This window comes from Erithacus rubecula (assembly GCF_903797595.1).
Source record: "Erithacus rubecula genome assembly, chromosome: 17".
NCBI classification, from domain to species: domain Eukaryota; kingdom Metazoa; phylum Chordata; class Aves; order Passeriformes; family Muscicapidae; genus Erithacus; species Erithacus rubecula.
The window spans coordinates 3015505-3087238 of NC_136669.1; the positions used below are offsets into that span (position 1 = coordinate 3015505).

General features: G+C 43.1%; 1 protein-coding gene across 1 annotated transcript; it reads left to right on the plus strand.

Moving 5' to 3' along the window:
• The first annotated feature begins 3623 nt into the window (after positions 1-3623).
• FAM20C (FAM20C golgi associated secretory pathway kinase) lies at positions 3624-55750 on the plus strand. Its single transcript, XM_079320684.1, has 11 exons — positions 3624-4299; positions 4598-5237; positions 7491-7666; positions 15256-15334; positions 43105-43197; positions 44858-44973; positions 51585-51765; positions 52238-52347; positions 53156-53237; positions 53330-53389; positions 54576-55750. Exons 2-11 carry the CDS (start codon positions 4732-4734, stop codon positions 54826-54828), a joined length of 1656 nt encoding a protein of 551 aa, XP_079176810.1. The 5' UTR covers positions 3624-4299; positions 4598-4731; the 3' UTR covers positions 54829-55750.
• The last annotated feature ends 15984 nt before the right edge of the window (positions 55751-71734 follow it).

Here is a 71734-nt window from a genome sequence, read left to right on the forward strand (position 1 = left end):
CAGGGACTCACCCCAATTCCCAATGTTTCACACCTTCCTATAAAGAATATTTCTAGGATTTCGAATTTCTGGTGAGGTTAAAGTCAGGACTATGAATTATTCTCCAAAGAAGCAAGACCTAAAATGCCACCATTTCCCTCCTGTAGTGGCTTTTATTAATAGATCTCAAAATGCTCCAGGGTATCCCTCCCATCAGACAAGGAGACAGAACTGAAGCAACTTCTCAAAAATCACATTGGCAAGGAGCATCCAAATTGGGGAGAATCCTGGTGTCTCCCAGGGGCTGAGTAATTCACAGCCTATTAGGACACACTGCCTAGTCATAAGACTCTCCCATGAGGGTTTCTATTAGTATTTTAATTTCTATTTCAGGCTGTCACATGCTTAAAATGTCTTGTGGTTTGCTCTCAGTTTCTCAGGTGGGGTTTTTTTTTTAATGATCTGATTGAAAAATTAACCGTTCAAGAGGAAAGAAGCTCAGGTTGAGATGTCAAAACATTCATACAAATCAAAATTAGACTAAAAAAAAACAATTCCCAGAAGACACTCTTCCATGTACAATTAAACTGTTCATAGTTTTGCATCAGGTGGGTCTGTGTGTTACTGCACACTGCAGTAGGCAGAAAGTTTCTGTGTGCATGTGTAGCTACACCTTGTTTCAGCATCAGGATGCATTTTTTCCTGGCATAAATCAGGTAGCTTCCTCAATTTCACTGAAACTGAAAAGTTATTTTATGTGTAATTTAGCAAGCCATATTTTCTATGCTTTACAAACATTCCTGCACTAACTCAGAAAGTCCACAAGGAGCACAGGCTATTTGATCATAATTATTTTTAGAGGAATTAGCTGCTATAAGAAAATGAAATTATGATAACTCAAGCAGTTCATGCTCCTATGTCACGAACATCAAGATAATTTGTTTTGACTTGGTCCCAGGGATAATTTTTGGATAAGAACACAACCTCCTAACAACTAATTTTCTTTACAACATCCTACCACTTAGGAAGGTGACTTCTCAGCCCCTCTGTAATGTAGCAATATGCAAGATCACTACTCACATGAATGCCTCCAGCAAATGTGATCCCTCCACAGGCCCAACCCCATGACTCCAGCAACAACAAGAATTCTGTTCTTGCATGGCCAGGCAGCTCTTTGTTCCAAACAGTGGAAGAATTCAGCATTGTGGCCCAGATCCTCAGCTGATATAGTGAGATGGCATTTCACTGAAACCAGGGCCAGCTGATACCAGCTGAGGAGCCAGCCCTTGATCTGCAGCAGCAACAGCTGAGGAGTAGCAAAAAGGCAGGAAAAAAACCTCCCGTTCCACTGCCTTAATAGAATAACCAGCTCAGCTTTCAACAGGTTGATCAAGAAATCCCTGGGGGTTTAAATCATCCAGAATATTGTATCCCAAATTAAATAATGGGACCACTCAAAAGCAAAAGGCTGGAGCTGGAAGCTTTGGCTTTCTGAAAGCATTTGAGGCTGGTGATGTGTTTCCTTTGCCCAGCCCTGATGGTCTGACAGGACCAGTCCCTCCTTTCAGCACTGCTCATCTCCAGCTTGCAGCTCAGTGCCCCTTAGCAAAGCCACCATGGGAAGGAGTGGGTGACAACTCCTCTGTGATTTGGGAGTGGAGATTTGGTCAAGATTCATTCAAAAATCACCAAATACTTAACAAAACCCAAAAGGCAGCCAAAAGAACATTAGGATGTTCATCAGCACACCACTTGAAACGTGTGCTGCTGATGCCTCATGCACAGAAAAAGCTGACAGTGGAATCAAGCTTATGGAATCACCTCCTGCTCAGCACCAAGTGTATTCCTCAACAATAAATGTGATTTGGGCAGTGTGGGAGGTTAACATGCAGTGCCCACCAGAGTGCCAGTGTCATCTGTGTTTATAAGGCAAAGCACCAATAAATTAGGTCAGCACATGAATGTTCAGAGGGAGGAAGGAGAGGGAGAGCAGGGAGAGGACCCAGGGCAGCACGGCCACAGGGGCCAGGCAAGGCATGTGATGCCCTCAGCACTTCCAGCATCACACACAGAGGCTCTCAGAAAGGAAAATCCATTTTTTCCATTAGAAGTAACAATAAAAATATTACACTGATTCAAAACGTGCAATCAGGCCTGACTTACAGCTTGCCCTGCTGCATTCAGGCTTTACATCAGAAGGCTGTAAACCGTTATAAGGGAAAATAATAGCTGGGTGTGTTTACTCACCCAAAACCATGCTTCATTTATTTACCTGAATACACTATCACGTACACTGACCATTGTTGCTGCTCACTGAGGCAGGCAGACAGAAATGGGGAAAATAAACATCTACACAGATTTCAGCAGCAGATAAGGTATTAATTCATGCACAAAACAATGAAGAAATGCCAGGACGTACGACAGTAACCCCTCCTGAATTCTTGATGGTATTGTTAAATAAAAGCAAAGGTAGAACATGCAGAGAAGTGCTGAGTGCCAATCTGTAATACCAAATTAAAAAGCCTGTTAGATCCAAAGCAATCCTGGCTTGTGATTGTAGCAATTCAATGTGAAATTCACAATAACATTCAAGTACTTCAATGAAAGAGAGAAAATATTTTAATTCAATGACCAAAAATAAAACAGAATTGATGTAAGGGACTTGATTTCATTTATATTATTGAAAAGAGATGTATGCAATGACTTATTGATGTCATAATATTCCATTAAGAACTTATTATTTTCTTGTTTACATAATTCCAGCAATTGCAGGGATAATGCTGGTCCAACACACAGCACAGCAGAAATTAAAGGCTCTTTGCCACTGGATTCCATATGAAGGTGTAGAGTTTAGTAAAGGTGAAAAATTTAAATATTTCTTACTAAGTGCCAGAGAGGGAACAGTGCTGGGCGCAGCCTGGTGGATGGGGGAAGACTTTTTGAGGAAAATAATTACTTTAATGTGGTTTAATGCAGGAAAAAAAGGACATTCATCATTGAGATGATTCTGTGCAAAGGAGGTGGCGGGTCAGAGTAAGCACTTTATCCTCCTCAGTTCTCCCAGCCCAACTCAACATCTGTTAGAACGCAGGGAAACCCTGGCCAAAGACACAAACCCGAGTCTGATTCTGCCAGTTCTGAGCATCGCTGCCCGGCCAGGAGCAGCAGCTCCCCCGGAATGCCCTGGCTGACCCTCAGCTGCACAGCAGAGGGGGCAGAGCAGGCAGGGCAGCTGGATCCCGCTGAGGGATCCCGGATTACACCCAAAGGCGATCCCCGGCCAGCAGAGCCCGGGCTGACCTTGCGGGGCGGGGGCGAGGGCGATGAGCCCCTCGCCAGCCCGGCAGGGACGGGGCAGAGCCGCCCATGCCAGCCCGGCGCACAGCGCTGCTGCCTCGCACTGCTGCTAGCGCACAATCCTCTCTCCTCTACCGCTCCTTATTTCATTTTTTTTTTTTTTCCCAAACCTTTGTGGAACAGACGCCCTCTCCTTGCCCCAGTTGGAGCTGCAGTAGAATGAAAAGGGGGGGTGGGAAGGAGGGAGGAGAGGAGGGGAAAAAAAAACCCTCTTTTGGTTGAGGTTTTCCTGTTACTATCACTGTAGCGTTTATTTAGCCAATCTCCTAACTATGACGTGAGGAAGGCAGGAATCATGGCTCGCTCATAATATTTAACACACCCACTGAAAGCTGGAGCTGCAGAGCTACTAGTCCAACCAGTCTCCAGAATTCAGTGTAGCTGAAAGGGGTTTTCACTCTGCACCTGCCAAAGATCTCTCCCCGCTTTTCCCTTCTCTCCCCCTCCTCTCTTCTTTTCTCCCTCTCTTTAAAAGAAAGATCTGTAAGACCCAGCAGAGATCAAAGACCTCTTCACTAAAAAGAACCTCAACTGATTTATATTAGTTTCTTTTCTCTAATCCTTCCTTCTCCCCGCTCTGTTTCTTTTTTTTTTTTTTTTTTCTGTGCCATATTTAACCTTTATGTTGCAGTTGTGCCATCAGACAGTTTTGCAGCCAAAAAAAACCAACCCAAGCCAAAGCACAAGCCCAGCTCGGATACAGCAGCCACCCAGGCTCGATCTCAGCTGAACATACTAATCTCTCCCAAGCACTGGACGCAATGGATGAAGAAACTGGAGCCGCTCTAAGAAAATGATTTTCCAGCCAATGTTCTTAAAGAGTCTGAGAGAAGAGAAGGAACAAGAACGAGCGGGGAGCGCTTCTGCTGCATCACTGCTCAAATCCAAAGGAAAGGAGTCAGCGTTTCCAGCACGGCCAAATATTATGGATGATTTTTTTTCTTCTGTCGCCTTTCCGCACAGGTTTTCTTAATATTTTTCTTTCCCCCTTCCTCCTCCCCACATTATTTTTTTTATTATATTTAATCAGCGCCTGTGTCTGATGCCGGTTTCTCTCCAAGAGCCAGTTTTCCGTGTTTGCTGTGATCCCTGTAATAAAAAGAGGGAGAAATCGTGAACAGATGGCTTTCTATATTACCATGCCGCTGGCATTGTTTTCCTGTTGATTTTAAAGGCTCGGTCCGGAGCTCTTTTTTTTTTTTTTTTTTTTTCCTTTTAATTTTTTTTTTCCTTTTATTTTTTTTTCCCTCCCCCTCCCAAGTTCTTGATGATACTGAGACATGAGGACCTATCGCGTTTAGCCTATGGAGGTAACTTTATTGACTTGATCGCTCGCTTCCCGACCCGAGAGGAGCACGCCGGAGCTTTGGGGGGGCTCTGCCCGCCGCCCCGGCCATGAAAATGCTCCTGGTGCGCAAGTTCCGCGTGCTGATCCTGATGGTGTTCCTCGTCGCCTGCACCATGCACATCATGATCGACCTGCTGCCGCGCCTGGAGCGCCGCGGCCCCGAGAGCCGCCCGGGCTGCTCCTGCCCGCCGCCCGCCGCCGCCGCCGCGCCGCGCTGGCCCGGCAAGCACACGCTGCGGATCCTGCAGGACTTCAGCGCCGAGCCGGCCTCCAACCTCTCGTCGCAGTCGCGGGAGGCGGCGGAGCGGGCGGCGGAGCGGGCGGCGGGCGGCGGGGCGGCGGCGGCGGCGGCGGCGGCGGGGCGGGCGCGGCGCTTGATCGGCCCCGGGGCGCCGCGGCCGCCGCCGCCCGCCCGCAGCGCCGCGCCGCTGGCCGCGCTCTTCCAGCACCCGCTGTACCGCGCCGCCCTGCCCCCGCTGGCCGACGGCGACCTGCTCTTCAATGTCAACAGCGACATCAGGTTCAACCCGCGCGCGGCCGAGCAGACCGAGTGGTGAGTGCTCCCCGTGGAGTGTCCCTGTCCCTGTCAGTGTCCCTGTCACTGTCCGTGTCCCTGTCTGTGTCCCTGTCCATATCCGTGTCCGTGTCCATGTCCCTGTGTGTGTCCCTGTCCGTGTCTGTGTCCCTGTCCCTGTCTGTGTCCCTGTCCGTGTCCCTGTCCGTGTCTGTGTCCCTGTCACTGTCCCTGTCCGTGTCCATGTCCCTGTCTGTGTCCCTTTCCCTGTCTGTGTCCGTGTCTGTGTCCCTGTCCCTGTCCCTGCCCCTGTCCCTGCCCCTGTCCCTGTCCCTGTCCCTGTCCCTCTCCATGTCCCTGTCCCTGTCCCTGTCCGTGTCCATGTCCCTGTCCCTGTCCCTCTCCATGTCCCTGTCCCTGTCCCTGTCCCTCTCCATGTCCCTGTCTCTGTCCATGTCCCTGTCCATGTCCCTGTCCCTGCCCATGTCCCTGTTCCTGTCCCTGTCCCTGTCCATGTCCCTGTCCCTGTCCCTGCCCCTGTCCCTGTCCCTGTCCCTGTCCCTCTTCATGTCCCTGTCCCTGCCCCTGTCCCTGCCCCTGTCCCTGTCCCTGTCCCTCTCCATGTCCCTGTCCCTGTCTCTGTCCATGTCCCTGTCCATGTCCCTGTCCCTGTCCCTCTCCGTGTCCCCCTGGTCGCTGCCCCTGGGTGTGGAAGTGGGCAGAGGGTTGAGTGCAGCGTTTCGGGGTCACTGGGAAAAAGAGAAACAGTTCACAGGCTCACCCAGTCATGTTCCTTGGGGAAATAAATGCCCTGAAATACAGAATAAACACAGGAGCACGGCAGCACTGAGGCCAAGAGGTCGGTCTGCCCCATCTCCAGCTGTAGAAGATGCTGCCAGAAGAACAGAGGGTGAGCTCACAGCGAGCCTTCCTCTCCAGCACCTTCCCAGTCTCCCACCCAGAGGTGAAGGGGCTGAGCAGTGAGGCCAGGCAGTAATACATTAACTTTTCTCAAAAGCAAGGTCTGGTACCACAAAGGCATTCATCCTGGCAGGTATTTCCGCTTTCAGGATCTGATCTGGGCTACATTTTTCATCCTCAATTAATTCCCAGTGCCCTGCACCTCCAGCCTTCAAAGCAGTCAGTTGCTCTGTGAATCGTATGCCCTGTTGGCTCCTAAGAAATGCTGAGAAATTCAATGACTGAAAAATCAAAAGGGTTGTCTAATACAACAGCACCCTCTTCCAAACACACTGACATTGTAATGTTTAAACAGCTGCATTGTACCGTGCAAAGCTCTGTCAAGCTGCAAAGCAGCCAGCATGATCTAAACCTTTAGAAAGAGAGGATAAATAATTCTGATTTCCGGCCCATGAGCATGTGAATTGTCCAGGCTCCTTCCATCTAATAATCCTAACTGACTGTGAAGGGAAATAACCTGGAAAGTTTTGGGTTCTCTGAAAGAAAAAGAAAAGGAGTCACAAATGCATGAACATCTGGAGATGACTGTAAACACAGAGAACTCTGGATCAAAAATATGGGTTAGGCTGTTCAGTAGGTGAAGAGTGAAATCAACACTGATATCCACAATGCAGCTGCCTGTTGTACATATTTTTCTTAGTGGCTGCAGCCAATGTTTCCAGAACTAAAATGAAATTAAGCAAGTAGAGATGATTTTAATTAATTCTTTGCTGTAGTAGGTTGCTACTGCTCAGGAAGAGGCATGACCAGCCAGTTCTTCTTTAGCAACCAGTTCAGAGTGAGGCAGTTTCTCAATCTCCCTCGTTAGGAGGAGGGGGAATGGGAGAATTGGGCACCACAGGCCAGGCTCTGCTGCACTCCTGGTTTCCTGCCCCATGTTCCTGTTAAAGAAAGGCTCAGGATGAAGCTGTTGTTTAAGTCAGACCTGTAAAAGCTGTGTGGAGCATAATGCAACCTAAAGACAAGGTAAAACTTGAGCTCTGTGTTTCTGCTATAGAAGGGCCTCTGCCAGTGCTCAGTGATGCCACTCTGAGTTTTGCTCCTGACTTTCATGGGTGTTAGATCAGGCAGGATGAGGGGAAGTGAGAATCCATCTCCCCATTAGCTGCAGGTGGGAAGAGGCTCCTGGTGCAGGGAGGAGCCCTGGACCTCTCTCCCTCCTGTAGCACTTGGCCTTTCCAAGTTGTCACATTTTGGAACGCTGATGCCTGTTACAAACTGTAACATAATTTCTTTCTCCTCAATTTTGAGTTTTTGTTGTATTCTTTTTTTTTTTTTTTTTTTTTTTTTTTTTTTTTTTTTTGGTGGTAGGCAAAATGAAGATCATCATGAAGAATTTTTGCCAACTGGAGAAACCTCCATAGACTCCTACCCAAACTGGTTAAAATTCCACATTGGCATTAATCGGTACGAGTTGTATTCCAGAGATAATCCTGCAATTGAGGCTTTACTACAAGACCTTGTCTCCCAAAAGATAACCAGTGTTGGTATGTTTAGATATATGTTATTTTTTTATCATTATTTGCTCTTTGTTCAGAATCTCACTGCTGTTTGAGTATTAACATTTTGCATGGCTTCTCTCCAGCATCCCTACAACTTTGCCTTCTGATTTCCCTGCTCATTTTCTCTGCTAAACATGAAGAGATATTGCCAGCTCTGTATTACCTGAATAATTGCCAAGTCTGCCAGCAAGGCAAACCTCATTCATGTCAGAGATCCTTTAGCCACAACCAGGCCGAAAGAGCGCTACTTGTTTATTTAAAATAAATACACTGACAGAAAAAAAAAAAAAAAAAAGGGGGATGGCAGAAAGCAGACAGCATCCTGCACGAGCTAGATTTGTATTAGTGGCTGATTATTATTTAGCAGGCTGTGCCTGGCAGCCCTGCCTTGCCAGGGAAGCAGAGGCTGCCCTGCAGGAGCTGCAGCTTCCCCAGGCAGGGCAGAAGCTCCAGGCTCCTGCTCATCCTCCTGCTGAGCAGAGCTCAGTCTGCCTGCTCTGCCTGCAAATCCACCACGGGGATGTGCCCACATCAGCCTCTGGCTCTGCTTAAACAAGGTGACACCGTGTGGGGCTTTTCTCCAGGGCTGGTTAATGGCAACGTGTGTCTTCTTGAATTTGGCTGTGTAGCTGCACAGGGAAAGAAATGTCACAACCTTAGATGAAAGCCCTGGGATGCTAAACAAGTGCACGCCCCGTGGTTTGCAGAGGTGGGGAGCTGCAGCACAGCAGTGCTTTCCATCCAGCAGGCAGAAAATGGAGTTGCTTGTGCTGACCACAAAGTTGCAAAGTCCCTTTTCAGAGGGATGAAATAGCAGGAGCTCTGTGAAAGTGCTGATGGTGTGCTGGCACTGTGGGATGAGGTCAGCAGGTCTTTAACCCTGCGAGGCAAAAATTCCCCTGGCTTCAGCAGGAAATGGCCTGGGCAAGAATAGCTCAAGCAGCCCCAGGGTTTACATTTTCCATTGTGTGAATCACAGCTGCTGCTGAGCAGGAATAAAGGAGGTCCTTGGTCATCAGGAGTGGGCTGATTTGGCTGGTTGGGATGGAGTAGGTGTAAAATGCAGGATGCCACAGGAGACTTTCATCTCAGTGAGTTTGCTGTGTGTTGGCTGTGCTCTGTGCAAAGCAGGTTGTGGTACCCAGGTGCCATCCCACGTGTTGGATTCAGGAAACATGACAAACCTGGGCTTGTTTATTAACCTGTGATGGGTTTTCTGTTCCCAAAATCTGGATCAGGGTGATTCATTAAGAGAATCATATTTGTTAAGTCTGTCCCTTCTGCAGAGCAGGGGGATGGCTGAGGTGGATTAGGGACACAGAAGCTGGTGGGGGAAAAAGGGAAGTACAAGCAAGAAATAGTAGTTTAGTGCTCACTCTTTCTTCACTTGATCTTCTGGGCTTGGTGTTCACTTGTGCTTCTGGGCATGTGGCTTCACCTCTGTCTGCTTCAGTTGGCCTAGCAGCAAAAAATTATTATCATAAAAAATGGAGTGAAATCCTGACCCTGGTGACATCAGTGGAAGTTTTTGCCACTTGCTTCCCTGGGAAAATGATTTCACCTAATGTGTCATAGAGATCTATCATGGGGTTTCCATTAATTCTGATTTTGATGGAGCTTTCAGATCAATGGGGGTAAAGGGCCCTGGGAGCACAGAGGAAGATTTATGGTTGCTATTAGCTATTCCCTTTGGGATTGTCTCTGTTAATGTTTGGGCAAGGCTCTTAAGAGCATGGTAGGGCCTCTTATGCCTCAAACTAAAACACAGAGCCATGGTTTCTAGCAATGAATCAGGATAATTTCCATAAATTAAAGCATGAGGTGTATTTGGGAACTGACAGGGAATGATTCCTACTCATAAACCCCATAAAATCAAGTATATGGAAATGGAAGGGGACTTCTGCCCATATAGAGATGCCAGAATCTGAATTTTGGTGTTAGCATTCACTACCTGACCTTGTGGGGATTCAGGAGCTTTGTCAGCTTGCAAAGACAAAAGAGCATATTGCTAATACACTTTTTTAAATTATTTTTTTCACAATGCAACTTCTCTTATTTTATGTTGCAAATTCTTTGGATGTTTAAAAATACATGTTTTAAAGTAATTCCTGCCAGTTTTCAGCTTTACTGCAGAGCAGCAGAGGGATTCAAAAGCATGTAAGCTGATTAACAAAGAGTAAAATTTGACCAAAGGACATTTATAGGGCTGTTACATTCTTTGGATATTCCTGCTTATCTTCTAATTAGCCGTGTTGGTTTTTTTTTTCCTTATGGTCAATTTTTGCTGGGTTGTTGTTTGGGTTTTTTTTTTTTTTTTTTAATACAGCTGGAAATCTGTCAGGTTAGGAGCATAAAATAAATTGAAACCTTGATAATGCCTGGTCTTCAGGCTTCTTTTTGCAAGCAGGACAATTAAATATACAGAGTTACATGCATTAGATGAAATGGGATATGGCTTTATCCAGTTCCTTCCTAGTGTTCAGATTTACTTTGGCTCTAATAGAAGTAGATGATTTGTCTGATACCTGCAGTAATTAGATCCAAACTGCAGCAAAGCAGCTTCCTTGGCCACACTGTGATTTCTCTGCTCACCCTGCATTATTTGTGGGCCAGGGTGGGGAGCAGACTGACTCCCAAAATCTGCTAGAACCCCTCTCAGCACTCTGTAATGTGCAGTGGTATTTTAAAATGAGAACAGTGCAATTCCCAAGAGCAGGGAGCACCAAGGTGACATTTTCTTGATGTTAAAGTTTAAATGGAACAAATCCATGGATGGGAAGGAGAATCCCATCCAGCTCCCACAGTGACACCTAGAGCTGGCCTGGAAAAGAACAGGGTTACCCAGGCTGGGGCTGAGCATGGTTCTGTGCCCTGCATCTACATATATACATATTTCCTATTCATTTTCTTCAGCAGAAAGGGATAGCTCTTAATTTGATTTAATTCACTGAAAATTTCCTCTTGCTGTAAATAGGAGCCTGGAGAGAATTGTTTTTCCACTGAGTTTCCAGAAGCACATGCACAGGCAATTGCACATTTCCTTTGCCTTTCACAGCTGCTTATTGCATACATAAATAACCACAGTTATCTATTTTCTTGCATATTTACAAGATGTCTGTGCATAATTGTGGCAGCACTCTCAGCAGTTTGACACCAGCTCTGGCATGGTGCATTGGAGGGACACTCTTCAGAGCAGAGAATAGATTTTATGATTTCTCTGAGCAGCTGGGACTTATATTTTTATTTTTATTCTTTAAGTTCTCTGGTTGTAAAGGTTTGGAAACATTACCTGACTGAGGTAATTTGTGAATCTGTGATGCCTTCAGTTTGTACAGGCAGTAATTAGAAAGCAAGTGTGTGAGATTACTCACACTGAGAATAAAAGCTGCAATTACCTGAGGTGGACTGTGCTTCAAGGCAGGGAAAGAAAAGAGAAAAGGGAAAGACAAAATGCTAAATATTGAACATAAATTCTGGCTCTCAAGAAAATCATGAAAATTTCATCCAAACGAAAGAAGTGCTTTTGAGAACTTGTGAGAAACAATGAAATGTAGCATCTTTGATTTACTGCACAAAGAAACAATGAATCTGCCAAGAGTCAACAGATTGATTTAATATACAATTCCAGATGAAAGGAGGGGACTTAAGATGTACAGCAAAGCCTTAGAATAATTTTGCAGATCTCTTCCCCTGCAGAAATCTTTTACTTATTTGACTAAACCAAAAAGTCCTTTAAAAGCAAGTGAGCAGAATTGGCTGAACAAGGACAGGCTAAGAGATGATGAGGGTGTGAATTTATTTTTAAATATGTTCTTTACAGCTTGTACAGGGCCATATCTCCAGCCTGGGGCAGAGCATTACTTGTTAAAGCCAATCAACATGTTTATGTTAGATTTTAGCTTGATCTATAAATAGGAATCCAAAATGTATCTGAGCATCCTCAGTTTCAGATGTTAACTGCATCCCAAGCTGTGACTGTATCCTACTTCTCAGGCATTAGCGCTGCATAATTAAATACATTTTAAAATCTTTGTTGGATGCTGACCAAAAGAATCAGGAGAAGTTCAGAGATCCTGTTGGGTCTTTCTCCATCAGAAACCATATGGATTAGACAGGCTGGTAGGATCAGAGCTATCATGGAGCAACACAGAGGAGCTGGAAAACCAGACCAGTTGGAACTCCAAATCCTTCTGGGCAGCACTGTCAGCACCAGGCAGCAGCCAGCCCTGTAACATGCAGCTTGGAAAGATGACAGAGATGATAGCTGGGATGTCTTTAGCATTGGATGGGGTCTGTGGCACAGGGAGGGAATTCAGGACTTGTGCTGGTGAGGTGGGCACAGCAGCAGGCTCAGGGGTGTAAATGGAGTGGGGATTGATCCAAAGCCTGTCAGAAAATAGAAGGAGTCCCAGCAATTCCACTAATCTTTGGACAAGACTCTAATCCCAAACATTCAGGTAAAAAGATATCTCAGGGAATTTTTTGCAAAGCCTCCTGAAGGTAGGAAGATTTCTGATCACACCCTAGAGCCCTTACACTGGGTTAACAGGAAAGGTTAATGCTGCTTTCCATTTCCTTCTACTTTGGAGGGAAAAGAGAGGCTTTGAATTGCCTGAAGATGAAAAGTAATGATGGCATTGGGATTTGTTTTTAGCAGTGTGCCAGTACATCCAGGAGCTGTGTGAGACTTGATTTGAAGTGCCTGCTGTGAGCTAGCAGGTTTATAAAGCCTTTACAGAGCTGTTTGTGACCTGTGCTGTTACAGTATATTAAAATATTTCAGAAAAAAAAAAGTGAATTTAGAGTGTGGCTAGTGGTTCCTTTGGAGTCAGCACTTGTGTTGCAAGGATTTGTAAAAATCTCTGAAGCTGCTGATCAGAGGTGTGACAGATTGCAATGGTGCAGCACCCTCCACTCCTTGGAAAATGGGATTGCTGCTCCTGGCTGTTGCACATTCTTCAGGAATGGCCTGTGGGCAGCAGATGAAGCATAAGGATGTCTCCATATGACCAAACAATGTTTGTTTGGGACAAACCCCTGGAAGATGGCAGGCCACAATGGCCAGAGGGATGTGTTTAACTGGGGCTGAGCAGGAAAGGGAGTTCCTGGAGAAACACAGCTCAGAAAATGGGAGGGGAGCCAGTGTGCAGATGTGATGCTGAGTCAGGACAGGGGAAGTGATCTGAGCTAGAGTGGATCACCTCCAGTGAGCTCTGCTCCTCTCTGGCATTGCCACCCCCAAAATTTGGGTGCTCTGGGCTGTTCCAAGGCTGACTTTGCAGGCACAGCAAAGGTTTTGTTGAGCTCAGAACAGTCCAAGCTCAGATGTTTCCATCTCTGCAGGGATTACAGTGTTGGGCTCAACCAGCCTGGGTTGGAGGGTGACTTTGCCTCACCCCAGCCTGGCCAGCACACCTGTGGCACTGGGAGAGCAGACAAAGTGGGAATAGCTGCATGTGAGCCTGGATAACAGGGGAAGCCAAGCTGGAGCTCTGCTATGGGTTTTTTTTCCATGATCCATGTGGGTTCTGCCATGTCATAAAGCACAATGGGACACAATTCCCACCAGTGTCCCCCTCTGGATTTCAGCCTTCCAAAGTTTGCTGCCAGCAGCAGTGCAGGAACAACTTGTGCCAGCAAAACTTGTGTTGGGGTGAAGCTACTGGTGCAACCAATTAGGGCAATACAATAAGATGGATCTAAAAGAACAAGGGAGATGTTTTTGTCTTACTTCAGCTCAGCTCCCTCTGACAGCAAACCAGGCTTTTGTGTCTCATGGAAGAATTATTCTGAATTGTTAATCTTCTTCATACATTTCCCTGCTTGGTGATGACATCCTTGCTGCTGAGTTTGGCTGCTAACAAAATCATTATCTGTCGAGTGGCTGCAGTTAGCTGAGAAACTATTCCTCTCAATATCTGAAACCAGTGCTGAAATTTCCTTTTTTTTTGTCTTCTTAGCATTACTATGATGGCAGGAGGGTTAGATTACTGGATTAGGGTTGGGGCTGGAAGGTTTCTGCTTCTCATTATCCTCATCCTGGGCATGAAAAAGCCTTGTGCTCCTCCTGCCCTCAGGTGCAGATAAAATTACCTGTCCTGCACAGGGGAGGGGGTTTAATCCAGGAAAGCTCTCTGCTTCTGCTTTACCTGGTCAGTGCAAATTGCTTAATGCCCTTTCATTTCTAATTATTTATTTGTTCCTTTGGGATAAAGTGGAAAGGCAAGAGAAGGCTGGGATCAGCAGAACAGCAGGGCAGGAGGGATTTTATTCTAGGAGAAGTATAATTACACTGACCAGATTTGCATAGCATTTTGTTGCAAAAATGTACAAGTGCTGAAAGAGAGCTGATGACCTATCAGTGATAAGGCACAGAGATGAGTAATTAAAAAGATGTGCAGCTAATAGCATCAGTTAGAGAAAAAAACATGTACAAGCTGTACAGGTGGAACAAGGGAGCTCTCAGCCAGAATTTACAGAGCAAAATAACTTGACATTTATGGAGTTCTGCAGTTGACATGGCTTTTGTCAGAGCTGCAAAGAAAGGGATTGATTATCTGATGATTCCTAGAAAGCATCTTTAAAAGTCTGGCTCATCCACACACAGCCCTGCTGGCCATGGCCTGCCTTCCCAGCACAGAGGTGCATTTAGGAGTCAGGATACAGGTCATTTCATTTGTTAGGATGGTCTTGATTGAGGCAGCAGAAAAGCAGCTGTTTTCTGAAGTGTATGCTTATAATTTTAAAACAGCCTTATCATCAAGTAAAATGCATTTTTACGAATTCATATATATATTTCTTTTAAAATCCTAATTTTAAAAACACTATAATCTGGCTGTTACTGTGATATTTTCCAAGTTTTTTCAGAATTATATCAATGAGTATCAGTCTTGAATTCCCATTAGCTCCCAGCTGGGAGATGAGCAAAGCCACTGTCCTTGTCACCTTCACTGTCCCCTTCTGCCCTCCCAGCCAGGCTCTCCTGCATGAACCACCTTGGGATCCCTGGAGTTTAACTGGGCTTGGATTGGTATCCATTGTGCACAGAGGAGGTGAATTTACATATCTCTGCTGCTCAGGAACACTTATTAAAATCACAGCAGAAATCAGAGATTGCTACAGTCTCTGCTCATACTTTTAATTAAGGAGCTGTCTGCTGTGCACTGGGCTGTAGATCCCAGCTGCAGCATTTTGAAACCACCCCCAGCTCCTTTCCCAGTGTGAGTCTGTGGCTAAAAGGGGCTCCAAGAGCAATAAGAGATGGAGAAAACAAGACTCAGTGGTCAGCTCCTGTAGGTACTGTCCATCTGGGGTGCTTGTGGTGGCCAGAAAAAGGCAGAGAAGTGTCAGGAAATCCAATCCATGTTTAGTCCTGGTCAGCAGCTCAAAGCCCTTCCCTGTGCTTTGCTGAATAATCTGTTGTCCAGTTGGGATCACCCTGCTTGATGCCCTGATACCACAGTGCTGAGCTGATACAGAGAAAACCAGATATGATTTGGTTTCAAGGAAACTGAATTTAAGTAGATCCACATGTCTCATTTTAAAGCTGTTTTGTGGTTTTTTTCCCCCCACAGCAATGAAATCAGGAGGCACCCAGCTGAAGCTGATCATGACATTCCAAAACTATGGACAAGCATTGTTTAAACCAATGAAGTAAGTAAAAAATGTCTGTGATTTAAAGTGGGATTTTGGTGGAGTGGCCATTTTCTAAGATGATAACAGCTTGCTGTAGGATCCCCCAAGGTTAATGTGCCTGGTTCCTGAGCTTTGCTGCAGAGCCTGGAGCTTCAGGGTCTGTTGGTCCCTTGTCCTGCTAGACTGGTCTTTGGGAGATGCTGAGGAGGCTTCAGAGACTTTACAGCCTCCTCAGGAATGTTATTCACTCTGATCTCTGTGAAATCTCCCATCATAAATACTGGATGTTTTCAGCATCTCTTATGTAAACTTACTCCACAGGTCTGAGCTTTATCTAGTGTCATTGCTCCTCTGTAACATGGCCAGACAAGAGAGATGATTCAGAGCAGCTTTGGGAAGAGCTAAAGAGTATTTGTCTGATAAATTAGAATTTAATCAGTTGATTTATTGTTGTTTGTATTCAAGAGTTGTATTAGTCATTTGGTTGGGTCTATGCTGAGTCTGTGAAAATGAGTTTATCTAAGAGTGGTACTGCAAGGTAATGACTCTGGGGAGAAAGGGAAGGACTGGGGTTATGCAGCCTTGATTTGTGCCTGCCTGGATCCCATTGAGATGAGAGAAGTTACTCAGATACAAAACAGACTCCTGAATCCTGACCTGTGTGTTTGTGTTGTAAGAAGGAAAATGACTCTGTGCTCGTGGTAGAGGGTTTAGCAAAGACACTTGGGGCTGCAAAATGTGTAAAGGATCTATTCAGCACCTGTGTCAAGGGAACCACTGGAATCATAAATTCATTTCCTTATTTTGTTCCCACTGTAGGGAGGTTCAGTTAATTCCCTCTAAAATGGTCCAGAGAGGACTGGAGTAGAGAATGGGTGTTTTGCAGAAGGTGTTTTGCAGGTTTGATGCATAAAGGCACAGCTCCTAATCATGCCTTGTACATGAAAAATCTAGAACCAGGGGGATTCAGGCTGCCTTTGAGTGTTGGTTTTTCACACAGTGTGTGATATGCTCCTTGTGCATTTGCTCAGATGCAGATAATCTCAGCCTTTATCATTGCTGTGACATTGTAATTCTGGGAGTGCTAACGAGGCCAAATCAAAATAATGTGCTCTGCACAGCCTCAGCTAGATGATGGATGACAATAGAGGTGTAGCCACATTCCTGTGTAGAAGCAATTGCTGCCACCCTCTAGAACAATAACAGAAAATGATGATGTCTTAATCATTCCCTTGGCTTGATTTGAGGGGCAGCAACACCCTCTTTTCTCACTGCTCTTTGCACTGCATAAACCCCTGGAAGAAGCATCCAGCAGCTGCTTTTCCAGGCACCTCACCTTTCCAGGAGCAGCCCTGCTGCAGTTGTGCTGAGTGTGCTGAGCACGTTTGTGATCTGGAATAAGGGTGTTTGCAGGCATTTGTCTTCACTCTGATAACAGGGAACAGGCAGCCAGATGCTCAGCTAGCATAAATCTTCCTTGCTCCTTTGGCACCTGGTCCCTCTGGCCTCTTTCTCCACCTTATGGGCTGTGGTTGATGAAGGTCTTGGTGAGGTTTGCAGCATCGTTTCTTTATATACAGAAATAAGCAGCCCAGAATGGAATAAAAATAAATAAAAATAAAAAAAACACCTGGCTTTAAATCTATGAGACTTGAGCATGTAGGATCTCCTTAAGGCACTCAATAGCTTCCATTATATTTCTGGTGCTTCCCCTTTTCTATAGGGCACCCTGTTTATCCAAGCCTCACAAAACTGGATGCTCTTCCCCAGGACAGGAGGCTGTAGGAAGCTCAGAGACACTTCAGGGCTGGCAGACAATTTTTTTCTAAGTAATTTAATTTGAGAGCCATAAAATGTCATCCTGGTGACTCCTTCTGAGCTGAGCTCATTGGAGGAAGCTGTTGGTTGTCTCCATTTGGTGCATCCTGCATGTTTCACTTGTTTCTGTGTTATCAGCTCCCTGGCTTTTCAAAGCAGCAGAAATTACACTTTTTTTTTTTTTTTTTTCCCTCATGACTTGATACAGACAAGCAACCTCCTTTATGAACCCCAGGTAACACAACTATTAGATAGGGCTGAGTGTAGGATTTCAAGCCTGATCCCAAGGAATATTGATAATCCAGGATTTTCCTCTCTGAGATCTCAGTCACTAAAGCTGCATGGTGTGAGGCACATAGAGGGTATTATGTAGATATGAGGCCAGTCCCAGGCTCTGCTTGGATTTGATTTTCTAGAGTTGCCTGGAAATCTGTTTTTGCCTGTACTCAGCCTCTTTCAAGCTGAATGAATACCTGAGTGGGGCTGCAGCAGAGAGCAGAGACCATGCCAGCCCTTCCCTGGCTGAGCTGGGCATCTGCTCATGGCAGGGGAGCTCTGCAGACCTTTGGCAGCAACTTCTGCAGGAAAATGTGCTCCCTGGAAAACTGCTGAACACACTGCAGAACTCATCTGACTGTCTCTGCCCTTTCCCAGCCTCTCAATTCCACACTGAATTTATCCAGGGAGCAAGCCAGCTCCGGAAGAGCCCAGGCAGAATCTGGAAATGGGGAAATGAGAATCAGCCTTTGGCATCTTTTGTGCTCTGTGCTTGACATTAACTGACAGCTCTTCATCTGGTCATTGATTTCAGGCTAGTGGAGCAAATGGCAGAAGTGTAGCAGTCAGGGAAATGAGATAGCAGTAAATAAAGCCTGATCAGCTGCAATTATTTTATTTATCCATGGCTCTGCATCTTCATTTCTGAAATAATTGCCCATAAAGAATTGCAGAGGAAGCCAAATCTATTTATAAATCCTATGGCCCAGTGTAGATTCCTTTACTAATTCCAAATGCACGATAGAAAAAGCACGTATTTGCTAAAACTCCAGGGAAGATTTAATGTATTTGCAATGTATCTTTCAGTTAATGTGTACTTTTATTTAGCTCATAACAGTTCAATCATACAAAATTATTACCATATGGGACAGGAAAAAAATAACAACCCCTCCTCCTCCCATGATTAGTGCAGCTAACTGTACTAGAATTGTACATACAACATAATAAAATTTATTTAGGTGATTGCTGATATCTGCAGTTGCAACTTTCTGTATGACTTATCAGGTAGGGATGGGTAGAGCCATAAATGTCAAAAGAGTTTTGGCTCACTTGTCCAAAAGGAGCATTTGTAGCTTTGTAGTTTTATTTGGTTTCCCTTTGTTTCTGCTGGCTCGTGGAGTTAAATAGCTGGCTCAGCCACAAAACCAACACTCTATTTTTTTTCTTCCCAAGGCTTTATTCTTGAAGAGGGAAATTCTGCTCCAGCAGAGCCAGCATTAGGATTCCTATTGCACACACTGGTGCCAGGATTTTGAGAGAGGTTTTTACAGTTCCTTATGGAAAAGCCAAATAGGAGCAGATAGAAAATTATACCTTGTTATTGGAGTTGTGAGAAAAGTGTCCTGTGGTCTGTGTTTAGGAATGACATCTCTCATTCCCATTTTTATAGACTGCATTGTACAAATGTGTGCAAGGGGTATTCATTATAAAATCTTTGAGGCTTATTTGTTCCATTCAAAGAAATACTACTGTATCTAGTGAACTCAGTTTTGACTGAATAGATAAAAGCCAGTTCTGTTCCAACTTTAGATTTTACATGATATTTTTAACATCTTTCTTTTGATTTTACAAGTCATGGTACAGGATTAGAAAGAGCCACATGACTGTTTCTTCCAGGAGATGAAGTTTGCAGTTAAAGTCTTTAATGAAGTAGTGCCAATTAATATCAGAAAAGCATTTTTGGGTTGTGAAATCCAGTTCCCTTGAACCATGGGCATTCATTCACTGATCAAACACTGCTGACCACGTTATTTTAACTTTGGCTCTCGGTGTCCCTGCTGAAACTTGCTGCTGTGGAAATAATGCTGCCCATGGAATCATCTCCATATTCCTGCAGCTTTCTGAGCCCTGATCCATCCCATTGCCAGCCACAAAGCTGCTTCTCTGCAGGAGTGAATCCAGCACACCCACCCTGCAGTTTCTGGGATGCTCCTGTAGCTGTCTCGTGGCTCAAGGACACAGGTGCAGTTAATGGGCTGAGATCAAGCAGCCAAGGTCATAGGAAAGGTAATGCTGACCCTCAGGGATGTGGATGTGACACCTGGGGATGTGGTTTAGTGGTCAGCACCGTGTTCTGGGGGTTGTGTTGGGAGCTGGGCTGTGCTAGTGGTTGGGCTCAATGATCTTAGGGGTATTTCCTAATTAAATGAGTGTATGATTCTGTGATTTTTGTTCCAATTGGCAAAGCACAGCTTTTCACTGACATTTAGATGTCAGAGTGACAAAGGATTAGCAATGTTCTTCAAGTTTCTCTTTGATTTGCTTTTAGGACTCTTCAACAAATAATGCATCTTTTGATGGGGACATTAAATAGTCCAAGCAATCCCTGTAATACAAACAGCTGCTAATCACTTTCATTTCCTACAGTTTTATTCCCTTTCTGAAGTTGTGGCTGTTGTACCTGGGAAGTGCAGCCTCCAGGCTCTATTATCATATCAATTAGGGTGCTGTAATCCTTCTGCACTGGTGGCACTGCTTCCAACTGAAATGAGCTCCAGAATGGAGAATGCTGAAAGATTGCTCTCCTTATTGCATTGCATCTCATGCTGGTTTGAGGAAATAACGTTTTGCCAACCTGTTACATGTGAGCTGGCAGGCATCCAGTATAAACACACTGTTATAAGTCAACATAGCAATTAAATCAAATTGCAATGTTTTCTGTGAGCAGCTAGAGAAGTGAGATGTGCATCCAGTGGCTGATCTGCTAGGAGCCTTCCAGGATTAGCACTTTGGCACTCTGGAATGAGCTGTGTGAAGCCCAGCTGAGTCACTGGTCAAAGTACAACCCTTGGAAATGTTACTGTGCCAGACACTGGTTCTGTGCTAGGTGGGTTACTGAGACCTAAGGTGAATAAACTGGTTGGAAAGGTTGAAACTGGCAATCTCAGCCTTCAATTTATGTCAGACTATTTTAAAATTGCAAGGAATGCTCTTTTTATATCACGAAGAAGAAGTGCTTTCATTGCTGCTGGAAGGAATAATCAGTAATCAGATATTCTATGGACCTCATCTATGAGATTTGGGGCTTTTTAAGGGCATTCAAATCCTTGCCAACCAAATCCCTGCTGAAATGTTTACCTGAATGAGACTGATAGGCACATTTGATTGTACTTACATCAGGAATAAATCTGGAGTTAACTGGATGAATTATATCCTTTGATATTTTAAGTGCATAAGATCTGAATGTGGTCCTAAATAAGGACAGTGGAGGATGCTGTGTAGTATTTTATCTCTTTAACTTTTGGTATATTATGCATGAACTGTTTTTCTCTTTTATAACTAATCCTGTTCATCAGATCAGACTTCTTCAGTATTTCAGTATTTATCCCCAAAATCCTTCTCTCTTGCCTTCACCATGGCATCTTCAGCTCCTGGCAGAGAATTTGTTCTGCACCTCACAGAAATGCCAACCCCACAATCTCTGGCACTGGGGTTTCTGCACAGCCTGCCAGCCTTGCATTTTTCCTCAGCTCATTTGTTGGGTTGTTTTTGTCAGATGATAACAGGATGCTCAATATCTATTTTTGTTCTTGTCTTACACTGACACAAATGGGCACAGGTGCTGCCTGTACCTGCCCCTTACCATGGTTTGAAGGGAGACCTGAGGCTGCAGTCACATTTTACAGTACAGAATTGTCTCTGCTTGATTAGCTGCCTTCTAGATACTTACAGAATCTTGTTAATTAGTCTTTGGGAACAAAGACATACTGGTGTTTATTTTTTCTTTAAAAGCCAGTTATTGCAGCAGCTAACTTTTTTTATATTACCACGGTATATTAGGAAAGAACCATCTTCAGCATCTGATTTTAATCAAGCCACTTCTTCACTTTAATTTTCTGCATACCAAGAAGCACATTCCTGTGGCTTTGTCTTTTAATCAGAGAGGCACTTTAGCTCCTCAGTTCCTTATTTCACACAGTTTGCCATGTATCAATGGTGCAGAAAAGCAAAGAGCTGGCATGAAATGCATAGTCTGTGATTTACTGCTGAGTAGCAGGGCTTGGCACACAGGGGACTGGCACTGAGGTAAGATGTCCTAGTAAATCTAAGCATAAAAAAAACATGTCCTCAATGTTTTCAGTGGGATATGCAGATACTGCTACCCTGAAACACTCCATGGGAATTTGTCTCTGTTTCTCTTCAATTTATAATCCTTAAACTAGTCTCCAGAGGCTGAAATTCAGGGAGGGGAAAATGATTTGTGCAAGACTTGTGGCATAAACCACAGGCTGAGGCTGTTTTCTCTCTGGAGCAGCACACACAGCTTTGTCCTGAGGATGAGCTGCACCATACTCATCTCATCCCTTGGGAGGAGTTATTTTTGGATGCTTTATGGAGCTAAATTGCTCTTTCTCTGCCCCTGGTCTTTATCTCACACAGAGAGAGCTCTGGGGATTGGCACAGCTTTGCAGGAGGCAGATGGAGACTTGCACAAAGATTTGTTTGAAGTTTGTCAGCTCATTTAAGCCCTCAACATTTCTACAAGTTTTTGAGTTGGGGCTGCTGGCCATCCAAAGGGGCAGGAGATGAGCAGCAGTGAAATGGATCTGATGAATCAGCTGAGGATTGATGTGCAGTTTCTGCAGAGGTCACCAGTGCAGTGACAATGCAAAAATGGTGTGGCATTTGGGACAGACCCACAGCCAAACTAACAGTGGCTTGCAGGTCGAGGCAGGAAGGTTTTGGCCAAGCTTAGGAGAGAGGGCACAGCACAAATCCAAATTATGCCCTTGGCATGGTGCTGTGGGTGACTCACTGCTGCAAACCAACAAAAAAAGGTTTTTTTCAAAGAGCCATAATAGCTGTTAATAACACAGATTTAGGGCATGCTGAACATTTCTGAGATTTTTTAAATTTCCTTTTCAGTGTCTAGTTCAATAGTCTTAATACTTTTCTTCTTAATTTGTAATTTTTCACCCTGCTGTAGTGTTCTGCATATGGGTAAATAAAAGTGAGAAAGCCTGAAAGACTCATTTACATGTTAAGAAGTAGCAGAAACACAGAGTAAGTAGCATCTGCAAATGTGTGGGAGCTGGAGAGTAGCAGGGGGACAGCAAAACTGTTGTAAATAGAAGCAGCTTAAAGTGCAGGATTATGTGCTATGGATAATAAAACACCCCAAGCCAGCACATAAGCCAGATACTGTTCTCAGCAGCAGCATCCAGCTGATCCTGTTAGCACTTCAAGGCCCTTTGGTAAACTTTGCTAATTGGTAGTCCAAATTCTTCATACCAGGGTGTTCACCTGGCCAGGGGACACCTGGCTGGCCATGGAGACCTGTAATAGCAGAAATATTGCACACAGACCTCAACTACACACAGGCTGTGTATGGATTTTAAACTGCTTTGATTAGCTGGAAGCAAGCAGCAAAAGTAATGGAGATGTTCAATAAATCCCTAGGTTGAATGAGAAATCTGGCAATAATTGGTATAATTTTCTTTGGTTTCCAGTATGACTGATTTGTATTTAGTTGGAGTCTATCTCATGATACACAAGAAGGGAATTTTGGTCCAGCAATATTTGTGTTTTCCTATATTCTGTGCCTGTTTGAATCACCACTCTAAGATAACCCAGCCACAATTTTCAAATAGGCCTCTTTTGCATCTGATTCTTTAGGGAGTTTATTAGGCAGAAAATCTGATTCCCAGGGCATAAAACCCAGAGATTGTTCAGCCTTTCATGTTGCAAACCCATGTTTTGTGTCAGGGCCCTGGACAAGAGCAGGGAGAGCAGTGCTGCAGTCCCAGTGCCAGCTCTGCCTTTTGGGCTGGTGGGAGCAGATAAATGACAGCAAACCCTGGTTTTCCCCACAGGGTTGAAATGTGGGGCTGGGGGGTGTTGGCAGTACAAGGATGGGGTGCAGCAAGTGTTTGTGCCAGCCCTGCAAAGGTGGGGACAGCAGCTCCCCTTCCCAGTGCCACCAGGAGGGCAGAGTCTGCTTTTCCCATTGCCCAATTCTCCTATTCCCAGAGCCAGCTCCAATTTTTTTTTTTTTTTTTTTTTTTTTTTTTTTTGCAGCCTTTCAGGTACAGGAGCTGGCTGAGTGGGATTTTAGCCCAAAACATGTCCTTTCATGCTCTGCCTGACCTACTTGTCCCTGCCTGTGGGGAACCTCAGGGGTTTCTGCTCTGCTTGTGCTTCACTTCCACCAGTCAGGCTCTTGTGCCCAGTGGTGCCCTGGAGTTATCTTGGCACACACTGGGTGTTTGGGTGCAGAAGCTGGTTTTTTCTGTGCCTCAGCAGAGCTCAGGGCACTGATGCTTTGCCTGGAGCATTCATGGTCAGCGTGGAGGAGCAGTGCCAGCCCCTGCTCTGCTGGCAGCCAGTGAGAGGAGATGGATTTTACAGCATTTCCAGGCCACCTATTCGAGTCCAGGCTCTTTTGGCACCCGTGAAATTGCCTGACAAGCTGTGAGCAGGCAGTGTGCCACGGCAGCAGATGGGCTGGCTGTGCTGGCACAGGGATGCTCAGCTGGCAGAGGGGACAGCACAGCCCCTCACTGCTCCTGCCCAAATTCCTGCCCCTCCTGGAGCTACCTGGCAAGGGCAGGGGTGTCTGGCATGGGGTGTTTCACAGCAGAAATGATCCCCCACCTTCTCCTGCTCTCCATCACTGAGCACAAGGCAGTTTGTGAGATGTTTTCAGCCCCAGCTCCCCACTGGGGACAGCTGGCACCTGCCACCATCCTGTGTCCTCCAAAGACTCACCTTGAAGGCAACAGCACAGCAATTTATTTTTTTTTTTAACTACCTCTGCTAGGTGGTTTCCTGTGAGAAGTGAATCCTGAGATAAAGGGATTAAAAAATCCTCTTGGAGGCTTCAGAAATTGCCACGAGGACTTTCTCCAGGGAAGGCCTTAATGCTCATCACCCTGAGGGGCAGCTTTCCTCACACTGCATGATGATTGACATATCATTAATTAACTGCTATTAATTAACCCCATAATCTGAAGGGATGGGGAAGGAATCCCTCACAGGGATGGATCCTGTCATTCCTTTGGATGCTGGAGCCCCTGTTCTGCTGCACTCCCACACCCATCTGGCTTTGAAGAAGCTCATAAAGAAGGCAGGACTAATGAGCAGCCTTTTTCAGGCCCCCATCAACTGCCTTCATTTCCTGGCAGCCACAGTTCAAAGGAGTTTTGCAGGAGAGCAACTATTTGTATCTATTACTCAGAGTTTAGAGGGAGAGGAAAAAAAAAAAAAAAAAAAAGATAAAATGAAAGAATTGAAAGAAAATGAAAGAATTTCAAGCTCCCCTTGTTCCCTGTTGTGTAGGGAAGGATAAAGGATCTGTACCTGATATAACACAGGTTCCACATCCCTGCTGTTGGAATGGTCATACTACCTAATCCCAAAATTAGGGCAGGAAGCCAGTCCTGGTTCATTCCATCAGGATTCCCTCCCTCCCATGGCTCTCCATCCCAAACTGTGCTGAGGGCTGAGCTGCACCCACAGCAGCAGCACAAGGGCAGTTCTGCTCCTGCTGGCTGCAGCTGGGCTTTGCTGGTCTCCTTTATTCTGCTCTCATCACCTTGAGCCAGCCCACACTTTGTGCCAGTTCTGCCCAGTGACCACTAACAATCTGTGTCAGGCAGCAGCATGATTAGAGCTTTATTTCACCCATTTTGTCTGCATTTGCCTTTCAAGCAGCAACAATGCAGCAATTCTCTGGTCTAAATGTGGCCTGAGGACAGAAATTGCCATTTACCCACAAACACCAGATTCTTGGGGTGATGCCAGTCTCAGTGAGACATCAGTGTGCTGATAATCATAATCACTGTCCAGTGCTTTGCTGATGTTCTGGCAAGGTTCTGTGCCCAATAGTGTTGATTTTACACTTTTGCTGTTATGAGCTGCATCCTTTGACAGGAGGGAGAGTTTCTCAGAGGTCAGAATGGTACCTGGGCTGCAGGGGTGCCCAGACCCCTGTGATTCTTGGTGTGGCTGGCTCCTTTTATTTGGGATTGTAAATCAGTGCTCATCCCTCTGACACAGCAGTGTTAATCCTGCCATTTTCTGTCTCTGCAGTTGGGAATGGCCTCCTGTTGCTGACATCTGAATTACATTTTTAACAACAATTTCCTTTGTTATACAAAATGATGCCAAAGCAAACACTGGTGTTGGAGGCTCACTGTCTGGTTTAAATAACACAGACCTTTAAATGCATGAGGACTATGAATAATTTTTATGTAGATCCTGGTTTATGTTGTTTACTTGCTTGTTTTTGAAGGATTTTTTTTTCTGTAATTTTCCCTGGCAATGTAAGCCTGTCACTCTTTCAGTAGGACAGTTTGGAAAAGCTCCCTGATCCCTCTTAGCTAATTGTACTCTTATTAAGTTATTGGATTCTCTCATCTTTCCCCTCTCCTAGAAAATTTATTGAATTGCCTGAGACTGCACCAAATCTTTATTGCAATATCTTCTAGATTTAAAAGTGATATGCTTTGAAACTATTTTGGTGTTACCAAAGCTATTTAATACCTGCAAACTTAATTAATGTATTTTCTGGCACTCAGCAATGACTCCAAAGTCCCAAAGAATTACACACAACTGCCCTGAATTTCAAAGCCTGACATCCCTGTGAGCAAGGAATACAAATCCATCAACAGGAGCAGGATTTTAATTGCTTTTGAATGATTCTATAGAAATCTGAAATTGCTTTGTGGGATGAAAAAAAAAAAAAAATTCCCACTTTTGTCTGCGAAGAAGGTTTTAATTCTGATAAATAAAATAAGTGGTTGCTGGAATGATACAAGATTTTTCCCCTCTGACTGTGTAGCTGTTTTACAGCCCCAGCTTGCTGGGATTTTATCCTTGAGCAGTGAGACATCAGAGTTCATCAGATATTACACATGGCAATTGCCCAGCCAGGAGAGGCTGTTTGGCTGTTGGAAGATTTGTGCTTCTATTGCATTCACTGTTACAAATGAGACCACCTGCATTCTATTGCAAAGTGACCTTCCCTAGCTGGTCATATGCTGTGATTTCTTTGTGGTCTGATCTGATTTCAAGGGTAAGACCAACAGTACTTTAAAACCCAATAATACCTTGACTCTTCTTTTTCAGTTTTCCTTTTTTTTCCCCTCTATTTTTTTTTTTTTTTTTTTTAATGAATGAAATGAAAACCCTTGCAGACATTTCTACATCTAGCTTAGCTTCTAGTTAAATTCATCCTCAGGGAGTGCTGGAAAGTATTACTTCTCCTGTTTAGAAGAGAAGTAAATGAGTCATATTTTCCAAAATAGTTTTCAAGGAAAGGGATATCAGAAGCTGTTTGTATTTTCCTGTTTAACAGATTTAGTGAATAGTTAAAATCATCTCTGATGAGCTAAACCCTCTCAAAGGTGCTCAAGGACATCAACAGACTTTGCTCAAGGGGGGCCATGGCAGCATCCAATACAGCAATAACATTTCCTTAACCAGGCATGGAAAATATTGCTGGTCTTGTTTCAGGGCAAACAAGACAAGACAATCCAGAATTTTATATTTTATTTAGCATTAAACTTACAAAAAGGTGTTTGGCTGCAGCATCTGACATTCCTCCTTTGTATTTTCCTGGCATGTTGATGCTGACATGTATTAAGAGTACAGAAAACTTTCCTATTGAGGGCCTTTAAATATTTTTAATTATTTTCAGAAACAAAACTAGCCATTATTGTATTTTTGAAACACATTTTGTCCTTTCTTGCCTAACCTCATACCTTTTAAACAATTCTTTTAAAATCGTTTTTCCTTTAAATTGACCATAACACACCAGGCAGAACTCTTCCGGATTAATTTTCCCCTAGCTGAAGAAATTAGCTCATCCTTTCTCCCTCCCACCTTGAAGCTGTGCTAGGATGGTTACCTGGATACCCTGCCTGTAAAGGATGGATGTGCAGAGGCAATTTGAATAGCCTGATTTGTCATCTAACTGCAGACATCATTAGCAAAGCATTATTTGGCTGGAACACTGTAGGCTGAATGTGGATAACTCCTCTGGGTGGAGGAAAGATTTAATTTAACCACCTTGTGACCAAATATTGTCTGTCTTTAATGTGGAGCTGCAGCAAGGCTGGGTGAGGAATACAAGTGGCATTTGGGTGGGAAGTTATTTTCTTGTGGTGTATAACTATTGGGAATTCATTCTGCACTAGGAGGAGGACAGCTGCTTTTAAATTTGTTGGTTCAGAATCTACTGGTTGGTTTATTTTAGGGCAAGGAAATAATTTTTGTGTCAAGGAGAGGAAGAAGGGAAGAAAATATGAGCCTGGCTTTTCCTTTTTGCTATGTAACTTTTCTCCTTGTCACAGTCCCCATTTCAATTTATTTCTCTGGTTATCATCTCTGGTTTAAAATAGCAATTCCATCCGGATGGAAGGATCCTTATAAACAGGTTTTTAAAAGCAAGCTGGTGCAGTTACAATGATGGTGAAGTCACAATGATGTTTTGAAATATGTGACAGAGTGTAAAGCAGAGAACAGTGGCCTCCTCTGATAAGACCTGCATGTCCAAAGTCAGAAATTGGTATTTCCTTGGAATCTGACTATGGTCAGGGATGCAGTCTGGGCATGGCAATAAGGAAAATGTAAAAACAAATCTGATTTTAGGAAAAGGGATTTTTTTTAGTTCACTTTTTGGTTTAGGGATTGAATGTAACATAACTGTTTTAGGGCTCTAACCAAAATCAGATCATTTATTATGGAGTCCAGTATGATTTGGACAGCTCAGCTGGAGGTTCCACAGATCAAAGGTAATTCTGCAGCTACAGCTGAATTGCAGAAGCACCACAATTTCAGAGCTGCCAATTATATATTCCTGAACATTCTTCCTGGCAAATCAACTCCCAAATCATGTTCAGAAATCATAGTCTTAAATGAAGCACGGCTGCAAAATATTCTGCTGATCTATGGTGCAAGTCCTTTTCCTTTAGTCATAATTGATGTTACAAAATATTTTATGGCTTCTGTCATTAGTATTCCCAATTGGCTCAATCTACAATTTATCTCATGCTGTAAAAATGCAAAGAATTTTCTACTGATTAGCAGCAACTGTAGGGCATGTTTCTACATTTATCAACATGGGGTATTTTTGGGTGGGTAAGGATTCTTTTGTCTTGGAATTATAATGTGTCTAGACATTCTGTTTTTGTTACCAATCTAGCAAAATGAAGATGCTTTTCCAGTAGTAATTAAATTCTTTCAGTGACATAAAATCTACTGTGCACAAGGCTTCAGGATAATGAATGTATTTATTTCCAGGAAATCTACAGTATTTTCCTTGCCATTCGTAGGACTCAGCATATAAATAATGCAGGTCATGCTGTGCTGATTTTCAGTTCATCTTAGGAAATTATGCCATTAAAAATGCCACAGTTCTTCCAGGCACACACAGACACAGCAGGTAAAGGGAATATTCATGTGATGAACAGTGACAGAAGCAGCATTAGCTAATGCACAACCTTGCAAAGCACCCCTTAGACAATGAAATTGTTTGCAGTAATTATAGTGTGGAACGAGACTGTTGTTTAACTTAACATCATGGCAGCCAAGCTGTGATCCATCAAAGTGGCTCTGGATGTGTAACCCAGGGTTAGGACTTAGAAGTGCAAAATCAGGTGAAGGGAAATGAAGAGCTCTGGATCCTCCCCTGCATCCCAAACACACACTGAGTGTGGTGAAAATGGAACTTCTCTTAAGCACTTCTGGAAATGTCAGCTCCCCATAAATTCCTCACAGCCTTGCTTTTTTTTTTTCCTGTGAGCACATGTTGCTTTTCGAAATCTGCAATTCTGGTGTTAATTCTTTTCTCTTCTGGTTCTGCAAAACCAGCAGTGGCTCTTGCAGTGCTCAGGCACAAAGATCAGGGTGTGGAACAGCAGCATGGTGTCTCTGCTCACTAAGGTGAGAGTGGTTTGTGTGTTTAAGAAGGAAAATTCTCCATCTCCCATCCACAGGCATTACTTATGCATAAGCTGAGCTTCAGTACGTGTTGCAAATGGAAATTAGGTACATGATGTGCCTGGAAGGAGTTTATCCCACTATTTATGGGCTGATCACATTTGGAGCTAGGACTGGCTTGGTTATTTTTAGTTGAATAACGTTACAGTAGTAGTTGCATTTATAAAGAAGTGAGAAAATTCTCCTGCAATTCTTCCTTGCTGGGTCTTTCAAACCTCAGTGTCCCAGAGGAGAAGCTCAGTGCCACATGCCAGGGGCTACCTGTGTGATTGCAGGTCAAGGAATCACAGCTCAGACAGGGATTTAAACTCCCCCAAAGCCGCTTTGTGGCTCTTGGTGTCTTTCCTCCTTTCCCCCAGCTCTGTGCAGTGCACTCAGACAGGCTTTGCTGCTCTCAAAGTGACCATGGCTGATCTCTGGCAGCCCAGGAAAAAAAAAAAAAAAACAACAGGTTTTTCCATCCCTCTGAGCTGCTCACTGCATGCAGAGCACGTGTTTGCCCAGTGGTGTTGGAGAAAATCAGTTTTCAGAGCTGGAGTTGGGTGGGACTGGCACAAAGGAGCTTTGTGCAGGAGGGAATTCAGCTGGGCACGAGGCTCCTGTGGGGAAAGTTTTGGCTGGATCTCTCAGAATAGTTCAGAAAGAAGAAAAATGTCACTGTTGTGGGGAAAAAAAAAATGGCTTCAATCTTATTTCTCATCTATTTTTTCATGGTAAAAATCTACAGTTTCCAGTCAATGGTCTTTGATACACCTGAGGAAAGGAATTCCAATATTTTAAAGATGCAGGTGTGATACATAGGCACTTCCTTAGCATGAACCATTGTTCCTTCTTTCTTACAAAGAAAAGGAATTGAAAACCATTAAAAATCATGAAACAATAAGGCAGAAACATATACTTTAATATGGTCATCTATTAAAAATGCACATTGTGCATAAGTAATCAGACATATCAGCAGGGAATCCACAGCCATCTTACAACCAAGTTGCTTTGCAATTGCCATCTGACCTGTAGATAAGTGGAAACAATGTCTTCATTAAGCTTAGAGAACTGAATATTAATCATTAGCAAAACCACAAGATGAAGAGGAAGTCTTGCTGTGTCCCTGGGAGCTGTGTGCATCTACCTAATGGCAGGATTTAACTATTAAGGTCATATCAAAAATAGATCTGCTATTTGTTCACGGGGCTTACTGGTCTGCTACAAAGGCAGTTGGATTTAGGATGTCATTTAAAGACTTATTGCATGTTCTGGGAAGAAAAGGTGCAGCTGGAAATATGCCCTAAAAGGCTTGACTTCTTCACTTGGCTTGTCCTCTTATTTTCTCCTCTGGGTGAAAACAATTAAGAATAAGCGAGTGTTTAATTTTTTATAGGATTTTATGAAAGCAGTGGGGTTTTTTTTGTTTTGTTTTCAATATCCCCACTCTCTGCCCCTGTCAGAGCTGTGTGCTGGGAGCAGGGGGTGATTCCTGGGACACCTTGTCCCATGCTCAGATGCACTGTAGGAGTGTAGGTGAAATCCCTAATTTTTAGGATGTGACAGTGTGACATCATAGCACAAGTGTATGTGATGCTGGAAATCAAAGGATTCAGCTAATATTTTTAAAGAGGTGGCTAAAAATATCTGTATATGTCTAAAAAATGAAATGTCACATTTAATCTTCTTTGGGTAATTTTCCTGGAGGTGAGCAAGGAATCCACTTTTTTTTTTTTTTTTTTTTTTTTTTTTTTTTTTTTTGGTTGATTTTGGTTTCCTCTTCCACCTGTTTGAATCAATAAGCTGATTCAGTCTGGGGGTGCTCTGGCTGTCTGTAGCTAATCCTGTAATACTTCCCTGACATTCATGTTGATGTTGAGCAGTTCTGTCAATAAAATCACTGCCTGTGAGCTGCATGGAAAACAGGGAAAAAAAATAAAAAATTAAAAAAATCAGGTTTTATTCTTGCCAATATTTGTGATAAAATGAAGATCTTCACTCAACTTTGTTGGAATTTACTCAGGCATTTGGTAGGAGCAGCCTGAGGAGGGAACTTGAGGGAGCTGTAACAAAACACACAAAGATGAATTGTGTGATTTTGCTATCCAGGATCTCAGGTCCTGAAAGTGTCAGACACACTGTGCTCTAGACAGAGTTGAAATTCCAATATTAATTTAAGATTCTTCAGCTGCTGCTCTTGCTCAATCCTGCATTATCTGCCTTGATATTGGCAAGAGCTGTGGAGGATATGATGGATATATTCAAACTAAATGCTAAAAGCAGAGGTTGTATCTTCTGTCCCCCTCATGCAGGGGATGAGAGCAGGGTGTTTGCTGTCACAGGTGGCTCATGGAGTTATTTATTGAGTTTGCATCTGTTCCACAATCCTCTGGAGCCAACAGGGAGCTTTTCCCATGAATTCACTGCCCTTTAAATTTGAGTACAGGCAGGTCAAGTCCCAGTTTATGTGTCTTTCCTGAGCTACTTCACCTTGAACTCATGGAAAACCTTTCACTGAGCAGGAGGAAAGTTGGATCAAATCCAGAGGAAAAATAGTAAGTGCTGCAGGAATGGGACAATGAAGTCCAATGGTTAAAGCACACAATTGCTTTGCTCTGCTATGTACTTATCCTCACAGTAGGAAAACTGAAATACAAGTGTCCTTGGCTTTAGGAAAAACATCTTTCTGTCTTTGAAGCCAGACTGCTGTGGGCTGTGCACACACACAGCTATCACACTGTACATACAGTAGATAAGCTTCACATTTTGTAGACATTTAAACACAGTTAAAAATTCAAGGAGAGGTAACCAGGCATTCACTGTTAGAGAAAAGCAGCTGCATGCTGTAAATCAGCTCAAAAAAACCCCCAAATCTGGCAACAATATCATTTCACTAAAGCTTTTACTGCACATCTTTTGCATAATTTTCCTCCCCTATCTTGTCCTTTACTCTTTCCTCTTTTTTCACGTGCTGTTTTCTCTAAGCTCTGCTTTTCTTACCAACCCTCTCACACTTTATTGAAATCTCCCCTTATCTTACCAAACATCCTCCATGCAGATAGACTTTAAAGTTGAAATTAGCAAATGTCCAAGATGTTTATATAAAACAGTGATTGCCCTGAGCAGCCACAGCCTTCCTTCCCTTGCAATTCTTCCTCTAACATCATTTTGCTCTTTATCTTTTCATGTGGAATATTTTTCAGGGATTTCAATAGGTATTTTTTTATTTATTTCTTTAAGAGGAGCAGTTTAAGCCAATACTGAGCCCTTTTGAAATCCTGAATCCACTGTCATTTTAAGTGATTCTCCTCCAATTTTTTCCCTAAAATGCTGTATCTATAACTGGGATAAAAGAAGGAGAGGGATGATGCTCTGTGCCAAGCAGGGATTGTATTTGCAGCTCCCCAGCAGCAGGGCTCAGGAGGTTAAAATTCTCCTTCTCAGTGGAGGTGGAGAAGAGGGAAGAAATGCTAATATGGCTTGATTTTCCCCTGGGAATAACCCAGTGACTCCCTGAGGGCTGCAGAGCATGAACCCACCCTTCATGCAGACAGCTGTAAGCTTAAAGCACCCTGATGTATAATTTCCAGTGCAATTTGTGATTCATGTGGTGCCCTTAATATAAAGTGTGTTTTAACAGGGAAGGTTTCCAGCCTGGAAAAGGAGAAGTTTAGAAGGAAAGAAAAGGGGGGGGGTTTATTGGTTTGTAAAACAGTGGCTGCTAAAAAAAGCTTCCAACCCAGTATGCTCTTCCTCATGAAATAAATGAACAAGCAAGGGTGAGGAAAATAGAGTTAAAGTAACTCAAATTTAGCCAGGAAGTGAAACATTTGGGTTAATACTAAGATGATCCAGGACTGTGTTCTACTTGAGAATTTAAGGCATCCTCAGTTAAGGCTCAGAATTGCTGTTCCCAGGTTGTTGAGAGATTTAGGAGCACACAGGAGTAAGGGCACTTGTAAGTCACCTTGGCAGCTTCCAGGCAGCAGGTAACTCTGAGAAATGCTCAAAGTGGTGATACCACAAAGGTGTGAACCTCTGCAGATGGAAATAATCCAGTGGGAGATGTGTGTGAGGTGTGCTGGTCACTGCAGGGCTTTGCTGCTCCACATCCCTGTTCAGGCAGAATTCTGAGAAAATGAGAAAAATGAGAAAATGAGGAGTTACCCACAAACTGCAGAACCAGCTTAGGGCAAAGAATGAGTTTGGCACTGCTCACAGAGATTGTGTTTGCTGACAGGAGCAGTAATGGGGCAGGAGTTAAAATAAAATAAAGGAGGAAACAGAGAGGTTGCATAGTTTGCTTTATAGGAGCAATGAAATAAGCACACCACATCAAAGCAGTTCCCTTTTCTTTTGTAAGCAGTCTGAGCAGGCAATTGCTCCTCCTTTCCAGCTCAGAGAGGCACATCATCCTCTGCCACAAGCTAAGGAAGGTGAGTTCAGGGGTGTGTGTGCTGTACTGGGAAATCACACCTCCAAGGAATTATAAACAGTCCTGGGCAATAATTATCTCACAGTAACCACATTCCTGCTGTCCTCAGTGGTGTAAATAATTATGGGAGATTCTCAGGATCTGGGATTGAAGCAAACTTGGAAAGAAAAACTTGTTCTCTGGGTGAAAGTGCCCTGTGATGGGCAGGATGGGCACCAGTGCAAGTCTGGCCGCTCTGTGGGGCATTCCCAGGGGAAATGATGCTGGGGCTGGGGCTGAGCTCTCTGCTGCCCTCAGAATCTCTGGGGAGGTTGCACAAGATGCTCTGATCCCCTATTTATCATTTTATACTGAATTTTGATATGCACAGCTGATAAAGCAGCTCTATAAATAAGAATTTCATGCTCTTTTTTAGAACTATTGGTCCACACACTATGTAGGCTCTGACCCATTAATGATTTTCAAGGTAGTTATTTGTCTGCAAAGTCTTGGGCACTTAGTGCAGTTCAGTATCCAGTAACTATTGAATGGTAAACTGGAAATATAAAGCCAAAAGTGTTTTAATTTCTGCATGGGCAGGTGGGAAGGGAGGAGAGTGCTCTTGTCATGGTTCTTGCTTTTGGGTCCCTGGGAAAGCACAGCTCTCCTGTACAAATGCAGGTATATAGGTCAGCCAGGACACAAAAAGAGAAATCTCAAAGGATTTTTCACATTTATAGCCAGATCCTGAGCATCCTTTTATTTATTCTTCCCAGCCATGGGTTTTATCCCTGTTACATGATCTTAAGAACTGCAACACTTCACGAGTGTGCAGAAATTCAAACTCAGCTAAAGGCTGGAGGAGGGAGCCTGGCCCAAATGTGCTGAGGACAGGCTGCAAACACTGTGGTGCTTCTGGTGGTGTCAGTGCAAAGTTCAGACAAGTTTTGGCCTGGAGAGAACATTGGGTCTGTAGATTGTGCTCATACAAGTTGCTCTGTGGCCCCTCAGCACATTCCTCTACCTGGCACAGCTCAAAAGGCATTTCAGGAACACAAGGGCTCCCAAAAGTTGTCTGAGCCTTTCCAGATCTCTTTATATTTGCCTGTGTGGGGCAGGAACACTGAAATCCAGGATTTGAGGCTCATTCCACTTACAAGGAGTCTTGATCACACCAGGGAGATGCAGCCTCAGGCTCAAACTAAAAAGTGACATTTGGGACCTACCAAAGCCAGACTGGCTCCTGCTTTTGGCAGAATGCTTTGCAGGAAATAAATTTTTGTTATCATGGGTGGAAAGAAGAATGAGGAGGAGGAGGAGGAGGAGCAGTTGTGAGTGTGGCAGAGAGCAGGGTGAGTGTCTCCATCAAGGATTCACTCAGCCTGGCAGCCAAGGACACAGAGTTCACTGGCTAGATGTGTGCCCAAAGTTAAGCCTGTGCTTAATGAGGCTCCAGTGCTTTGCTCTGGGCAGGGCTGAGTCTTTAACTTCATGTTTTTGCAGCTTTTTGCTGAAAAATGGGGCTAATATTTTCCTGCTTCCTGGGAGATTTTGAGGACAAACTTACTAGCATTTTTGCAATGATAGCAAGGAGACTCATGAATAAAAAGGAAGGAGTTATGTATCAATACATCAGGCTCACAGTAATTACTGTTTCCAACCTATAAACCTATTGTGAACCCAGGAAATTTCAATGGGCACATACATCATGTACAGTGAGGAGAAAAAAATCCAAAAAGCTGGAAGAAATTTGAGCTCTGCTATGCTTCTAATATGTTTAATGTTATTGTTCCATTAAATCCCTACCCTTAATGACCCCAGACATATTAAATAACATTCTCAGGGCTGAAAAAAATGCTTCAGACTTCTAATTTTACACATATTTTTTCCTCCTGTGCTCTCAGACCTCTAAAAGCATTAGATATTGAAAATCCTCTGCAGAAAATCCTCTGCAGCTTTTTTTCCTGAAGAGAGGCTGCAGGTAACTGGGCTCACATGGAGCTCTGTTTGCTCTTGACAGTTTTTCAAAACCACTTTTTGCAGCTGTATCATTTTTCATGTTTGCAATTTGTGGCAGGCAGACAATGTGCAGTGGAGCCTCAGAGGGATGAATTGAGGGGGAAGTGACAGATATCACAGGCTTGGCATGGCAAAAATGCTCACACCTCTTGCTGAGGAGCACAAAGGAATCTAGGCCATGCAGGGGCACAAAATATTCATGGTGATATAATTTCTTAATGAAGATGTCTTTAAAAAGACACAGAATATCACTGCAACAACTCATTAATGACATTTCCTGCTTTTTTAATTGCTGTGAGGATTTTTTTTCTCCCAGCATTGACCACGTTAACATTGGCACTGGGAACTCCTTTGTTGTGCTGTCAGGTACCTTTTAATCTTTCAATTCCTGCATGTCACATCAGGTTTCTATCTCAAGGATGAACCAAACCTTATTTCTGGGTCAAGAATTTTCTTTTTTATCTGCAGAGTAAGTTAGTGACAGCAGCTTGCCAGAGCTTGCCTTTCTTTTCATGCTGTGGCTCATTTGTTTTTCTGTGCAAGCCCTTCTTGTTCTGGATGATGGAGAAACATTTCTGCCCAACCAGCACTGCCACTTAGCCACTGTGGCATCAGTGTTCTCAGTTCTCTACATTCCCTTTCCCCAGCAGCTCAAGGAGGGACACAAAGATGAGTTTGCAGCCAGTCCCACCTTTGTCCCCTGTGATTTTGGGGGTTTGTGCTCCCTCCTTGTGACCCTCCTGCTGAGCTCCCTGGGCAGGGGAGGCTTCTCTAAATCAGGGTATGAGGACCTGAGCTGCTGATTTTGGGAATACACACTTCAGTCCCCAGTGCTGGCCATGGAGCAGCTGTGTGTGTCCCTGGACTGAGCTCTGCAGTGGTTGTGAAAAATATCTTTATTTTCCTTACCCCAGCATCCAGGGGGCTGCTTTTCCCTAATAACTGAGAGCAGCCCCATAATGTTGGAAAAACTCATCCTACCTCAAATGTTTTTTAAATCTGTATGCTTTCTAACTCTATGCCTGCCTTTTAAATTTAGATTCCTTAAAGAAAGGCTACAAATATTGCTGTAGCATCTCACTAGTGTTTGCAGAGTGCAGGGGAAATACGGGCAAATGTTACAAAAAATGATCCTGCTTGTCTGGTCACATCATGTCCAAATCACAGTAGGCAGTGTTAGATATTGTGTATGTGCTGGATTATTTATTAAATGCTTCTCTGTACATCCACCTGGAGCTGGGTAGCAATAATAACAACAAGAACAAGAATAAAAGAATAAAAGTAAGAGTAAGAGTGAGAGTAAGAATAAGAATAAGAATAAGAAAATAAGAATAAGAATAAGAATAAGAATAAGAATAAGAATAAGAATAAGAATAAGAATAAGAATAAGAATAAGAATAAGAACAAGGACAAGGATAAGAGTAAGAGTAAGAATAAAAATAAGAATAGAATAAGAATAAGAATAAGAATAAGAATAAGAATAAGAATAAGAATAAGAATAAGAATAAGAATAAGAATAAGAATAAGAATAAGAATAAGAATAAGAATAAGAATAAAATAATAGCCTGTGAATCTGAGCTCTGACCAGGCTGAGAGCACACCCCATCTCCTCAGCCACATTCCCAGGGGACAGGAAGGGGACCAGTGGCTGTCACACCAAAAAGTGTGGGTGGGGAACACATCCTGACAAATGTGCTTACACTAATAGATTTTTTTTTTCCATTTGCTTTTCCCGTGGTGACAGTCAGTTACTTACTGGGCAGAGCTGGAAGCAATATTCTGAATTGCTGAAGGAAATTTTCCCAGTTGATCAAACTCTTATGTGTTTTGTGCTGATCAAAGATTCTCTTCATGTCTTATGCATTTGAAAGCACAAAAGAATGAATGAAAAAAGAGCTATTCTTCTGAGCTGGTAGACAATGAAATGATGATTGGTGAGATTATGCCTTGACTTTACTGTCAGCACAATGTCAGTAAAGGCAACAATATAGAGAAGGTGCATTTTGAGATATTAATACCACTAAAAGAAACAGAAAAGCCCCCAGAAAGAGGAAAATGTCTGGGTGTATTATTATTTTTATAGTTTAGTGGAGAATAAAATGAATTTTTCCTATTCTTGGATTGTATTATTTTTCCTGATTATTCATCCCTTCAAATCCTATCTGCTTGTGTAGGCAGGAGTGGTAACTCAGTGTTTTGCTCAGGTGAAAATCTGCTTTTTTATAGATATATATATATTTATATATGCAGACATCTAGTGCATGGGATGGCAGAAACCTTCCAGTGGTGCTGCTCCTAGCAAGGGACTGACTTTTCACAACCTTTTCACAAATGCCCTGACCCCTGCAGAGGAATTAGAGGTTGCTCTAATGGTTGGTTTTAATGGCAAAGCCTAAGAAAGGCTTTCAGGGCTCTGGGTGTTTGGAATTTTAATGAGTTAAAAATAAATTAATTGTGTTAAAGAAAGCTTGAAGTAAAGAAGGGGCTACTGAGCTGAGGAATCTGCAGTCTCAAGGCACTGAGGCTTCATTGCCAGGTTTTGGGGATGCTCTTTTGAGGAATGGGAGCCAGTTCTGCCCCCTGAGAAAGGCACTCTCATCCCCTGCAGCAGATGCCTCTGGGGTGCTTTTGCCTTGAGCATGGGATGAGGAGAAAGAGCAAGGCTGGAAAGCAGCAGGGGAGGAAGGAGAGCACACCAGGACAAGGGGGCTGCAGCTGTGGCATCCCAAAAGGACATTTGGAAGATAACATTGGAGCAGCCTCAGTCAAGAGTGGTTTAGCTCTAGCTGAACTCACCCTGGGGCCAGGGAATGGGCTGGGTGACCTCCTGAGCCTCCTTTTGCTGTTCCACTGGAAACAGAAAGCAAACCCACCTCAGTGCACTGCTTCCCTCTGGATTTTCCCTCCCTCTCCCCCCACCCCACTGTCCTTCTGTGCCAGGTAACAAGATATTTATATACACAAATGTGCTTCCAGAAGCTTATTGTTATTCTCTGCATAAGTTTATGGTTTATATTAAGCTGGCTGGTCCTTGAGCATGTGCTGTTGTCAAGCTCTGTCTGCTCAGGAGAGAAGCACTCAGGGGCTGGCATGCCAGAGCATGATCTGGGTATTTATCCTTTTGGCAGCTTGCTAATTATTTCTATTGCTATCACATCCCTCTGCAAATTTCTGTCTCTCTGCCACAGTAAATATTCCCTCTTTTTTTTTTGAGCTGCAGAGCTGCTGCTTGAACTGGAGAAGCCTGAATATCCTGCAGGGGCCCATATTGTCATTTGGTTGATAGCAGTGGAACGGGCCAAACATCCTTTCTATACCACTCAAATTGCATGTCTTTGCATCCCTGTGTTGGGCACTCATTTTCTGGCCCATGTTCTGCTCTTGTAAACAGCTCCTGTGGTCCCTGGGAGTGCTCTTTGTAGCACAATGCTTTGATAGAGCCAGAGCCATCAGCTGCCAAGGCTCCATAAGGAGTCAGAAATAGGCACCAGATATCTCTGCTACTGTAGATGCAGCAGCTTTAGCAGTACCATTTCTCTTCCTAAGGGCTTGCTAAACCATTAAAATGTATTATAAAATTAAATGGTGTTTTTTCCACCTGTTCTAACCAGTGCCAAGTGCATTGAAAACCCTCCCAGATGATACAGCTCTGCATGCAAAATCTCACTCCCCTCCTAAGGACTGCAGCTGCCTCAGAGACTCTTTTTTTTTTCCATGGGCTGCCTCCTTCACTTAGAATAATGAGCTTTAGATGATCACAGGGCACTCTAGATCCCCCTGCTGCACAATCCAATTTGACATGAGTGCTGCATGGAGGGGAAGGAGGCAGATCTTGCAAGCAGGCACTGGACTTTGAGTCTGAGTTTTCCATTTGTATAAAGAAGTTCATCAGTGAGAGCTTGGGGGATTTCATGCCTGTCTGTGTTGGAGGAAATTCTCTCTGGAATTCATAGTGTTCTGTGCCTCAGGGGTGTGCTGGATCAAGGGGCTGCTTGTGGAGCTTCCAAAAGAAAAAAAATCCCATGTCTGCTCCAGGCCATAAAATCTTGCATTAACTATCCTTTTAGTCTTATATTAGCTATATTTTATCATTTAGGTAGCAATGTATGACCTGTTGAAACTGCAACTGGCCTTCAGGACAGGCATTTAAACCCCTGAAGTGCTCCTCAGGAAGAGAGCAAAGCTGCTTTCCAGAGGAGAAGAATAGCTCCTCTAGCTGTGGGTAGACCCAGTTAATCTCCTGTTATCTGTCCTGATAGCCAAATTATGCTCTTATCAGTGTTAGTCCTGTCCCTGCCAGTGCAAGTACAAAGCCTCACTGGTTTCTATCTCCTGGTGATTTTGCTGCTGCCCAATTCCCCTGGCAGGGTCAGGCAGGGGCTCTGTCTGCAAAACAGCCTGACCCAAGCAAACCTGCTGCAGCAAAGCTCCTTGTTGTGCTGCCTAATCATGCTAATCCCAGTGGCTGATTGCCCTGATTATGTGTCAGAGCACAGGGGTAACCTATTTAGCAGGAGCTGTTTTCCAAGCAGCAGCACATCCTCTCCTGGCTGCGGGATGTGGGTCTGACACGAGGAGGGTCTCAGGGATGTCTCTGAGTGCAGCATGTGTCTGTCAGGATAACACTTAGCTCACACTGGGCTCTCTGCCCTATTTTCTGGTTTCTGGCTGCTGTACAGATAATAGAACCCCTCCAGAGCAGAGGAAGTCTGGCACTGAGCAGGATTCTTTCTAGTAATGCACAGCCCTTGGTGGGTGTTAATCCTGGTAGTTTAGGCAGGTGGATGTTAGTGGTCCTGGAAACTAAATATAGATTTGCAGGGTGAAAGTTGAGTTTTTATAATGCTGTTTTCTGAAATACCAGAGAGTCTGAAGAGCCTACAGTCGCCCTGTGGTGATTTGGTTCATGAACAGCAAAAAGAAAACTCCTGAGAAGTTCCTAATGTTGAGGCTGGGAGACCAAGTAATTGAAAAAAAAAAAAAATAAACCAAACAAAAAACAAACAAACAAACAAACAAAAAATCAGAACAAAAAGAAAAACAAATCCCAAACCAAACATTTACGGAAACATTGAAGAGAAACTTGAGACTTTACAATTATTTCTGAGCACAAATCACTGTGTTGATTTATCCAAATACTACTGAACACCCAGCCAGGTCCCAACCATAGCTAGAATGGAGCTGACTCACCAGATTTACTCATGACTGTTCATTTATCAGAGCAGCTTTCTCTGTTTGTAAGCATGACTCACTTTTATAGCCACCAGATCAGATCACAGTTGCATCTTGTCTTGTGTCAACACAAACATATCCCTGTCCTGTTTAAAATCATTCTCTCCTTCCTATTTTTTTTTTTTTTTCTGAGTTGTGCCACGGTGGGAAAATCTTCCTGGGCTTTGATTTCCCCTCAGTTCTTATTTCTCCCCTACACGTGTTGCTGTGCTGATTTGTCTTTTCCTCATGCTATAATTGGGCTGGTGCCACTGTGTAATTTTTAACTGTGTGCAGTATCAACAGACCTCCATCTGTCTCTCCTCCAGAGCTTCCCAGCCTCCTGTTATAAATATCTGCCAAATCCTTCTCCAAAGAGAGGATCACCAGATTCCAACTGTTTGCAAAATAAGAGCTGCTGCCAGAAATCCTCTCCCACTGTCTGCAACCTGTGCAGAACCTGTCCCTGCTCACTGTGGGCTGGCACTGGTGGCACTGAGCAGCTCATTGTCCCTCAGAATGTGGGTGCTGCAGAGGGCTCAGCATGTTGGGCTCTTTGCTCATTTTATGTGTCATTTTATTAGACAATAACTTTCGATAACCATCAGGTGATAAAACCAAATTTGTAGGTAATGGTGGGTTATTTTCCCTTTAAAAATGCAATTCTGATTAAAATACGCTGTTTTAGTTCCAGTGTTGTTTTAAAAGATGTTTTACTTGACCTGGAGGGGTCTGGGAGTTTATTCCAGAGTCACTTAAGGGCTGAAGATCAGATACCATGATCTAAAGCTGGAGTAATTGGCTGGACTTGCTGAGAGCAGTTTGATCTTCCACCTCTCTATATTTTTACATCAGAATAGATCATTAGAAGAATTAGCAATGAACAGACTTGATTAGATTGTGCACAGTTAAAAAAAGGGCAATTTTTAACATGGATAAAATTATGTATCATAATTGATGCATACTTGGATAAAGTAAAAATTCTAGATTATTATTTAGTTGCCCTTTGACACTTAAAGCCATTCTCATATCAGTCTGTTAATGGCACTGGTTCAGAGCTTAGGCTACAATCCACATGTATTAGTGTTTGCTGGTGGTAGAGCAGCTCATTCTGTCTGGGGAATTCCCAAGGAAACTCTTCAGGTACTGCTGCAAACATCAAATTTAAAATAAATACCTTCTTGAATAAAAATCTGTCCAGTTAATGTCAGATCCAAGGCACCCAGTTTCTGTTGTATCCATGGAAGGTTGGAGTTGAGTCAGCACAAAGGATATTTCAGGGTTATTTTAGGAGAGGTTTTCATGTTTGGATCTGCTATGTCTGAGTTCTGGAGAGGTCTGCAGAGGAATATAAAAAATGTAAAGCATTTTGGGGGGTTGGCAAATCCTCCTTCCAGTCTGCTTTCTGAATATTTTCAAGAGGCAGAGAAGTGGGTACCATGTGCTAGATATGGGCATGGACCAGGTGAAAAGTGGCTGGAGAGTGGTTTTGTAGAGAGAAGCTTTAGCCTTCCTATCAAAATCAGGTTTTTTATTGGTTCTTAAGCTGAAGAAACAACAAATTCTGCAACCTGTCTCAGGCACAGTCTTGTTGATGTTCTTTGAAACATGACAAGTGTTGTGGCCATCAAACTGCAATGATCCTGTTCCTTCTGAAATGAGAAAAAAAATGCCACTTCTGGCTCTAAGTAATACAGAGGGACAGGCATGTTCTATTCAGGAGCTGCATGGCTGCCAAAGATGAAAGAAAAATGTTATCACTTTTGGAAATTTCATAATTACAGCTAATGATGATTTAATGAAATGACATTGTTTTCACTGCTATTGCTAATGAAATGTTTGAGAGTGATAAAACAGATCTTGTTAAATAGAGTGAGGGGTTTGAGTGGAACAGCTTTGTGACAGCACACTGCCTGCACAAGTCTTGAATTCCTATTTTTTTGTTAGAGTGGTTTTTAAAAAGAGGATAAAATGAAGGCTGCATGGCAAATATTGCACAAATGAGGTATTTAAAGGTCTTCCATTAAACAAACAACACTGAACTCCTGAGCAGCATGCTGATGCCTGAGCACTGCTCCTTAGGAATGCTGAACCTTCATTAAAACACTTCCCTTGTTTTCCTTTGCAGACAAACCAGAGAACAAGAAACCCCACCTGACTTTTTTTACTTCTCAGACTATGAGAGGCATAATGCAGAAATAGCAGCATTTCATCTGGACAGGCAAGTAGAATGGATTTGCATTAAAAGAAAAGGGGAAGTGTTGTGATAAGTTGCTGCACTTGGCCATTCCTGTAACTGAATTGCTTTTTAAAAGGGGAAAGTGGAGCAAATGCCATGAATAAATGAAATGGCAGATGATGAAAGAATAAGTTAATAATTAGGAAATGAAGCTTACCCTGGGAATGAGAAACCTGGCAATAAGTAATTCTCAAAAAGAAGGGGAAGTTATATTGAAGAGAAGCTGAGAAATTAATTTCCCTTGTGATTTTGAAGTCCATGTGGAGAGGACCCATCTCCCAGGGGATGTGTCAGGCTGGTGTGATGGGAATCTGGCTCAGCCCAATTACTGCAGGGCACAGAGATCCAAACCAGCTGTGGGCAGTGGTGTGAGCATTCAGAGAGCAGGAGCTGGGGAGCTCTGGTTCCACAGCAAAGAGCTGGGACTGTCCCACATCAGGGCACATTTAGGACACAGTTTATTGCCAAGGAGAGGGCAGGGGTGGTTATCTCATGTTCCTGTTGCTGAAAATATCCCCCTTCTAAAATTAGTGCAGGGAATGCTGGATACCCCAAGCCTGCTGCCTGCCCAGATTAGGGGTTAATTACTAATTAGTGATTAACAGTATGTCTGGAATGAATGGCATTTCAATTTTCATGCTGGGAAAGGCCAAGAAACATCCTTCCAAAAGTGCAAAGCTTTGGGGCTACAAAATATTTGGGGGGTTTGTGTGGCATTTCTGCCTTCTGGGTTTTCCAGTAAGAGCCAATCCTGATCAGATCCTTCAAGGATCTTCTCCATTTTATTGCTGTTGACCTTGGTGTCCATCCCTTCTGCTTGGTGTTTTACATTGCTGTTTTAAGCAGATGGTGCTGTAGAAAAAAACATCAGTGGAGTTCCTATGGGGGCTGTGTTAAATATCCACACACTAAGCAGGAAAAGAAATTTCTACCCAGTGTAGACAATCTGAACAGAGTGTTTAAAAAAATCCTGCCTATGGGGAGACTTTGTAGGGGGTCTTTGCTCTTTTCCTGTATTAATATCTGTGCTTCATAGGGAGGTTTTTATGATCTAGGAGGGTGGGGGAGTTTGGGGTAAGGAGAGGCTTTTCTCTCAGCCTTTGCCCGTGGGAAGATTTTTGGTCTCAGGGATGTTGTTTGGGTTGGTATAAGGGTATTAAAACAGAGAGGAGCAGAAGGAAATAAATCAAGCACATACTAAGGCTGTCAGAAAAAAAGAATTACATGGTGTTTATGGAAGAAAGAGGCTGAAATCCCATTCCCCAAGTCACTTAAAAAACTGGTGAGCAAAATGCATGTCATAACAATCATGAAGTAGCACGAAGCAAAAAAATAAATTTTTGCTGTCTCTGGTTTTTGGAATTGTACATATCTTCATTTTTATCATGGAACAATGATAACACTTTTCTTGTGTTTTCTTGTGTTTTACCCCAAACTACACAGTCAATGCAGAGCTCACCATATCCACCACATATTTTGTAACACATCACACGAGGAATTATCCACTTTAAAGTTGACGGGCTTTACACTCCTTAAACACCACAGATAAATGTGCCTTCAGAGTGTAATGAAGCTTCCTAAAACCCCTAACCCTCATTCCCTTTTAATCCCTGGCACAAACTGTGTGTCTTTCCCCCTGCAGGATCCTGGATTTCCGGCGTGTGCCCCCGGTTGCAGGCAGGCTGGTGAACATGACCAGGGAAATTCGGGATGTCACTCGTGACAAGAAGCTCTGGAGAACATTCTTCATCTCACCAGGTACTCCTCTCCATTCTCTCTATCCCTGCTCAACACACACTTAAGGAAATAATGTGCAGATTGCTTAATTGCTCAGGTGTTTCTAATAAAACTGTCTTCTTAGAGCTTTGAATAAAAATAAATGTGGAGACATGGCTCACAAAGAAGACTTTATTGTTTTGAGTTGAGTGCCTTTTCCCCTTGACAAATTATCTGCAGAGAGAGGCTTTTATGTTCTCCAAAGCAATGTATTCAACAAATGTTTTATGTAGAACAATTTCTAAGGTGATTTTTTTCTGGTGCTCTCAGTTTATCCAAAAACCTTATTACCCAGCCTATTAGTTATTCAGGGGTTTTTTTCCCCCCCACTGGAATGTGATCTGTCACTTCTGTTGGTCAGATGCATTTCTGGGTTTGACTGAAGGACCAAATCTAATTTCTCAGAGCTACTCAGATTTTATTACAACTGGAGTTTGGATTAAAAAAAACAAACAAACAGGAAATAGATGTAATATATCCTTCTTCCAGCTCAAATTATCTGTTGGGCTAGAGTGACCTGAATTGTTTCCTGTCCTCTCTCTTGCTTTGAGGGCTGACCCAGAAGCTGGCACCACTCTGTCTTACTCTTTTTTCACAACATTTTGTGCACCTAGTCAAGGATGGAGCTCCACAGGGTGGGAATTCTACAAGCACAGGATAAAACCCCATCCTGCTCACCAGAATATACAACTGGAATAGGGAAAAATGGGCAAAAGGTGGGAAAAAGTGACAGCATCTGTTTAACCTTTGGGATGCTGAGATGGAGAAATTAAGGCTCTGAGTTAAGGCACAGAAATGATGTTTGGGTTTGTTTTTCCATGTGGAATTTACAGGTTCAATTTAAAGCACAGTGCCATGTTCCAGTAGCTTGACTCCTGTTGTTTCAGCTGTGTCAAGTGAGCTTTGCTGAGCTGACTTGTGTAAGAGGCAATCTGGAGCAGAAACCTCTGGAGATCTCTCCCCTGCTCTGTGTGGGATTGGCCAGAAGCTGTTTATCCCAGATCCCTCAAGTCAAGATCCAAAGACTTAATTACAGTTTTCCCCTAATGGAACTGTAATTTATTGCTGTTAGCTGTAAACCACAGCCCAGTGGTTGCTGAGATTTTGCTCTTAAAATGTTTATCACACTTTTCTGATCCCAATAAAATCATTATTATGAGTGTTATTTATAGCTTCATACTTATATTCAGCTCTGCAGGACACAGTTGAGCAGACAGTTATTTATTCCAGGAACTTCACTTGTAAAATAAGTTACATAATTTCAGAAGATTTCATTTTACCCAGTATTATGAGCACTCCTATTTTACATGCACAGTTATGGTGACAATACTTGTTCACCAAACCTGGTGGACACACATTTCTACATTTGCCTTAGCTGCTTTCCCTCCCTCTTTGCCTCTCTATTTTTTTTTTTCATGGTTTTTGTAGGTAAACATGCACAAAAAATGGAAAAAAAAAAAAATCTATGTGCACAAGGTGCTTTGGCTCACTTTAAACATAAATCAGTTTATTCCTAGTTTGGCAAGTAAGATGTGGATTAGTAGGTTTGCTTGATTTTTAGTCTTCCTAGGTTATATTTCAAGATTTAAGGGTGAACTTGAATCATTTCTGAGAATTACAAAACTGTTCTGAAGCACTGAGCAGCTCACAGCAGCCAGAGCAAGGCAATGCAGAATTACAGCTGCCAATTCAGATAAGGATCTTTATCTTGCCATTATGAAATTCCAGACATCCAAGCATAATCCCTTATTCAAATTTATTTAGAGGTCTCAGATAAATTCAATTAAAATATTTGATTAACAATGAATCAGGCTTTTCTGGAGAATAAAATGCTCAAGCAATTAATTTTTCTTTCCATTTTACATTTCCTGAATCAATATACTTTGGTTAAATCATGTTGGTTGCTTGTCAGAGTTCTTCCCTACAGATCCCCAGTTTAATTAGTCAGATTCTCATTAACATATGCCCAACCTCTGTCTTGTATTTCAAGCTGACCTTAAAAGGCAGACATTAATTAATGCTTAATGAAAAAAAAATAACAAAGATCCTAAATTAAGCTTTTAGAAACAACTTCCACAAGCCCAGCAGGCAGCAAATTGAGGGCAGAGAAGGAGAAAAAGGAGATGCTGGGGTGAGACTCATGGTCTGGGGTGAGGATGAGGAGGGAACAGGAGCCTGGGGAAGGCTCAGGGCACATGAGGACAGCTGAGCCAGGTGGTTTGGAGGGAGAAATTTTGAGGAGGAATTGAGGTGTGACCTCTTGCACATGCAGAAACCAGGCTGAGCCTGCAGAGGACCCTCTGGGAATCCCTTTCAGATTTCCCTGTCACTGCATCTCCATCCCCAGAGGTGCTCAGGGACAATTAATGGTCATGGGGACACCTGGTGCCTGCTGCAAAATATCCCTCTCCATGCACCCTTACAGCTCTTCAAGCTAAACCAGCACTAAGTGAAATTAGTTTTATAGGAAATGTTCCTCTCAGGCTGGGAGATTGTGGTTTGCACCCCCAGAGGGTGATTATTAATGATTAATTAATCACAGGATCATGGAATAAGCTGAGCTGGAAGGGGCCCATCAGGCTCATCCAGTCCAGCTCCTGGCTCTGCACAGACACCCCAAAAATTGGCAGGAACATTGTCTGTGTTATCTCCCAGACTAGTGTGGCAGAAATCTCACTGCATTTCCACTCCCTTGTCCCATCAGGTGTGGAAATCAGGGAGCCACATCAGCTCCAGAGCACAGGCAGCATCCCTGCTCCATGGAAAAGTGACAAAGAGAGCAGGCAGGTCAGTGGATGCATTAGGCTCCACTCAGAGAGAAAGCAGATTGCAGAAAAGTGCACTTTCAGGCAGTTTGGACTTAAACATGAGAAATGGAATTAGGTCAGTAATTATTTAAATTAATTTTATGTCCTTTGCAGCACGGCAGGCTGCAGTAGCCCTGCTACTCTTACAAATGAATGGTAATTTGCTGGGAAAAAAGAGACATATTAATGATGTCAGCCTTCATTTTGGAAGTAATTGAGGCAGCAGCTTAAAGAAATCAATGTTACACAGCTAGTAAGCACTATGTTTTTGTTCATATTAACCAATTCCAAGGGATTATGGATTTTTTTTCCTCTCAGCATACAATAGCAGTTCTGAATTACCTATTATTTTGAGCAGGTAAATGAAAGGCCTTTTCATGCATTGCTGTAGTAAATATTCAGGATTCTTTCCAGTACTCCAATTGCACAGGCTTGCTAAATGTCCTCTATTAACAGTCATGCAAAGCTGAATAAAAGAATTGCTCCACCAAGCAATTTGCTTTAAGGTATACCCCTTGTTCCTTTTCTTCCTGGGAAGAATAATTGTTCAGCTATCAGGAGGATGCACAGAGAATGTGCAGATGAGTACACAGACACTCTGGTTCTTAATTGTTGTAATTGGGGTTTCAATCCATGATTTTTGCCTGTATTTCATTACAAATCACATCCATTTCTCCTGAGAACAGAAATCAGACCCTGCAGCATGGGGTTCTTCTTCACTTTCTGATGCTTTGGGGAGTCAATTTTGGTTTGTAATGAGGAAGGTTTTTGCATGTTGGACATTCCAGCATGTATGAACATCCCTCCCTGCCTGGGCTGCCATTCCTGCCACTCTGCAGGAGCACAAATTCCTGGCTGGAGCTCCTTTTGCAGGTGTAAACACCTTTATCTGCTGAGAGGAACATGGATTAATGAGAGGAGAAGGACTTTGCTCCAGTAGGGAGCTCATCTCCCCTTTCTCTCCTGTTTTTCTTTGGAGAGCCAAACCCTGCTCTCAGGATTGTCACAAACCTCTGGGCTTGTGTCTCTAGCTAGAACTTCACCCTCAGCCTGCTGTGCAGAATGTGGGTCACCTACTTAGGTTTCAAAGAGCTTTGCTACAGCACCTTGAAGTCTTAAATGAGAACTGTGGTTTTCTATATTTGGTGCCTCTTTTTTTTTTTTTTTTTTCTGCATTTTTAAGAAACCTTAAAAATGAATGTTTCCCCAGGTAATTCAGGCTGCTTCATCTTGCTGCCAGTATGTAAGGAGTAGGGCAGACATAATAAGATGTCTATTCTGCATCAATCAAGGCAGTTAATTTCTTTAGCAGCAGCTTGAGATCCAGCATCCTTTCACCTCCACTGTCCCAGAAATTGGACAGGAGCTGTGGGTACCACAGGTCTGAGCCCATGGGTGGGGGAATAACTGCTGGAAAAAAAGAATTTGTCATTGAAAGTAACTTCTCACTGAGAAATATACTTGTGGTTTTACTGCAAGTTCACTGTCTTAATGACAGGACACATCTTGCCATTGCTCAGGGCACTGGATGCTGCAGTGATGGGGCTGCTGGAGGATCAATATCTGGAAGATCCTGCAGGGAGGAGTGGGATGAGAGGCTGGCATGGTGCAGGCTCTCTGCACAGCCCTGCAGCAGCAAACACCAGCCCTGCCAGAGCCCCCAGCTCCCCTCAAGATGTACCTGGGTACCAGTGTGTGATTTCTGCCAAGTGATCAGCCCCAGTTGACAACACAGAGCAGGGTTTCATTGTTCCCCAAGCTGAATACAGAAGCAAACTATTAAACAGAGTATTTATCTTCCCACTGAGCAAAATGCTGTGTTTAATACAGCTCCTTTTTCTTGAAAGGTCAGATTTCCATAGTGAGCAGCAGAGGCTGTGCTGGCGTGGGGGGCGTTTGCTGGGCCTTTTGCTCTTTACAAAACTGATTCAGCAGGAGATAAACAAGCACTGGCTTCCTGCTGCCAGGTGGAAGTCAGGTCATAGAAACCCTAGAAAGATAAGTTATCTCAGGCAGCCAAGATAAATCTGCATGGTTCCCTCCCTCCACAGAAGAGGGAGTGATGCTGAGACAGCTGAATGGAAGCCCAGGCCCCACTGCAGCTCCAAATCAGTGGAAACACAATTTTTAAGAGAGGATATTCTTCTTGGTAAAACACTTAAATTGCAAATTCAGAAGTACAGATATATTGAGTGATCCCTTCCTTCCTTTTGCAATTTCTGTTCTTCCTTTTCCCTTCCCTGAAGTACTCCACTTCTCATTGAGTAATTGCCAACAAGCTTTTTGGCCACAGAGTAAATATTTCTGGACTTAGCCAGGATATATTTAACTGCTATGATCCAACCCTGTGAATATAAATATCCAGTTTGGGCTAGTTGTTCCTGGACATGGATGGATGGGTGAGTCAGTCACAGCAGAGTGATGTAAAAAGGCTGCCTTAGAGTAATCACAACTTCATGGACAAATCAAGAGGAAAAGCTGGGACACCAGTGGGAAGTTGGGACAGATTGTCAGGTAGCAGCACATCAGCCTTGTAGAGGTTATTTGGTATAATTCCATATATACCATATATAATACCATATATTCCATATATTCCATATATAATGGTTTAACAGCCAGCCCCAGATAATGCAGCTAATTAATCAAAATCACAGGATCTTTTTGCTGTTCCATGCTCCCCTACTTCTCCTTCCTCAACTGCTGCTCCTTGCTCTGTTCCTCCCTCCCTCCTGTCCCCTGACTCACCATCTCCCCTGGGCCCTGCTGGGTGCAGGTTTGGGCTGGGGGATGTCCCAGGGATGTGCAGGGCTGTGTGCTGCACCACTGACCTTCCTGGGGCAGGCAGAAAATCACCTCCCACTGCTCCCAGCCCTCCCTGCCTCATTTCCACTGAGCCTGCCCAGAGGGAGGGGAGCTCAGAAAAACAATATTTGAATTTAGAGCCCTTGTGGGGAATTAGGAAGCAATGTGACTTCTCAGCTTCATGCATTACCATGAGGAAAGGGCACATCCCTCCTGTAATGACATTTTGTGTGCAGGAAGCAATGTCACAAGAGTTGTAGCACTCTGGCAAGAGCAGCTCCTGCTCACAGTCCAGCCTTGGTGGCTTTGGGGACGAGCTGGGTGTTCTTGTAAAGAAGTGGGTGTTCCTGTTGCTACAGAAATATGTGGTGGCAGTTCTGAGGAGGTTTTAAGTCCAAAACCTGCTGCAGTTTCTTTTTCTGTGGTTGTTGGAGTAACGTGAGGTGTGGATTTGTGTTTGAGATGAGTGCTGGCAGTCCCTGCTGTTTCCACCTACCACACACACCCCCTCTTGATGGTAAAGAATTCTCCTTGCAAAACCTGCCAGCTCTTCTGATACCAGCAAGGAAATGAATGAAATGTTCTCTGTTCTTAAAGAAACAAGCCAAGATTTTGAGAAGTGACTTAATTTTGGGCACATGCCACTTGTTGAGCTGTGAGATTTGGGGTTCCAGCCTGAGATAGCAAATAGCTCCCAAGGAATGTGTCAGTCTGGGAAAACAAAAAGAGAAAGGACAGGATTTTTAAAAAAAAAATAGGTTTGGGGAATATAAATAGACTGGAAATAGTCACAGAACTTAGCACAGGGCGTGATCCCAGGCACTGAAATTTTTTTCTAGTCCTTCTAGTGGTTTCAGTAGAGGAAAACTATGTGTGGTAACAGGGGTTTGGATTTATTTCTGCTCCTACACACATCAGTGCTTTTATGAATTCTCAATACTAATTTAAGAGTAGGCTTTAAAACTCTTTTCCTTTCTTTGCCAGCCAACAACATCTGCTTCTATGGGGAATGCTCCTACTACTGCTCAACAGAGCATGCCCTGTGTGGGAAACCAGATCAGATTGAAGGGTCCCTGGCTGCTTTCCTGCCTGACTTGTCACTAGCCAAGAGGAAAACCTGGAGAAACCCCTGGAGGCGTTCCTACCACAAGAGAAAGAAAGCAGAGTGAGTAGTGGTGAGCAGAGCTGCACAGGGTGACAGGGGCATGAATAATCCAAGCCCTGGGGAGGGACAGGGATGTGCCAGCAGCTCCAGTTTATGGTGCTGGGCACAAAAGGACCTTCAGTGGCACAGTTCCTCATGGGACAGATGCAACAGGAGCAAGTTCTATTAGAGAAAGAAAGATTCACTGCTCTCAGCAGCCCTCAACAGCTCTCAGGTGTTTGCACCATTGACTGATGTGCAGCTGGTCTCCTCAATCCCACTGCCCACATGGTTTTCAGTCTTGTGATTTTCTTCCTTTTTCATCAGTCACAATCTTCCTTGCTTGCCTGCATTGCTGGAATTTGCTGCCTCTACCTGACCCTGCCCTCAATGGAACATGATACAAGTAGATTGTTCCAAAATAACATTTTTTTTTGTCATTTTCAGTAAGCTTTGTATGTCAAATAAAATATCAAAATATTGCCTTTTCCAGATGGGAAGTTGATCCAGATTATTGTGAAGAGGTTAAACAAACACCCCCATATGACAGTGGGACCAGAATTCTGGATATAATGGATATGACAGTTTTTGATTTCCTAATGGGTATGTTTCATCTCTTTCAAAAATTAAATGCAACATTTAATTAGAATAAGAACCATTTCTTTCTGCACTGCCCTGCATAGCTCAGCAGTTTGCTAAAGCGTGGCTGAAGCTGCATTTACTGTATGTGCTGTTCTAGATGATTATGAGAAAATGCAGATTTACATGGTTATGTATTCACATCAGTGCAGATTAAAGGAACAAAGATGTTCAGAAATGCAGAGTGGTGATGAATGCAGGTCAGGCCAGTCTCCTTCACAACAGTGAAGGGCTTCACAGTTTGTTTTAGTGAGTGCTTTACCCCTGGAATGTGCTCCTGGATGCACATTACCAGTGCTTTGTTTTCATCCTGCAGGAGTGTTTTCTGCTGCTTCTCTATAAAATGTCAGGGTGGGGAGGAAGAGGCATTGCTTTAGCACAAAGGCAGCTGTGGATTGTATCAGGAATTTTTCTGTTTATGTAACCTGATCTCAATGAAATCATTATTTACAGCCAGGTAATAGTGACACATTCCAAGCCTAATTCTCATTCTCATATCAAACCTTTCCTGCTGCAGTGAATACACCTCTAAATTGCTGGAGAGGGATTTCCTTGGTGCACCTTTTCCTTGAAAAGCTGCCAGAAACTTATCAACCCTTCCAGTATCACACACTTTGGGGTATCCACAGTAGGAGCAATAATCTCCACAGGTTCACTGCTTTCCCTGCTCTACCCAACCACTGTTTTTGGGGAGCACTGGGCTTTGCATTGCCCTGACCTGCAGGCTCAAGCCAGAGTGAGAATGGTCTTTTTTCTTCTCTTTGTTCCATAGGTAACATGGATCGACACCACTACGAAACCTTTGAGAAGTTTGGAAATGAAACTTTTATTATCCACTTAGATAATGGAAGAGGGTAAATACCTTTAATAATCTTTCTAGGATTAAAAGAAAAAAATCAGGTTTTTAAACAGCCTTTGTTACATTCTTGCTCTTATCTTTAAATAGGTTTGGAAAATATTCCCATGATGAACTTTCCATATTGGTGCCTTTAAACCAGTGCTGCAGGTATGTTTTTCCTCTGGAGGTTTTTCCTGGTTTGTACCAGAACTGAAAATGTTAAAGTGAATCTTTCATTGCACACTGTGGAGAGCAGGAGATGGTGTGATCCTGCCCAGCTAGCCCTGAGCATTGGCACTGCCAAATTGCCATATTAAATGCATATTAAATTGGCACTGTCACATTAAATGCTCTGCTGGGATCAGGATCTTGCAGGCCATGAGCTGTTGGGAGAGAAGGTCTGAGACAAAACACACATCCCATGGAAGTGACAAAATCCCAGCTTGTTCCCATGCTTAGCAGCTTTCCTTGGTGCCCTTGGGCAGGGTTTTCAGAGGGGACAGTGGCATTTGGAGCTCTGCAGGGTGAGCCTGAGCTGCTGTCACACATCCCTGCTCAGTGCCCTGTGTGTCACTGTCCTTGTCACTGTGACACTGCCCCCTGAATTCTGCACCAGCTCCACTTGGGGTGGGAGGGGTCCCTGCACTGCCCCAAATATCTGCTGCAAAACCTCTGCACCTCTGGGACCCCCCCCCAAAGGATCAGTGGCCAGGTGACAGTGCCAGCTGCTCATTAGGACTGGGCAGTGCCTGCTTCTCATCATTTCAGACCACAGAATGAGGCTCTTTCACTGCTGCTCTAATGCTGGCTGCAAGCCTTTTAGCACTGTTCAGATCAGCATTGTCAGGAAAATTAATCCACAAACACCAGAGGTTTATGGCCAAAGAGGAGATAGAGGAGTCCTTTTTGCTTTATTCTAATAAAGGGAGAGGCCATGGGGCATTCCCCTGGGATCTCTCCAATTTTTGGAGGATGCAGCCTCCTTTTATCCTAATTTCCCTCTCTCTTTCCCCACTGGCTGAGGTACTTGAGAGGCACAGACTTCCCAAACACCTGATACCTGAAATTTCCTTTCTAATGTATAACCCTCTATTTTAACGTTTAATTCTTACAGAATTTGTGTTTTTTCCCCATTGCTTGTTTCATCTTCCAATATCCAATTCCATTTACCAGCAAACCTCCAGTTTGTTTGTAAAGGCAAACCTCTTTTCCCATTCATCAATCAGTGGAATCCACCCCATTGTTCCTTTTATCTCACATTATCTACCAGCAGATCCACACCTTGTTTGTAAAGACAAATCCAACATTCCTCCCAGCATGGAAATAACTGATTTGCATTTTTGCTTTCTCTTAGAATCAGGAAATCAACCTATCTGCGATTACAGCTGCTAGCCAAGGAGGAATACAAACTCAGCCTCCTGATGAAAGAATCTCTGCTGAAAGATAAAATAGCCCCAATCCTCTACCAGCCTCACTTGGAGGCCATGGACAGGCGGCTGAGGATTGTGCTCAAGGCTGTCAGTGACTGCATAGAGAAGGATGGCTATGACAATGTGGTTGAAAATGACTTTAACACGGGTGCTGACACTGTCACCACCGAGAGGTAGTGAAAAGGCAAGATGTGTTTTCACTGGGAAGATTCAAAGGAGGAAAAGAAGCAGAACGGCAACAAAACAAACAAAAAAAGTCTTGCAAAAGACTGTGTATGCTACTTGGTGAATTCAGTGAATTCAGAAATGAGATATAATTGTTCCCAAAGTAGGTAAAAGTGTAGACTCTGCAAAGGATTAGTTCATTATGAATAAGTCTAATGTGATGCTTTTCATTAGTTCCTGGAGAGAGATTATGAAAAGATTCAGAAAATGCTCAATCACTGACAGACAACAGTCTGATAGCAAAACACCTCCTTGTCCTTTTTGTATAGAAAGGAGGCCTTTACTTAATATTTTGTATTTATATATGGTATATCTATGAAACCCCAGACCTACCTTCCAAATTTAACTAAGAGGGACAGCATAGTTTTGTGACTCACACTTTATTTGTGGTGACAGCCCACTTAGTATTTTGTGTTAACCCTTTAAGTGCTCTAATCCACTGTATCTTATTTAAATTGAATGCTTATTTTCCCCCCAGCTATTCAGCATTTAAAGGGTTAAGGCATTATGAACTTTTAAAGGCAAAAAAAAAAAAAAAATTATAATAATAATAATAATGATAATAAATACAGGGGTTACCAGAAGGGAATTTCACTAATTGTGCTTTGACAGGAATACTTGAATGTTGGTTTTACAAAGTGATGTAAAATGACAAGTTGTACTATTTGTCCATAAAGAGGTGGCAGCTCTTATCTTTCTAGACTATCATAGCTGAGCTGCTACTTTTCAATTTTGCTTTTGATAGTTTTGTGTAAATATATACATATATGGGTAAAAAAAGCTGCTTTCAGCAGCTCTAGGCTTACTTTTGCAGCATTTTTGTGGAATTGTTTGCAACGTGGTAAAAGTGCAATAAAGATATGCAAAAGGTGTAGCCACCTTGTCTAAGTGCATTCATTCACCAGCCAGGTGTCCCAGGAGTGGTTGTTTGAATTGTCATTCCATTTTATATCAGCAGCAAATGGAGCTGGAGCAGGGAGTTGGTGATTGATACACCCAGCAATGCCACTGAGGGCCAGGGTGTTGAAAAAAATTAATCTTTCCTATGAAAGAATTGTTCTGTTATTTCAGCATCTCTTCCTCTTGCAATTACAGCTGTAGAAACAAGTGTAGAGCAACACCTCTCAAAGATTATTGACACCCCAGAGGGTTTAGAAACACCAGTGCCTCTGACTTGGGCTGCAAAAACCTGGAGAATCTCAGCCTAAATTAGCTGGGAACGTGGTATTCTTATCCAAATAGCCCTGAATCATGCTCAGCTGCATTCATTTAAGGTTTGTGGAGAATTTCAGCCCAAAAGCAAAGCTATAAATTGAACAAGTGGCTGTGTTTGACTTGTGAAAACATGGTGTGGTACAGCAGGAGTCCCTCATCACTCCTCTGGGTGAGGAGAGAATTTATTATGACAATGTTCATCTCAACTGTAATTCAAAGCTGGCATTCATTTCATTTGATGTCTTTTTTTCCCAGGGATTCATAACCATCTACTTTAAAAGCCAGGTAGACTGAAATGTAGGCATTTCAGCATATTAAAATTATGAATGAAAGAAAAAGCTGCTATATGGGCTTGATACATTATCACTAAAAAAACACATCTTTTGTATTTTATTGCCCATTCCCATGGCTCTCACATGCATGGCATACAAAGACAACAGAATATCTCAAATTGTAGTTGTGCACGAACTTGGAAAATTTCTGGTTTATTCCATGGGGGTTTTTTTCACCTTTGAAGACCCACCTATGATGACAAGGATTCCTCTGCAACACAGCACAGGAACTGCAGTGCTTTCTCCCCATTAGCCAAATAAAAATTTAAAAAAAAGGGATTATAAAAAGGTGGAATGGGTCAGGAGTTGCTGGCAGGGTGATCAAGCTGAAGGTCTGGTGCTTTCAGGGATTTGAGCTTTCTGTTGTGGATCTGGTTCTGAATTTCTATAAGCATAGTTAGTAGTGTTTTCATAGATTAAGAGCTGTTTATTGTGGAATAAGTAGTGTTTGTATAGGCTGTGAAGAACTAAAGGTTGTTAATCCCAGCCACATGTAAAGAGTTCTGGGGGCCTCCAGTTTCCTTCTTTGATGCTTCCCCTTGTAAGTTCTGTGCTGCAGCTTTCTACACTTAAAAAATTCTCATTTCCAGTCTAAGTTAGGCACACAGAAAAGCTGAAGGGGAAGCTTTTCTTTGGCATGGGACAATCACTTACCTTGGAAGGATGGAGAACTGCCCCAGATGCTGGAGAGGTTTCCTGCCTTTGGTGCCTCTGGTGAGAAACTAGGGGGAATGCAAATCCAAACTCAGTGCAGGGTGTTCAGATGGATGGCAAGGGCTGATCCAGACCCCAGCTGTGGCCAGGGTAGCTGAGGACACAGCTGGGGTGGAGGATATTGCAGGGGTGGAAGGGATGATTAGCTGAACAGGCTCTGGAGTCACTTCTCAGTATCTACCAGGAAGCTCTGGTGTGTTTGCATTCCCACTGCCAGGCAGCTGGAGCTTTGAGTCATGCTCATTTTCTAGGTGTTTTGGGAAGGGAAGAGAATTACTGCCTTGTTCTGCTATTCCTTTTTTTTTATGTGGGCAGGGGTGAGTGGGAACGAGAGACAGGAAACTGGAGCCAGGGAGTGAATTTGTGCCTCTGCCTTTCAGTTTTTGGGGTAACACAGCCCTGAGCATGGCTCTGTACAGCTCAGGGAGGGGCAAACCTCCATTTTTGGGGTGTATTTGCATTGCCCCAAGACACAGCAGGCATCAACTCCTTCTGGAAACCTTGCCTTTAGGAAAAGGATGTTGCCTTTTCTGTCCTTGTGTGTTTGGTCAGTAATCCAGGAACTGAGGAGGATTAGTGGTGTAACATCTCTTTAGGAGCCCTACTTATTTACCAGATAAAAATATTCACTCTAGGAAGATAAATGAATGTCAGGATTCAATTGGTTTGTCTCTGAATCTCAAAAGTGGGTGTAGCAGCAGGGCCCAGACAATTAACAAACTAAAAAAATCTGCAGTAGCCTGTCAGGGGCATAATGCGTTCAGAACAATAAATACAGTATGCACAATAAATAACAAATAAAAATAGATAATATATTTCTAAAAACCACCTAATTACAGCAGTGTCTGACAGTGCAGAGCTGCTTACCCTATTCTCCTGAGCAATTCCAAAGAGAGCCTCATTTGTTTTTGTGGTTTTTCTGCTATTTAAGCATGAAAGGGAGATTGCAGGCAAAAAGCTGCCATTGTTTGAAGCAGGTATCACTGTTGTGATCAGCAGAGCCCGTGGTGTGTGCACAAGCTGGGAGCCTGAAGCAGTTGCAGTGTGAGCAGCAGCAAGATGTGTAGGAGGAGGGAAACTGGGATTTCAGCCTGGCTGCTGCCCTTGGGCACTGAACTGAAAATGAACTTGTCTGAAGTGGGTGTGACAGGGAGGAGCATCCAGAGGCTGCTCTGGCTCCATCCAGTGGGGCTGTGGTGGTGCAGGTCCAAGGGACACTGCCACCCCCTGCAGCAGTGCCACTGTCCCCATCCTGCCCCTGGCCCCACAGTGACCCCAGCCTGAACGTGCACACACCAGAGCACTGATAATCTGCATTTTTGGCAATTTGATAATTTGAGGGATCGAACTTTTCTTCTAGCACCACTAAGTTCATTTCCCAGAAATTATTCCACCTGTCAGTTGTTTCTACAGAGCTTCTTGCCCGTGGTTGTTTATTTGGGGCTCAGTACATAGAAATAATTGTGCACAAGGAAAATTAGTTTGAAACTAAATAGAGTGTTGGAGGAAATTTTGAGTTGTGGGATGAGTTTTCACATGGAATTTCAAGTTACTACCGGTTGGGAGCTGGTGGATTTCTTGAGAATAATATTTTTATGCTAAAAGTCTTCATAGGTAGCCTTCAGCCATAACTCTGTCTGACCAGATCAAACTCAATTATCTGCTCCCTTCTACATTTGCATGTAGAAGTAAAGAAAAGTACCACTTCAATGCTTTTGGGGGCTGGCTAGGAAAAAAAATTAAAAGCAATTCAATTTGGTGGGTCAAAAGACTTGAGAATTGAGGTCAGAGAAGTTCTGGCCATGGTTAGGAATGAAGCATCAGCAAAAAGGAGACTATTGATTTGGCAGCACCAATTCCTCTTCCTCCAATGCAAGGGCAGAGCAAAGATTTGAGTCTAGAAAAGAGCTGCTCCACCTTTTTACACATTAAACACTTCCCAAAGTTTTCCATTTTTGTGACTCTGATATAATTACAATGACCAACTAAGGGGGTTCTGAGCAGGATGGGGGGAATGTTCACATTTCTATCCAATTTTCTTTATGAGGACTGAGGTGCTGGAAGATCAGCTCCTCTCTTATAAATCACCTTAATTACACAATCAGCCCCATCCCCTGTCACAACTCAAATAATGCCTTGAAAGTGAAGTTTGCATTGTTTTCTAGATCAAATCAGAACAATTTCTGCTGATTTTTAAGCAACTCCTTCCTAATTAGTGAAGTCTGTGAGAATTCTACAGATGAAAAATTTAGGTGCATTATCTTCTTTCACTGCCCCATTTACAGATGAATGGTCTCTCTGATGTTCCCATGGCTTTCTTAGTTATAAGCTTTAATAATGTATTATTATTGTTTATCTTTTCTCCCTATTTCTAGTTGTTTGCTTCACTGATTTGCACTGGATTTCCATTTTTAATGGCTGTATTTTTTGCCTGAATAAACACCAACATTCATTATTTATAACTAGAGGCATCTATAGCCAACTCTTTGCATTGTAATTAAGGCTCTTTTTAAATGCTGGGAGTGAACTTTAGTCTTTTAGTTTTGCAGCAGGTTTCCTTACACTGGTTGTGCCTTCAGAGCCCTCACTTTGTGACATGTCTGGTAAACTGAAATAAGAGCTTGTGTGATAATTCCTGAAAGTGTTCCAGGCCAGGTTGGGTTGGATTTAGGAACCTGGTCCAGGGGAAATTGGTCTAGGGACATCAGAACAAGATTATCTTGGTGGTCCATTCCAATCCAAACAATTCTAGGACTCTGTAGTTCCTGTGAAATCACTTATTCCACCTTAAATTTATCAGGAGTGATTGTAAATGTTGATGGTACAAGCAACCCTCTTGTCTGGTGTAAGAAAAAACCCCAATCTCACTGGTTCTGTACCTGCAGAGACTCCTGACTCGTGGTGTTTGGAGCTGCTGACACTCCAGAGTGTTTTTTGGGGTGTTCCTGAGGGCTCTCAGAGCAAGAGGCTCCTGCTGGCAAGCTTCAGGTGTGATGCAGGAAGTGGAAGGAAGCTCAGAAAAGGTTAGAAAACGTGTCATGGCTCATGTTTCAGTCAAAGCCCAGCACTGGAACAGGCTGAACAGGGCAGTGGCTGAGTCACCATCCCTGGAGGGATTTAATGAGGTGGCTCTGAGGGACATGATTTAGTGGTGGACTTGGCAGTGCTGGAATAATGGCTGGGCTCGATGATCTTAGAGGTTTTATCCAGCCTAAACATTCCTATGGTTCTACAGCTCTAGTGGAAAAATTTGGTTTGTAGTTCTCAGGGTGTGGGGTCCCCACAGTGCATTTTTTCACCTCTTAAAGAGGCAATGGCAGAGCCATCCCATGAAGCCTGAAATTGGGAGTATTTTCCTGTTACAGCACCTAGTCTAGTGAAGTTAATGGAAACCTTCCCAGCTGGAAACAGGGATGTAAAAAATTAAAAGTGTATATGTGGTTCCTGGTTCAAGAGTAATGTCTGGGTTTCAGTTTTGCAACAGGAAAAAAACCAGATATCCTACCCAAGGAGGAAGGATAAGAAGTTTAAAAAAAAAAATCTGGAAATCTCTTAATCACAGCATTGGGAGGTGTTGGTGCACATCCTGCAGCTGGGAGCAGGTCTGTGGAGTTGCACAGGTCACTTCCCATTGCAATATCCTGTAGGTGCTCTCCTGGTGGGTCTCTAGAATCTGAATTACTCTGGGAAATAATAGAATTGTAGAACTATCCTCTGGGCCATTAAAAGGGGAAATAAAAGCTCATTATTTGGTTCACTTGAGCAAGAAAAGTTGCTTTCCTTTGAGGGAAGGATGGTGTGGGTTATCCATATCTACATTTTGGACTTTGCTCAGTCTATGAAACCATGACATGGCAAAACATATTTGGAAATACAGCTAATGGCCCTTTCCCTTGCTGCAGCATGGATCTGGGGGTGGCTGGATAAACTCCCTCCCCTGCATTTCTCAAGGCATCTGTCCAAAAGTATTTTTCTCTCTCTCTTTCTTTCAGGGAATGTGCTGTGGGGAGCTGCATTTTCTTCTTTCCCTGCAACATGTTCTAATTTATAGGATGAGATTTGTGATAATTGAGTTCAGAGCTGAATGCTGAGCCTTCTCTATATCCCCTGGGGTTTTCCTGGGAACAAGATGGATTGCCCAGTATGTTTCATCCAAAAAAAAAAAAAAAAAGAATAAATAAATAAATACATGAATAACAGCATGCCTCATTTTGCCTATATCTTAGCAAGAGGGAAAGCTAATTCCTTAAGTATCAGGAATGTGCTCATTATGCAAAAATGACAGAGCAGATGCACATATTCAAAATAAATATATTAAAAATCCCATTTTAGCTCCTGAAGGACAAGTGCAAATGCAAAATTGGGTGCAATTACATTCCTCTTCCCTCGTATGGTGTGCTCTCATTTTAAATATGTATTTGTTTGAGCTGGTTGCATCTAGAAGCATGGAGTTTCCTGTGATTGAAAAAAGCAAATTATTATCACTACCAGCTTGTGATGCTTTGCATCAGAGCCAGGCTCCAAGGTTGTCTGAAGTCACTACAAAGGTTCTTTTTGAGTCCAGCTGGCTTTGCATGCAGGCAAGGGCTGGTCTGTGTGCAGAGCTAAGCATGTGCTAATATCCACACAAAAGAGCAGAGGACACCATCCAAGTGGGGCTGTTCATCACAACTACTGTTTAATCAAAATAAAATGATGAACTGATAATTGGATGTCCTGGTGATGACTGCCCAGAGCCCTGGGTAGGGTCCCTTCCACACACACAAATAAATCAGGCAAGGAGTTTGCTGTGGGCAAGGAGATTAATCTTGGGCATGGGCATGAACAAAAGTGGAAATAAGTGTTGCTCATGAGACCATTGCTCTGTGTCTGGCTGCAGAAATGTGCTTGGTGCTTGCCAATGAAAGGAGCTGCTCTGTTCCACCCCTAGAGCAGCATTAAAGATTGTCAGAGTTCATGCTCAGATTTATGAAAAGGCTCTGATGGGGAAAACCTGGGTCTAAGGCTTTAATAATGGACATGATTCCAGTTCAGCAGCATAAAACAGAGGTGGAGATGTAAGACCAAACCCAAACAGGGACAGGGACATGGGGAAGAGTCCTGGAGAACAGATCCACCCAGGCAAGGAGCATGGATAAATGGAATTTCTGTGGAAATTGAGCTGCAGGAGTTATCCTAGAGTTTTTTGGTTTTTGGTTTTTTTTTTTTTTTCAATTGACAGTAAAAGTAGTATTTGCTTCAAAGACCAAAAGTCAGATGGATGGTAAAGAAAAGAGCTTTTTTTCTCACAGGGGAAAAATTAGTAAGTACAAGAAGGTGATGCTGAAAATGCTCATTGACAGAATTGTTTCCCAGCACGTGGCCTTACAATATTTTAACTGAAAACTCTGCTTTTTCTCCTATATCTTTTGCTGTACCAACAATAATTCTCTTACCTTTTCTCTCTCTCCCTCAAGCAAACAAGTCAATAACTACATTTGCTGTTAATTATGCCTAAAATAAGTTCAGCTCCATAATTTGAGATGGGATTCTTTAATTTAATAAGAAGTGCAAACTTAAAAGAAAAAAGCAGACCAAACAAAATGTAGCATTTTGAATTGTACAATATTCAGCATCTAATTTTATATCTGAAATGAGTGTTGAAACCAGGGTGATGAGTACCAGTGAGACACTACAGCAAAAATTCTGGTTAGTTATGTGAAGAGAAGAATCTCTGTCAGATTATTCTGGGGTTATTGTAAATATATCCAGAAATAACAGAAGACAAAATTAGCTGCAATTGTTAACAGAGAAACCTGTGTGGAATAGGAAGGAGAAAAAAAATAAAAAAATCTGTGCTTCTGGGACTATTTTTATTTCTATAAAGAAGACTTTTACAAGATCTTTCATCCTCAGCATCATACAAGAGGAAGGTTGTCTGCTTTCCAAGGTTTAATGAGCAGCACTTTTGAACACTGCTGTGGACTTAGAGACCTTCTAATGAGTGTGGTGCCAATGGAAAGCTGCTGTCGTCCAAACTGAAAGAAAATAAATAACAGAAAATCAAATGTTCAAGACTGTGCCTGGGAAATACAAGAGCCCAACCCTGCCACAGGATCATGAGGCTGACACAGACTGAACATCAAGTAACTTAATTTGGGGCTGGTTCTGCCAAATAAATGATGATTTGGGACAGGTTCTGTGTTTGGATCCTGGGGCAAACCCTGCTCTGCCTTGGTTTGTACCTGGCCACAAATCCAGAGGGGAGAGATCAAGGTGGCAGAAATCTGAAATAATCTGCTCTCCTTCACAAGGGGGGAAAGGAGGACACAGGAGTGCAGTTGAAATCAGTTTTCTTATAGAAAATAAACTAAGATAAGTGGGGCTTTTTTGGTTTTTTTTTTTTTTTTTTTTTTTGCAATCTGTTCTTGATTTCCTTAATTGGTTGGGACCAGCAGCAGAAACAAAAATAGAGAGTGTGGCATTTAGCTGGAAATAAAGCAAAATGGAATAAACTTCTAATTAGAGCTCCTGCATGAAGACAAAAGATATTTTCCAAAATAGCTCAATATTGTACTTTGATCCATAATTAGGGCAGGATCTTGCCCCAGAGGATCATGAAGGTAAGAAGACATAGACAGGGAGAGAGGTTTTTATAGCTGGGGTTTTTTTAAGAGGTTGTTAAAATTGTCACTAGAAATTTACTGAAAAAGACAAGTTTGTGGGCAGAAGAACCACAGAATGAGGGAAAAAAAATGCCACAGGAAGGAAGAAGAGTAATTCTAGGAGTAAACATCTACTTTTAGAAAATACCATCTGTCTTGAATATGAATTTGCCATATACTATGACTCAAAAGATTTTTCCATTGAATTCCCAACTTGGCCTTTTGTTCAAAGTCGAAAATCTTAACCTGACTTAGATAAGGTCACATCCCATCATTAATGCATCCCTTCATCTGGAGCCAAGGGTTACTGGGGAGGAAAATCTCCATTTCCAGAGCTGATCTTATGGTGTCACTGGGTTTTTTCTCCTCCATTCCTCCACCTCTGCATCCCCTGGGAGGGGTGTGGGTTAGCCTGGCCCCGTTGCTGATGCACGTGGAAGGCACAGCAGCACATAAACAGCAGGAGCCACCTCACAGCAGAGGCTAAAAATATGATATTGCCTAAAGTCACAGCTGGCAGAACATGGGCAACAGGCAGAGAGGGAGTGACCTTTGCCTTTTGCATGGAGAAGATCATGGGATGCTCAAAATGCACACAGAAATGGACTATTTTAGGTAATGGTAAGAAAAATATGTTAATAAGCAGCTTTGCAAGGCATTTATATTCAATCTTCTAATTACCCACAAACACTGGAGGTGGGAAGTCGTCTTCTGAAATATGTTATTCCCCATCAAAGATTGTTTTCTTCAGGGTTTTCTGTGATATCAGTAGGAAATCAGAAAATGAGAGGGAAAACAATTAATAGATATAAACATCAATCAAGTTGAAAAGCAGTCCTAATGGATTTGATCCTTTGAGGGAAGGAGACAGACTTTCATCCCTAAGTCCCAGGCAACTCTTAAAGGATGAAGAACAGAGCAGTGAAGAAAAAAAAAAAGCCAGACCCAGCTGAGGGTTGCATGGGAACAGGCTTAGACAGAGATTATCCCCAAATGGCCTTGGTGGGGACAGAGACTTTCCCCCTGCATTTTCCCTGGAAAGACTTCTCTTGGAATAATTAAATTGAGTTAGGGACAAAAGCAAGCAGGAGCAAAGCAGGGAGGGGACAGTGACTGTCCCACTGTGCACATCTGGAGGGACAGTGCCTGAGGGGGGGTGACATCAGAAACCTCCTGTGGTTAATCCTGACTTAGTGCTGCTTTTAATAGCACCCCTTTTATCTGAGCAGGATAGGGGACAGTGGATCCAGCAGCAGAAAATGAGAGTGAGGGTGAAAATGCTGATTTGGGCTGGAAAATAAAGCAGCAGGTGCTGTTCCACAGTGTTTGAGGTAAAAGTGACCTTGGCTGGAGATTGCTGAGTGTGGTGTAGCACATTTGGGACATGGAGCCTGGCTGATTCCTTTTACTCTGGTTTCACTGTGCTGGAATTTCAGTGTTTTCCATGGATTTTCCACTTAATTTATCCAGACAGCTTTTTGATTACAGTTTTTTCTTCATTTCTTTGTGTTGACTCAGCAAGTTCTGCTCTGGAGCTCTGCTGCTGAGCAGCACTTTTCCCCACCAGTGGCTTTCTGATTTTGAGGTTATTAGTGTAAAAAACATCTCCTGCTTATGTGGATGTAATGGGCATTGCAACACAGCCTTGCTGACACTTGCAAACACTTTCCATGCTGGTGTTCACCTGTTTGGACATTCAAAGTCAGATGTCCATGGAAATTCTCCAGATGCTTCCTGTCAGCCACAGACTCTTCTCTCTTCCTGCAGAACTGGAATAGGGATGCCCAGGACTCCCTGTGTGGTGTGGTTGTGGACAGGGGCACCCAGCACACACATGGGCTGCATTTTATATCAATTTATTATTTATTTATAAATTATTTATATATTTTATATATTTTATATGAAGACTGTCCCTCCTCCAAACCTCTCCTCAGCAAAGGGATCCAACCACACCCTGCTCCTGAGCACCAGCACAAATAATAAATCATATCTTTCAGCATGGATAGAAAAAGGGAAGGAACTTCAGAGAGCCATGCTGCTCTTAATTAGCAGTTATCTCCATCAGCTTGTCTGATTAATGGCTGCACCTCCCACTGTGCCTGTATAAAAGGGGCAGGGAAGGTGCTTGCAAGGTTCTTTGCCCCCCATAATTTCTGTGGAGTCTGGAGCAGTGGGGATCTCTGGCCAGAGTCAGCATCTCAGTCCTTCCCCCAGCTCAGATATCCACAGATATCAACAGCTGGGAGCTGGTTTGGGTGCTGGGACATGCTGGGGAAACTCCCAGCCAGACCAGTCTGCTGAACTGGTCTCAGCAATGTGGGGCTGGGGCACGACAGGGAGATGTGAGTTGAAAATTGTGTCCTGTCCACCACAAATCTTTGGGCATAAAGGTGCAGGTAATAACAGCCAGCAGCCACAGATTTGGAGATCTTGTCAGAGAAGTTGTTTCACCAGCCCCAAACATGGAATTACTATGAACGGGAATGCAACAACATTCCCCAATCAAAGCTGAATTACATGAAAATTACAATAATTTCGTGGCTATTGGGGCAACTCTAATCTAAGCCTTGCTTCCCTCTCCTTTTCAGTAGGTTCACTTAATTGCACATTCAGTGTAAAGTAAAGAAAGGTTTTAAAGTACATTTACCTTGTAAAAATATCAAATCTTCTTTAGAAACGAGCACTGGTGAATTATGAATGAAGGCATGCAGTGCTGAAAGTCCCTTCTTATACATTTTTAAATGTAGCCTTTCACTTCTGATAATACTTTTAAAAGCCCACTGGACTGAAGCTTACATTCTATTGCAGAAAACAGCCACATCTTTGCCAGCACATCCCCTGATGTGAAGGAGCCACAGCTGCTCCAGCCCTGCTGATCCCCTTGCAACCTGGAGAAGAGGCAGCAGGGCTGAGCAAAGGTCACTTCAAAGGGCAGGACAGGGAGGATAAGTTGGAAATGGCAATTGTAAACTGAAAATAAAAAAAGCAAAGATTTCAAAATAAAAATTTAAAATCCACAGAAATTAATTCAGACAAATTTTCAGCTTTCTGTTTTGACTCACTGCTGGGCAGCATGGTTGCTGGTGTGGACATGCACAAGCTTGAGATAAGAACAAGTAAATTCAAGTTACATGAACAAGGGGCAGAAGAAAACTTCCAGATTTTCCTTTCCTCTCCTGCACTACCTCTATCAATTTTTCTTCAGAGTTATTTTCATCACTCCAGAGTTAAAGGCCAGGAGGGAACCTCAGACCAGATCTAAACCTCATCTTCCTCCTGTCAACACTTCACTAGACTGACCCCATAATTATATGACCAAAGCAGTTACCTGAAAGGCAATTACAGTTGGTTTGACACCACAAGGAAATGACAAAGTGATTTGTTCCCCTTGGCTGTTCTCCTAATGCCCTCCATTCAACACCAGTGCCTCCTCTCCAGCCTGCATGTGTCACTTTTGCTGTGTCCCTTCTCACCATGTTAAACACATCCTGCTCTCACATCCCCTTGCAGCTTTCCATTCAGCTCAGCTTTTCCCATTCTGCTGTTCCAGCCTCTGCTGAGCCCCTGTCAGCCCTCCCAAACCCCTCCATGCACAAACAATCCCATCCCATATTTATCAAAAGCAAACCTTCTCCTCTCTACCTCCAGTCCCACCTAGGAAATTACCAACTTTTGGCCTTGTCTAGAAAATCTCTTTTCTAATTGATTTGCATTAATTATAGTTCTGCCCATGCATTTTATCTTCATGGGATTCACTCTTCACCTCTTGGATGTCCAAAACTCCCACAAGCAGGGATGGCTGGCCTGATTCCAGCACTGATGTAGCAGTAGCATCCTTGTAGCCTGGACTTCACTGTGCTCAAACTACCCAAAAATGATTTATCATGGGCCAGAGACTTCCTTGGCCCCTTCCTCTGAGATACTTAGTGGTGAGAATAATTAAATATGTTTTTTCCTCTATCAGATGATGCCTAATGTTTTCCTAGCTGGATGGACCAGGAGGTAACAGCCAAGTCTGTGTGAGAAGAGAGTGGCTTTCCAAATACAGAAAAGATCTTCTGGATACCTCTCCCTTTCTCATGGCTGTGTCAGCTTCAGTATCTCCACCTAATATTAGGCTAGGGGTGTTGCTAGGATATGTTTTAGCTTGAAAACAAATATCTTTTTTGTTTTTCTTAACCCTTCCCTCTCTAGATTTTTGGATATTTATCTCCACCTCATTCATTTTCTGTACCAAATGGTATCCAGTCTGAGCTGGCTGCTGCCCATCCCTACACACACATTTTCCCATGTGGTGTAGTTTGCTTTTTTCACTCCAGCTGGTGAATGTATTTCATCAGGCTTTCACCTCAAATTGCTGTCTTCTCTCTTAGGTGAAGTTTTTGCATTTTAAGAATTGGCATGTTCCTATTCCCATTTGCTTTTTCTTTTGATTTTCCAATCAGTTCCACTTGACAGTGATTGGCTCAGTGAAATATCTCCTTTGCTGCACAACACATACACTGCTGAGTTTGTTTACTAAAAATCTGCAGCCAGCAACTTGTGCTTCTAAGATACAAATACCCAAAACAATTAAACCAAGTTTTGTACTCAGGTTTGTGTTATTTCCCAGCCTGACCTCCAAAACACATTGCATTTCCTTACACAGATTCCTGGTTTAAAGGAAAAATATATAATTTTTAAAAATATAGGTAGAACCTATATAAAATGTATAGGTAGAACCTTCAAGTGCAAAATGCCTCAAGGCATAATACAGTACATAAACCAGGTGGGTCAGGCTCCTATCCCTGCTCTTAAGGGAATTACCAGCAGTTCAATGCTCCACTTTTCAGCCATTGGCAATATGCCCTCCTGCAAATGCAATTAAAAAATCTCTGCCAAGAAAAAAAAAAAAAAAAAAAAAAAAAAAAAGAAAAAAAAAAAAAAGTCAAAGCAAATTACCATCTCTTCTCAAATTTTTATCAGACTGCACCATCTAGAGGGCAGCAGCAGCAGCAGCAGCATCACCCAGCTCAGGAGAGTACTGGGGATGGAGATTCTCTGTCTCCTCCACAGAAAACTCTCAGAAATCCCAGCTGTGATCAGGGCAGCTCTGCAGGAACACCTTACTGAACAGATTTTCCTGTCTTTGTGTGAATTTCTGTCAAGGTGAACAAAGGACACCTGGAGCCAGCAGCTGTGTGTGTGCTCTTACTAAATTCACATTAAGCTGGGTAGTGACCTCTTATTTGGCAAAGGAAGTATTTCCTGAATTGCAGTGTGACATCTGATATATCAAGCCATTAATCAGTTTATTATCAAGTAATTAACACATCTGACCATGGCTCAGCTCCAGGTCCTGCATTTGGGTCACAACCACCCAAAGTGGTTGGAAAGCTGCCCAGTGGGAAAAGACCTGGAGGGGCTGGTCCACAGTGAGTGAACATGAGCCAGGTGTGTCCAGCTGGCCAAGAAGGCCAAAAGCAGCTGGCCTGGATCAATAGTTTGGCCAGCAGGAGCAGGACAGTGACTGTCTCTCTGTGGGGACACTGGTGAGGCCACACCAAACCCTGGAGTGCTGGAGAATGTCCTGCAGATTGGCAAATCCACCAGTCTGCCTCCAAAATTCAGGTCAGTGTGATGCCTCAGACAGGCAGAAAGTGATGTGTCCCAATTCAGCTTTCCCAGCTAATAAAGGAAACATCAATAATATTATAACAGTCTCAAATGCTACAAGAACTGTTTGAAATTAGCCTAAAGAGACCATGTCTTCATGCAATTCTCATGCAGTGAATGACTGGGAGAGAAGAAAGAAAATGCAAAAATAAATGGGTAGAACAGTGCTGGTTACCTTCATTTTGCACTTCAATAATTTTTAGCAACATTCTTATCCTTGCAAGACCTTGATCCTTCCCCTCAGGGAGAACAGCAGAGAAGCTGAGTTAAATCTTTCAATGGGTTTTACACAAAAAGCTGTTGCATCTTGGCTGTCCAGGGGAGAAAAATTATAAATAAGCACCATGAGGCTTTTTAGGCAGCTGTGCTTAGAAAATGGCTCTCTAATAATTTCAGTTCTGCTCCTGTGTAATGAAACTGAGCAAGCAGAATTTGGGGTCTTTCCCTCCAAGGGATTAAGAGGGATTTGACCCTGAGCAGGAAACAGCAGCTGACCTGAGGGAATATCCAGTGAGGATATTCCTCTCTTGCTCAGCATGACAAGCACAGAGCAGGACTCAGCTGAAGGGCAGGGCAGAGGGGGCAGTGGGCTCTGCACTCCCTGCCAGTCCCAGAGCTCCCCTGGCAGCAGCCTGCCACCCTTTCTGGGTGTATTTTTGTGGGGACAACCTGTTCCAGTGTCACAGTGCTGGCAGTTTCTGAATGCAATTTGATGTTACAACTCGAAAACAAATTGCTTCTGGTGACCTGGTGCAACGCAGCTCTTTAGGATGATTTCACCATCTCCACTGGATTAGCTTCCTCAGGATGGAAAGTTAGTTATTTCTTATGAATACTGAGCATTTACAGCAGTTCAGCCCCTTTGAATTGTGTTAAATAAACCCCAGGTGGATAACCAGGTGTTACAAGTTGGAGTGCTGCTCCCATTCCAGCATGTCTCCAGCACAACAGAGTAGGGGAACAGGATGAGGAATCTATTCATTGAATGCCCTTCCCCAAAAGTGGTGTCCTTTCCTCCAGGAAATCCAGAGGTTTCCCAATCTACCTCCCATCTGGTACCAAAATACACTGACAAGCTGCAGGATAGTTGTTTGTAAGACTCTGGTGGCTCAAACAGTTTTACACTGTCCTAAGGAAAACTGGTGACTTCAAACTGGGGAATGGCTGCTCTTCTTTGCCTCCAAATAAAGATTAAACTGCCCAAATCAGATATGAATGCCCTGGGGTAGGAGCCAGGCAACAAGTTTCAGATCCAGACTTCAGCAACCAAAAATAACCTTGGGAAACAATCTTCTAGACTCCAAGATTTAATTAAGAACATGTCCATCCCCACTCATATTCCAGGGGAATGAATCTAAATACATCTCTGGCTCTCTGCTTGATGCTGTTCAGCCCTGTACCAAACAAGCATAAAAAGCTGAAATTCTAATTTTTTAGAAGATGCTTTACCCACAAAATATATATATATATATAGGCCATAAGCCATTAACCACAAAAATATTGAGATTAATTCTGCATGCTCCAAATTTAGAGCATGGGCTGTGGTTTTTGGGTGGAATTAAACAAGAGATGTGAAGTAGAATAACCAGGACTGTCTTGTACCATTGCTTCCTTTCAATGGATGCAGGGTGTTGGGCAGTGGCAAGAGAAGATTTGGAGAGTCATCACATTTTTCATCAGTATCTGAACATTTAAAATCCCTTTTTATGATTTTGGCTGTATTTTTGTTTTCTAAATTGACTGGCATTGGAGAAAAAAAAAATAAAATAAAAAAACAACAACAACAACAAAAAAGAAACCACAACCAAAAAATAAAAAAACACCACCAACCAAAAAAAAGTCAATTTGTCTCCCAAGCAGCTTTAAAGAAATAACGACTGAAATAATCCCAGTGTCTCACCTCCACCCACTGATCACCCTGCCAAGGACCAGCCTACAAATGCAACCCTGAAGTTCCTCCTTCAAACTATCATTAACAACAGGATCTGCAATTAAATATAGATCCATTTCTCGTTGTTTCCTTTGTCAGCACCCCCACAGCTCCTCCTGCTCTGCCCCCATTCCCCCCAGCAGCTGCCATGGTGTCAATTCTTTCAGCTCCTCTGGGGCTCTGTTTTCCAAGTGCAGCTTTGGGATATTTGGGTGCCCTTGATATTGTGGCTGCACATGTCCTGTGGGCAGCAGAAGGGGCACAAAATTGCTCTGTTGCTGGTGGAGCTTCATGCTGCAAAATATCCCATAAAATACCAGTTTCACCACAGAGTTGGTTTGGAAGAGATGATGGGCTTTCTTCACTCT

What these genes read in the sequence shown, in the direction of transcription:
- FAM20C (XM_079320684.1), top strand. Translation starts at nt 4,732, where the DNA reads ATGAAAATGCTCCTGGTGCGCAAGTTCCGCGTGCTGATCCTGATGGTG. An exon ending in GCAGCATTTCATCTGGACAG is followed by an intron (nt 43,198 to 44,857) that starts GCAAGTAGAATG and finishes TTCCCCCTGCAG; the next exon opens with GATCCTGGATTTCCGGCGTG. An exon ending in CCTTTAAACCAGTGCTGCAG is followed by an intron (nt 53,390 to 54,575) that starts GTATGTTTTTCC and finishes GCTTTCTCTTAG; the next exon opens with AATCAGGAAATCAACCTATC.